Genomic DNA, 70,487 nt, shown 5'->3' on the forward strand with positions numbered 1-70,487 from the left:
AATAATGTAAAGTTAAATAGTTTTACCGCATCATCCGTCATGTGATCAAGTTGGTCCCGAAATGGAAGAATAATGTGATACGTATCCACATCCCAGTCAAAACCCGTTGTCTACCTCCTCACATAAGACATGTCAATCTCAAGACGATGCCTAGGTACGGGCTGAAAAGGCAGCATCCTCTCCCATGCCCATAACTGTAAGCGATATTAGAAATTACGATTTTTTAGTCGTTGTTTCAAGAGGTTTGTTTACATTAAAAGAACGCACATTTAAAATATTACCTAGAGAAAAGCAAAAAATCCACACACATCGCTGATAGCACCAATAGACGCTCGGCATAGACATCTGTAAAGGTACGCCAAAATAGCACCGCCCCAGCTGTAGTCTCCCAAGTAGTCCAGATGCTCAAAGAAAACCAAATATCGTAAACTGACAAAGGCACCCGATGAGTTCGGGAACAAGATGCCCCCGAATATAATAAGCAGGTACAAACGGGCATGACGATCAACAACGTCCTGCTGGGTGCCGTCCACAACAGGATCCAGACCCTCCAAAGAAGTGCATAGTGCACTAATCTGAACCCGACTCTTTCCCGAGATCTGGGCCGAGGCATCAGGCACGAAGTGGGTGAGCCTAGTTAACTCTATCGCCCATGTCCTACCAGGAGGAGGCTCGTACCGAGTGTATAATAGCTCTTTATCTACCCGCAATCCAAAGAGGACCTCCACATCCTGAAGTGTAATCTTGGCCTCACTGGTGCGAAGATGGAAGGTATGTGTCTCCGGCCTCCACCGCTCAACCATGGTCGTAAGGAGCGCCCAATCATAATGTACCTGACCAACAGACACGCAACGATAGATGCCGCCCCGAAACAATATCTCCAAGACGTTAAGGTGTGGAGGGCGCTCGCGTAAAAGAGTCCATGCTCTCTGCAGCTTACGGGGACAGAGCTTAGTCGATATCTCTATAGTACCAGCCCATAATAACTCTGACCTATGATTTCCTAGCAAAACAATACTGATCTATCATCGGGCCCCGGGTGAACAGCGGGCCCTGGGTGATCATCGGGCCCCGTAGGAACATTCGGATCCATGAAAGAGTCCAGTTTATACAAACTAAATTAGTCATTATTCTTGAAATGAAAGAGAAATTATATTAACTAATTAATAATTTGTAGGGAATATGTGAATTATGTTGTATTATATCTTGTGAATAATTAACATGGGATAAACAATTTCACAAATAAATAAAATAACAATGGCATAATTAACATAATAGGAGATTACTATATTTTGGGGGTATGTAGTCTCTATGTACGTGCATTGCACGAATATTTCTTGTCGATTTTTATAATATTATTTATATTGTATTGATAAGTAACTTGGAAAAAAAATATCTACTCAGTCATTACATAAAGTAGGACCTTTCGTTAACAAAATAGTAATTCATTAACAATCAACTTCTTTCAATTCATAATCAATATTTAACAACTAATTAATTCATAATCAATATTTAACAAATAATCAATTAATGAAATAATAATTCATTAACAATTAACAATTCATAAATAATTAACAATTCATAAACAATTAACAAATTAACAACTCATAAACATATAACAACTTAACAATTCATAAACATAACAAATTAACAATTCATACACATTTAACAATTAATGAATTAGCCAAAAAAAAAAAAGGGGGGGGGGGGGGGGGGGAACAGTGGCAAAAGCCACTGCCCAGCCCAATCAAACCAATTTTTTTTTTTTTTTAGAAATTAACGACGATTAAATGTTAAACATGCGTACAATATAATGTATATAACAAAGAGTCCGAAACCAAAATACCCTAAAAAAAAACATTTTGAACCAAAATTCCCCAACAAAAAAAAAGTTACCAAAGTACATTTAGCGCAGTAAAAATATTGCGCTATAGCACTTGACGGAGACGGAGCCGTTAAGTGCTATAACGCAGTAAAATACTGCGCTATCCAAAAGTTTCTCTCACCTATAACACATTATTTTACTGTGTTATAGGAGTCCCCCATTTCCATTAACATCACATTTTCACTCCTCTTTACGTAGTTTATCATTTTTACGTAGTTTAGCCGTATATTAATCATGCTTTGAGATTCCGGAACGTCAGTATTTTATATAGAACTCTAGTTATATTTGTACAATTAATAAAACAGGCTCAACACATCAAGAATACGTAATACTTTGGATTGTCATTTTAGTGGTTGAAAAGTGCTCGAAGTCCTTTTTTAAGTCATTTTTAGCTTTAAGTTATTTATCTTTTAGGGTTTCGTCTTAGTTTTAAATTAATGCTTAACTTTATTTCGAATGTGTCACGTTTTTTTTTATTATCAATTTAGGATGTGAAACTATAAACAATAATAAAGACTAAGATAATATTTATAAATATGCAAAAAATAGATAATATTTACGATAAATTGTACAACACTAATGTATATACACTATCGAGGATGGGTCCCACATGTAGTATGTCGGAGACTATCCCTAGGCCTAAGGCTCATACCATCCCCACCGCCCTCGCCATCGTCTCCATCGCCCTTTTTCCTCTTAATAACTGGGCGCTCCAAGTCATGATCATCTCCTCTTCCCCTAGCCCTTGCGGCCTTAACTATAATGTGCTTCTTCTTGGGATCTGTTCCCGCTGGCACGCTCAGAACCTCAGGCTGAGCTAGGTCTGGAAACTCGACCTCTTCCTCGTCGGGAGTCACCACCGCAAGCGCCGAAGGATGAACCTGAAAAGTATATAAATATTAGTACCATTTCTTATTTATATTGAATACATTAACGTTTTGTATTTAATCAAACTTGTGTGTCAACGGGCGCCTGAGTAGGCTCCTGAGATGGGTCTATAGGCTCCTGAGATGGGTGTGGTGGTGAATATGAGGTAGTCTCCTGGACGACATGCTATTCGAAGTCCAAGTAAAAGTTATAAAAATTAAATAAATATTTACCTTATATTGAATAAAATTAGTTTTAAGTAAAAAACTTACATGTACCTCGGTAGTCTCATGAGAAGACACCTCTGCCTCGGCAGGCTGATGAGAATGCTCCTGAATGGGCAGTTCCTGTGGACCCACTGGCGCCGAATCCTAAAATTTGAAAAAAATGAAATAATAAGTAACATACATATTTAAAATAAGTACTTTAAATGATCAAATATGTATATTAAATATTGACCTTATATTGAATAAAACTAATTTTAATTAAAAGCTTACATGTGGCTCGACAGTCACATGGGAAGACATCGCTGGCTCGGCAGGCCCATGAGCAAATGCCTGAGTGGGTGGCTCTGGTGGACCCGCGGGTGCCGAATCCTAAAATATAAAATAGTACTAAATAATGAGTAACATATATATATATATATATATATATATATATATATATATATATATATATATATAAAAAATAAATAATTTAAATGAACAAATAAGTATTTTAAATACTAACCGGGATCAAAAACTCATCGAAGTCAAGAATCCGGGCTCCCTCTAAATTCCTCACAGGCCGCTCATCAGCTAATGAAGCGCGTAACGCCGCCCAATCAACGTTATCACGCTCCTCCATGTATGCATTCTGACTCGGCTGTGATGAAGACCCGGGTATCTCAGCAAGTAAGAGCGCCAGCGTAAACGTAGGTGAGTCCCCAGGTGAGCTGCCACCGGCCTGGAAGGGTTGCGGATGGACTAGACCGTGAACGCCCTCTGGAATGGGATCGGTCTCATCCGCCTCATCTACTAGTCCTCCACCACCAGGTCATTTAGCAGCAGCGCCGCGTCCTCTAGGCGCACGGCGTCCTCCGGTAGCACGGCGTTCTCTGCCAGCACGACCTCCTCCTCTGGGAGCACCCGGTGCTGCCTGATACTCAGCCTCCGGAACAGGCTCCGCCATGCGCCTAATCTCGCCTGCCTGGCGGATACCATCCTCGGAAATCCTAACCATCTCCGCGGCAAGACCCGCAAGCCCAGGGTAAGGCATATGCTCTAACCCCAAGATGCGTAAACGCTGTACGGCCACCAACTGCATTTGTGTTTAACAGAAACAAAAAAAGTTTATTTATAAAACGTAACAATTAATGAAATTAGATAAATCTAAATACGATAAACTTACCAATGCCTCGTACTGCCCCGCGAGTGTTGAATATCCTACATCCCTAGGGGGACGCAAAGTTGGGTTGCCGATCAATCGGCGTGTGATCTGATGATACCAGCGCATGTAATGCTCAATGGGACTCAAATGGCCGACCACCGCTAAAGTGCCCAACCTGTTCTCCCAACGGTGGAGCTGGACATCCATGAAAGCCAAAAAATCATCATCAACGGTAGCCCGATCGTCCCGCTGGTAGTGTCGGAGCTCATGACAGACATCAGGGGGTATACTCTGTGTATGCCCAAACTGTCGTAAGACATGCTCGGGCATGTGATCCTCTACGATGTTCAGGTGTATCAATGGACACCGCGACCTCCAAACCCCCTGCCCTGCCCTACAGAAGGGGGGGGGGGGGGGACCATCTATTATAGCAGCGTACGGCGTCCATATAAATAGCTGCATAACATATAAATACAAATCAGTGATCACCAAGTAGAAAAGACGTTTAATTAAATTATTAATGTAAATTTAAATAGTTTACCGCATCGTCCGTCATGTGATCAAGCTGGTCCCGGAATGGAAGAATACTGTGGTGCGTATCGACATCCCGATCAAAACCCGCTGTCCACCTCCTCGCATAAGGCATGTCAATCTCGAGGTGATGCCTAGGTACGGGCTGAAAAGGCAGCATCCTCTCCCACGCCCATAACTGTAAGCGATATTGAAAAATATGATTTTTTTAGTCGTCCTTTCAAGAGGTTTGTTGACATTAAAGGAACGCACACTTAAGATATTACCTGGAGAAGAGCAAAAAATCCACACACATCTCTGACAGCACCAATAGACGCTCGGCACAGGCATCTGTAAAGATACGCCAAAACAGCACCGCCCAGCTGTAGTCTCCCTAGCGGTCCAGATGCTCCAAGAAAACCAAATAACGTAAACTGACAAAGGCACCTGATGAATTCGGGAACAAAATGCCCCCGAATATAATAAGCAGGTACAAACGGGCATGACGATCAACATCGTCCTGCGGGGTGCCATCGTCAACCGGATCCAGACCCTCCAAATAAGTGTAGAGTGCACTAAGCTGAACCCGACTCTGTCCCGAGATCTGGGTCGCGGCATCAGGCACGAAGTGGGTGAGCCTAGTCAACTCCGTCACCCATGTCCTACCAGGAGGAGGCTCGTACCGAGTGTACAATGGCTCTCCATCTACCCGCAATCCAAAGAGGACCTCCATATCCTGAAGTGTAATCGTGGCCTCACCAGTGCGAAGATGGAAGATATGTGTCTCTGGCCTCCACCGCTCAACCATGGCCGTGATGAACGCCTAATCATGTTGTACCCGACCAACGGACACGCAACGGTAGATACCGCCCCGAAACAATATCTCCAACACGCGAGGGTGGGGGGGGGGGGGCTCGCGTAAAAGAGCCCACGCTCTCTGCAGCCTACGGGGACGGAGCCTAGTAAATATCCCTATAGTACCGGCCCATAATAACTCTGACCTATGATTGTCTTGCAAAGACAATACTGATATATCAGCGGGCCCCGTGTGAACAGCGGGCCCCGTGTGATCATCGGGCCCCGGGTAAGCATCGGGCGCCGGGGGAACATCGGGCCCAGGGGGAACATTCGGATCCATGAAAGAGTCCGGTCTGTACAAACTAAATTAGTCATTATTCTTGAAATGAAAGATAAATTATATTAACTAATCGAAATTCAGCAGTAATATTTGTTTGGAACTTTATTTTGAATATGTGATATATTTTTAGTTGACCAAATAGCCAACACAACTACGATAAAATTAAACTAAAAGAGTATATTCGTCGACCACATATTTTCCTATAAACTTTACATTTTTTTCGTTAGCTTATGTATTTATGAAAAGAAGAACTTTAACTATTCTTTTTAAGATAATCTTTTTTTATTTAACATATATATTCACGCTTTTAAAATTATATAGATTAACATTTCATAATCGTTTACAACTTGTTTGGATGGTTGTTACCTATTGTATTATATTATGTTGTTAGTTTAAATAAAATGCTTGCTTTGATTGCTACTTTAATTTTATTGTTATGTAACGACGAAAGTTTCTATTTTATGTAACCACTGATTTGGTCCTATACAATACAACACAGTACGATAAATGTCAAAACAATACATAATAATCATCCAAACAAAGTGTTGACAACATAATAATTCATTACCAATCAACTTCTTTCAATTCATAAAGAATATTTAACAAATACTCAATTAACAAAATAATAATTCATTAACAATTCATAAATAATTAACCAAATTAACAACTCATAAACATGTAAAAAATTAACAATTCATAAACATATAAAAAATTATCAATTCATAAACATTTAACAAATTAACAATTCATAAACATTTAACAAATAATGGATTAAAAAAAAAAACGGAACAGTGGTTGAGGCCACTGCCCAGCCCGATCAAACCAAAAAAAAAAACGAAATTTATGCTTTTTTTTTTTTGGAAATTAATGACGATTAAATGTTAAACATGCATGCAATATAATGTATATAACAAAAGTTCATAGTAGAAAACCTTAATCGAAGATTTTTTGTAGAGTTATTTTAATCGAGTTGTACGCCGCTTTTTCTCAAAATTCGAACTTAGAATCTTGCTCCTTGACTTGAATATACCGAGAATCTAATTTTTTCGGATGAAATTTATTAGAAAACGAAGTTTTTAAGACGTGGGACCACCTTGGCTCGCCTCCAATGGCATTTTGAATTTTCTTTTGCCACTGGAGGGGACCAGTGGTGGAACCCGATCGGGTTATACTGCGCTATAGGAGAGAGACAAACTCCTATAACGCAGTAAAATAATGCGTTATAGGTGAGAGAAACTTTTGGATACCGCAGTATTTTATTGCGTTATAGCACTTAACGGCTCCGTCTCCATCAAGTGCTATAGCACAGTAAAATACTGCGCTAAAGGTACTTTGGTAACTTTTTTTTTTTGTTGTTGGGGTATTTTGGTTCAAAATGTTTTTTTGAGGGCATTTTGGTTCCGGACTCCATTAATCTGAACCTGGTCATATAGTGCATTATTATATTAGCCATTTGAAATTTTCTTTTAAAATAATACAAACCACTTGCAATTACCATATTGATCTTATATGTGTTGACTGAGAGCATAAAATTAAATTTAGGAAAGGGAAACAAAATTTGTTTTTTTTTAAATTAACGATGATTAAATGTTAAACATGCGTACAATATAATGTATATAACAAATTAATAACAAAAGTTCATAGTAGAAAATCTTAATCGAAAATTTTTGTAGAGTTATGTTAATCGAGTTGTACGCCGCTTTTTTCCACAATTCGAGCTTAGAATCTTGCTCCTTGACTTGAATATACCAAAAATATAAACTTTCCCTGACGAAAATTAATAGAAAACGACGTTTTTTTATGCGGGGACCACCTTAAAATTGCCTCCAATGGTGTTTTTTATTTTTTTTTCGCCACTGGAGGGACCAGTGGAGCCGAAGGGGTTTTATGGTGGAGTCCTATAGCGCAGTATTTTATTGCGCTATAGGGGAAAGAAAGTTTGGTTTAGCGCAGTAAAATATTGCGCTAAAGCACCTACCGGCTCCGTCATGATTAAATGCTTTAGCGCAATATTTTACTGTGAATTGATCATAAATATTTAAGCAAAATATTTATGAATTTGAGTGAGGTTTCATAATTAGAAATTCCGGTTTAATTATATGGACTGATCGGATTTAAAATATTTCTTAAATATATTGTTAATATTAAAAATACTGAATTATAAATACTAATGACAGTTGAAATAACTTATTGGTTAGGGGGAAAAGAAAACTTATGTTGCCTATTGGTAATAGAAAATTGGAAAAATTACCGCTAAATGACATTCGACCATCTAATTTATAAAATATGTACATAGTGTATAGATAGTGGATAACGCATACTAAATATACATATACTATATATATCAATATACTATTTATGGTGATGGTTGCTGTTATTGTTGTTGGTTGTGGTTTTCTCTCTCTCTGTTGTTGGCTGTTGTTGTTGTTATTGTGAAATTTCCGGCCGATCTAGCCGGAAATCGTCGGCAGATCTGGCCGGAGCTAGTGGTTGGTGTTGTTGTATACACGAATACGACAGTTGTATTCACTTTTTTGAGCTTTTTTTGTTAAATGTTTAGATTGTATTCATTTTTTTATAGTGTATTTATTAATTTTTTGTGTATCTATGTTTTTATGTATTCAGTTTTTACTCGTTGTATTCATCATTATAGCGAGCTCGTTTATGAATATAGATAGTTATTTCATCAATACAGTGAAAAAGTAGCTACAAATGAATACAGTTGAGTTGAATATATTTGATTTGAATACAACTTTATTACAAAAAAAAAAAAAAGATTTGAATACAACTTAGTTGAATATATCTGACTTGAATACATCGAAATTTGACTTGAATACAGCGAAATCTGAACTTGAATACAACGAAGTTTGACTCAGCCAAATTTTGAATACAATCCGAATTTTGCATACAATTTACTGTAGCGCGTATCTACTGTAGCTACGAAATGTAATTAGCTAAAGTGTAGCTATGCCAAATTTTTAACCCTCAAAATGTAGTCATTTTTGTAAGTTTCCCTTTTGAAAATGAGAAATTTCTTTCTTACTTCCTACCCCAACCCTTAGCCCACCCCCACTTCTCACCCCTGAAATTTATATGAAAAAATAGTTTAACTTGATAAAAGAAAAAAATTATAAACATACACTTGTATAATATGGGTTAACCCATAACCAACCCAGCCATTTATCACCAACCCATATTTACCCACATAAAATATGAGCAGTTTGAAACCCAATCCATTTTTGTCAAGACCATTTTCAACCAAACTAAATCCAATCAAACCCACACATTTGCCACCGCTAAGTTTATACAACTTCCGTGTTTAATTGTATGGGAAGTGTCATCAGTGACGATAGCTTCGGGTAAAAAGAAAAAAAAAATATCAGAACTGCTTAGTGAATTGATCATAAATATTTAAGCAAAATATTTATAAATTTGAGTGAGGTTTCATAATTAGAAATTCCGGTTTAATTATATGGATTGATCGGATTTAAAATATTTCTTAAATATATTGTTAATATTAAAATACTGAATTATAAATACTAATGGCAGTTGAAATAACTTATTGCTTAGGGGGAAAAAGAAAACTTATGTTGCTTATTGGTAATAGAAAATTGGAAAAATTACAGCTAAATAACATTCGACAATCTAATTTATAAAATATGTACATAGTGTATAGATAGTGGATAATGCATGCTAAATATACATATACTATGCATATCAATATACTATTTATATAGTTAAAATGTATAGACAGTGTATATTTCGATCATGTTGGATAAACTAAGCTCGCCAAAATGTAGATAGAAACTCCACTGTATGTTTATCTCTTGTGACACCATCTGCTACGATTCCCTTTCCTAAATTTAAATATATGCTCTCAGTCAACACATACAAGATCAATATGGTAATTGCAAGTGGTTTGTATTATTTTAAAAGAAAAATTCAAATGGCTAATATAATAATGCACTATATGACCGACCAGGTTCAGTTTAATGTCTCCCTAAATAAAGAACAAACGTCTATAATATCAAAAAAGACAAGGGACAATTGAGCCATGGCTGAGGGTAACAGCAGCAAGTCAACTAACCCAGCAATAGATCCGGATCAGGATAACCCGGATCAATCGGGTCTGGAGCTTGCCCAGTTTGCAGCGGGTTGTTTCTGGGGAGTGGAATTGGCTTTTCAAAGGGTTGAAGGAGTAGTGAAGACTGAGGTTGGGTACTCTCAGGGAAATGTACACAACCCGAATTACAGGCTGATTTGCACCGGAACCACCGAACATGCGGAGGTGATTCGGATCCAGTTTGACCCGAATGTGTGCCCGTATTCCAATCTTCTTTCTCTATTTTGGAGTCGCCATGACCCCACCACTCTAAATCGCCAGGTATATATCATATCAATTTATGTGAAACTATTTGACTGGATACGAAATTTAAGAAAGAAGAAAACACTTTTAAACTTGGGGCGTTAAATGAGTCATATATATTTTGTGTAGCTATAAATGATCGCATAAAGTTAAATTATTTTTAAATATAAAAAAGGTCATTCTGTTTTTGCAAGAACTAATAAGAAGATAGATTCACATAAATTGAAACAGAGGACTGCATCTTCATCTCAAGGTTTTATTTTAGTACTACTAATTGACTACTTTTTTATTTTAATTTTTTGTCCTTTGTCAATTTTCACTCTCTCTATCCCATTTTATGTGACATTGGTATTATTTGGGTAGTTAAAATAAGTAGTCTTTTTCAGTTTACTACAATTTTATCAAAAAAATTTAAATTATTTTGAATCATTAGCTATGTTGATTTCTACTACCTTTCGTGAAGTTTTAAAATATGTAAATATAAAATAAAAAAAAAATTGAAGAATCTATACTTGAATTTTAGCTAAAATTAAGTCTTTTGATCCTCTTACTCGGAACTCCTTCGCATAAATTGGGACAGAGGGAGTATTTAGTTCCAATAGTTTACTCATAATCCTGTAGTATTGGAGTTTTGATTGTCACTTAACTTTCCTCCCCTGAGAACATATTAGTTTTTGAAAGCTTCCCTGGCTTAAACCCCACAAGTTATTTAACTATGTTTGAGAACCATGAAGTCTCAGGTTCATAAATCACTTCCTATCTGTCCAAGTTTTGGTGAACAGAGTTATTCGATATCTATGTTGGTGGGAGGTAGCAGGTACCTCATAGGATTATCGAGGTGGCTTGGACACCACGGTTATTAAGAAAAACAAGCATAAACTATTTGTGTGTTCCCAATTTCCATTGATACAAATTGTCAAATTTTTTCCACTCGTCGATCATTAGGTTTACAATGCCTTTTTGTCTAGCGTGAGTACCTTGATAACAACAGCAGTGCTCCAACTAGAGCCTGCAATGATGATAGTGTTGGTATTACTTATAGATTATACAATTTGGTCAACTTTTCATGATCCTTCCTTAGTTGTGATTTATAATTGCAGCTCTGAATCTAATTTCACTATGTGCCTAGTCTTTAAGTTCGACATAACAGAAGATAAGAAGTCAATGCATCAATGTCATTCTGTTTGTAGATCAAAAGAAGCGAAAATCATTATATATAATTTAATTTTCATTTGGAATGGCCTATTAAGGAGGAAAGGGAGGTTTTTACTGGGAAATAAGCAGAAACAAGTGGTCATCACATGGAACTGAAAAATCTATAAGTTTCTTCTTTCTTCTTGCCCTATTTTTTATTTCCTTTTGGGATCAGCAATAGAAAGGAGTTCCTCATAGGGCAGACTTATTGAACTCTCATGATCATCTTAGAATCTATCACAGGGGTGTTATTGCAGGTTGTGTTGTTGTACCCTTCACCCTCCGTTTCTTTTTAATTGCCTACTCAATATATTTTTTGTATTCTTTGAGTGTGAGTTTTTGCCACTATATACCAAGAGCTTAACTTTCACAAAGAGCAATATATAGATCTCATGATGATGGTTATTGCTAGGGTAACGATGTGGGAAGGCAATACCGCTCAGGAATATACTACTATAATGATGCTCAGGCTCAACTGGCAAGGGAATCGTTGGAAGCTAAGCAGAAGGAATTTACGGATAAGAAGATTGTCACGGAAATTCTTCCTGCTAAGAGATTTTATAGAGCTGAAGAGTATCACCAGCAATATTTAGAGAAGGGTGGGGGCAGAGGTGCCTGTCAGTCGGCTGCAAAAGGCTGCAATGACCCAATAAGGTGCTATGGTTGACATAGCAAATCTTTGTATGTCACAGCAACTATAAAAGAACTTTGCTGGGCATTTGTCGTGCTTATTTTTTTCTTAAATAATATGTTAATGGATCTTGATATTTCTTATGAGTATTTGTTCTCTTGAATCGAATAACTAGTAGTCGTAAATTATTGACCTCTGCCTTTATATCTCCTTTTTATCCAGTACCTTCACTTTGTTGCTTTAGTCACAGAAAGATGGAAGTGACGTATATCTTAATTAGTTGAAATCTTAAGTGAGGTAATTTGTGCTTGGAAGCAATAGCAAGCATAGTAATACCAGTGAATTTTTATCCTTTGGTCCTCCTGTAGTATTAAACAAGTATATGCCCAATTGTCTACACGACAAACATCTTACTTAGAGGAACATGTTTAACAGGAAAGGTAACATTCGTCAAATCAAATTCCAATGCAGTCTAAAGAACATTACAGATTGAAAATAAGTGCATATTATGTAAATTGACATGTTTCTGAATAGATGCCTAATACTTGCATAGAGACGGTGTATGAGGCTGACTGTGTAACTTAGAGTTCATCCTTAGGTGTGGTTGCAGGAGATCCTGTGGGGTTGGTTGATGAAGTCTTGATGGGGTAGGATGGTTGCATTGCTATACCACACAACCCCTCTTTAGCATCAACCTCGCGCTGCATCCTAATGTATCCCTTTTCTCCCCATTCAGGTCCCCACGAATTCTTCACGATCCAGTATTTGGTTCCATCGAGGGTTGTACCATAGCCCACAATTGCGACTCCATGGTCCAGCTCAGTACCACATTCTCCAGTGAATACACCCTGCCGTATTTACAGCTTATAAATATTCATAACTAATAAAAACTTTTGAACTTGATAGACAATGGTGTATCATTTTTACCTCTGAGTAGAACTGGAAGTCAGAACCTGAAGCTTGTATAGCTACAGAAACAGGCTGGTTGGCTACTGCTTTAAGCAGTGCTTCCTCATCATTTTGAGGAACATCCTCGTGTCCGTCAATTGATACCACCGGAGAATTCCTCTAGTATTAGAAACAAGACTGGTAAGAATCCTACTGATTTAACCTTTGTTGCTTGGACTCTTCAAAATTGTTGATGGGTGCGTGTCAGATCTTCTAAAAGTAGGCACTTTTGAAGTATCCGACACAGGGGTGGCAACATTTTTGGATAGTTCAAGGAACATAGGATTTAACCATTTCTCAGTTAATAGTTTGATGCAACAGAGTCTTACCTTTTGAATGTCACACTTGCCATCTTCAGCCATGTAAGGATAGTTCTTCTCTGTATTGATGCCTCCCTTCTTCTTGATGAACTCAAATGCCATGTCCATCAACCCTCCATTGCATCCTTGGTTTTGTGTAGTGTCACAGTCAACAAGTTCTTGCTCTGATAAAGATACTAACTCCTTTGTTTTGATTTGGTTTATCCCCTCTACTGCCACCACAGTTGAAAATGCCCAGCAACTTCCTATAACACACAAAAAATCTTCCATCAGCTAGCTATCATATTTTATTTGTTTATACCTTTTATATGTTATTATGACAGATAATGTAAAGTAGCAAGAATGACATGTTATACACTTAGGATGTGGCCTAGAGATTAATAAAGTGAGTAAAATTAGTAGATACAAAAATTCCTTCCTATCTGTCTGAGCCTTGGTGGGCATGCAAAGTTACCCCTTTTTTTTGTTGGTAGAGATAGTGGATATTAAGTGGAATAGTCAAGATGCACTTAAACTTGTCTAAACACTATCATTATAAAAGAAAAAGATAAATTACGTATTATTTCTTACCACAGTGGCCTTGGTTTTTGACAGGAGTAACAGCACCTTTCTTTCTCCAGTCAACAGAGGGAGGGACATTATCCTCGTTAGCGTACATGAAAGTTCCATTTGCTCGCGAGGCTCCAAAAAGAGTACGATGATGCTTGATCTTGGAACCAGCATAATGGTGTCTGAATTCATGGTTAGTCATGTCTGCAAACTTGTTCAGTTTCAGCTTATAAGGCTTATCCTTCTTGTTGAAGTTATGAACATAGCGTACATTGGCCTTAAACACATTGAACCTCTTGTGCTTCTCGTCAAGACTCCTCGACACAGTGTGATGGCTTCTCCATCTCTCATACAACTCCCAGAATTTTTCCTCAGTCTCCAACTCCTTCTCGTGGAAATCGAAACTCTCCCCGAGCCTAAGTAACAAAGCTAAAGAGAAAAGGACTAGAAATAACTTCATTTTTAATGATTTGAATCAAGATGGGAATTTAGGGACTATGAAGAGGCCTTTTATAGATGAAGTTGGAAGAATGATACAACTTATAATAAATAAAACAAGTGAAGGATTACTTATGGGAATGAACAACACTCAACAATAATAGAAGAAGAAATGAAAACGGGGTAACAGAATTATGGAGATGAAGCAGTGAGTCTACACGCTTTGCCTACACAAGCAACGTCTTTATAAGTGTGGTATTGGATTTTACAGACTCAAACACTTTTTTAACTGATAAAGGAGGAGAGAAATGTGACTTTCCTAGTTATGAAATGGTTTATCAAGTATATATGCAATAAAAGGTGAAAAAGAGTTTGCAAGTTGAACACGTTAACGTGTTGGTATTAAAAGAGAATGGCAAGCGTTAGTTATATTGTTAGAATTTGTGATATTATAGCATGAGTTGTATGCAGCAAGTTTGGAGAATAACTGCTTTCTGTGATAACTGAAATTGCGATTTCTATTGGAAAAATGTTTTTTTTGTTGAGGAAATATAAAAAGGTCGGCCAAAAAAGATAAAAAGTTTCTTGCGGCAAGAGATGTCTTTAATTAGCCCATGTGCGAGGTCCATGCAGTTTCTCTAACGACGAAATGATTTCCTATATCTACTTAATTATATAGATCTCTTTTATGTCATTTTTTTGTCATATCATGTGAAAAGATCATATAACCAAATAAGACTAGACCTTCCATGGGCGTTTAGGGAATTACTGATTGACAACCTCAGGCATAGGTCGGTAAATATTTATCTACCCTCAATGTTTATACTAAATCAAGTAATTTAACTTTGGTAATTAAATATTAATTGATTAGTACATATTATTTCATTACGGTTAATGCATGCATAAAACACATATCTTAAATTATTTCATGTAAACATCAGGTTCGAGCAAGTTTTTTCGTGTATGTCTAGACATGTAGTTGAGGCTGGTCTGAGATTTGACTTGGCCCAACTGTATTTTAATTCGGCTGTCTCGTTCAATACGATTCGGTTTCGATCAAAATTGGCTAGACTTGGTTGTATTGAATTCAACTATCCTTAACTCACTTTGATCCAAATTAGTTATCTTTTAATGTTCTTGCATACGCCAAAGGAAGACATTTAATATATTAATCATAAGATTATTCATCTAAATTACCTTTTATCTTTCTTAAATGTCTTACTCTCCTCTAATATATTACTAATTGATAGAAAGAGTAGATCTGAAAAAGTAATAAATGATTTTTTGTTTTTCCTAAGTGTTACATATTAAAAAAATAAATTGATTTATCAAAATGATTAATATTTGAGATGGGGGACCAGAGCTTTTTTTGCGCGGATTGCCCTTCTTTTGGGGTGGTCTTTAATTTTTGCCCCTAAAATTGGTGGTCTTTAATATTTACCCTTCGCTTAACACCCAGAGATTCTGGGTTTGAACTCAGGCGCAGTAAAAAAAATAAAAAATCGCAAGGCATAAGTTAGAATTCACAGGGCAAAAGTTGGGATTCGCAAGGCAAACTTTTACCCAAAATTAGATCTTAAGGCCTAACTTTTGCCCAAAGTTAGGTCTTCAGGCAGAGGTTTGCAAAATTCCAGTAATTTTTTTTTCCCCTTAAGACAGAGTTTGAAACCCAACTTATGCCTTGGGAATTTTTGTTAAATTTTTTACTGAGTGGAGGTTCGAACTCAAACCAAGGGACTTTTAGTGAAAGACAAAAATTAAAGACCACCCCATCGAAGGACAATCCTGCAAATTGCCCGGATCGGAGTATATATTAACTAGAACAAGTGAATTTCTGTTAGTGTAGATGATGTAATATAGAGGATTTGAGCCTCTTTATTTTAGGCTTTAACTTTTTCACATATTGAAAAGGAGAAAAAAAGTGGAAAGTCAGCACAAAAAGTGGCCAATGAGGTCACATGATATAGTTCGTCCAAACAGAGGAAAACTTTGCTTGCATGCCTACTGTTGCGTGTAAACGCGGCTTCTGATGCTTAATTAGTTGCCTTAATATGCCTTAGCTATTAATTAGTTGCCTTAATATGCCTTAGCTTGAATATCTGTTTTAGGCAGATTTATGAAGCAACGGCACCCTGAAAACCTGTTATAGCTTTGTGGTGACGTACGTAATATTTAGGTAAGTAGCATTGATTTATAATACTCCCTCTATCCAATTTAGTTCCTTTCGAATTTTGAGAGTCAAATAGGGAATTTTTTTCATATGCTTTTTAAATATTAAATTATTAATTATTTTGATTTATACTCCTTCCGTTTTAATTTATATGAACCCATTTGACTGGACACAGAATTTAAGAAAGAAGAGATGACTTTTAAACTTGTGGTCCTAAATGAGTCACATATATTTTGTGTGGCTATAAATTATTGCATAAATGTAAAGTGTTTCCAAATATAGGAAGAGATCATTCTTTTTGGCACGAACTAATAATGAAATAGTGTAATTATACCCTTTTTTTTTTTTTTGGGGGGGGGGGGGGGGGTGTTTAAGAATTGAGTATAATTACACACTGTAATTCAAGGGTTACTTTTTTGTTTGTTTCTTTTTTGTTTATTTTAATTTATTTTTTATTTCTATTATTTTAATTTCTTTTGATTTTTTTAATTCTATCATTTTAATTTCTTTTTTATTTTTTAAAATGTATTTTTCTTTTTATATTATTTATTTTTCATTTCCTTTCTTCTCATTCTCATCCTTTACTTCTTGTGATTCTATGTAATTGCTCGTATTTTTTTATTTTATTCATTTAGCATAACCGTGTTATTATTCTAATATTTGAAACTACACCTCTTAATATTGGAAAGAATGAGTCATTAACAAACTTGACATATAACGAGTGACGTTATTAAGTAGAATTTTGTTGTGAATGAGTTTATAGACTTATATTTTCCCTTTCTTTTGAATTATTTACTTAAGTTACGTTGGAACTTACTTATGTAATGTTGGAATTTGACATAAGAGTATTTTGTTAAACTTTTTATTTTGAATTTTGAATTTAGCTTATATTTTCAATTTTAAGTTATTTGCTTTCACATTGCATGTTGTTTATTTTTCACTTACATTTGATGAATTTTTTGTGTCAAATTTGAATAATGTTATGGCATTATATTTATAAATATATTTTTTTTTGTCAAACATCCAATCCATGATGTTCTCACAAAAAATAGTCTTCTTTGAAGTTTTATAATTAATTAAAATTAAATATTATTAATTTGAAAAATATCTATCAATTATTTCTTGCAATATTAGTTACAAATATATGATTATTAATTAATATATTTTCAAGAAAAAATGTGTTATTAAATAACTAATTTAATATTATTTTTTAAAGGCAAATACTTTTTAAATATTAATTTTAAATTTTTTATAATTAAATTTTATTTTTAATTAAACTAACTGTGTAATTACACTTGTGCAACCAAACAACACGTTTGTAATTACACTGTAATTACGTTATGACAAACAAATATGTCGCTATAATTAAACTACTGTGTAATTACTACCTTAGTAATTACACCAATTCCAATTACCAGGTGGCTTTCCAAACAGGTCCTTAAAGATTTCATGTCAGAAATCACGACTAAATTAAAAATTTTGATTTTCGAAATCCAAAATGTGCCATATCAATTAGGTGGAAGGAGTAAAAATTTACTTACACTTCAACATGGTCCGAAACTGTATCGATTATAAGGCTTAATTCTGGTCTCACATCGGTATTTATTTTGTAGTATTATTTTAAAATGGTTTCCATCTATTGTAATATATCTCCATCATTTTCTTAAGAAACTACAAGTATTACTTAAATAGGCAACATTTTTGGAAGAAAATATATAATGTCATAACACTCATCTATTAGTGTTGCTTCTAAAAAAATAACACCTAGATTACTATAAGTGTCTGCTTATAGTTTATTTATTTTTGTCGTCAGCTAAGTTGCCTCTGTTCTAAGTTTTCAAGAGTAATCAGTCCGCGATGATTCTAAGCCTATGCAATCACAGCATGACAACACTAAGCATTGACGTAATTGATTAGCTATCATCTTTCTTCCTTATTAGTTTGAAGAAGCTTCTACTTTGATAGTACTAAAAGATTCTTTGTGGAATTTGATTCTTGTTCCTTGTTAGAGAGGATAACTCTACTTTTACGTTTTACCATATCATCTTGCATTTTTTATTTTGTAATGTTATGACATATTTCAAATTTAAGTTTTAAGTAATATTAGAACTTTTTAATGCCTACATCACAGTTTTTGAGGATAAATGTGGATAATGCTTTCTGCCCTTTAACCGAAAAAAAAAATCTGCTCGATTACTCCTCAATTAATGTTATCTTAGATTGGTGCCATTTGTGCACGTTTATCTTCAATTATTGATTTTTTTTTAAAAGTTTTATACCAATTAATGACAAAGTAATTAAAAGAATTAACTAAATATAACGGTCAGATTTTTGTATTTTTCTTTTAATGTATGGTTATTGATTGTTTGATTTAATCAAAGAAGGAGTATTTATTGATTAATTGTGGTACATCTTTAGATATTACATGAATATCAACTTTGTAGTCAGTCAGCCATTTAGACGAGGATATGGAAATTATAATGATACTGAAAGATATTGAAAGTTATTTTAGAGAAAATGAATATATTTAATTACTAATAAAATTGATAAAAGCATATTAGAACAAAACGACAATAACACGTTTTTTAACTTCTTTATCATTATGAGGCATAAGTAAAGAACAAATCTCAGCCATCGAAAATAGCCATGAGTTGCGATAGCATTAAGAGGGGGGCGGGGGTCGATCGGAATGGAGCAGTACAACTCAGATTGCGACAGTTCGACTGGCAAGCAACATTTGTAGCTCAACATTAAGAGCATTTATGCTGTTTTGAATTGCTTGTACTTATGTCGAGGATCTATCGGAAACAGCCTCTTCCGAGGAAGAGATAAAACCTACATACACTCTACCCTCTGCAGAACTCACTTTGTGGTATTCAACTGGGCATGTTGTCGTTGTACTCAAAATTTCTGAGCACGAGTATACACATGAAAATTCTCACCAAGAGACAAAGAGAAGACCAGTTTATATATAATCCCTTTCTCATTTCGCCTTCCCCTAACCCCCTATGTAATTAAAAAAAAAATTAAAGAAAAGGACCACTTTATTTTTCCACGAATAATGAACAGTGCATAACGCATATCCACAATCCAATCAATCTCAACTAAAGATCTCTATTTTTTCAGCTTAAAAGCTAATGTACGTAGTATTTACAATGTCAGCCCTTTTTGTCATGATCTTTGGATGCAGGACGCCCATTTATGGCTTGACAATCAATATGATGACTAATTTTGTGCTTTAAACAACTAAAATAAACAATGACACTCAAGATCCTGACTGCAAGCTGAATATCTGAGCAATCTATAACAAGTCGATCAATCATGTCACTACTCAATACACTGGAGCATATGGAACTTTGAAGTGATATCATGACCAAATACATATGACTCCACTCTTATCTGAGGTAGCCAGAGGTTTACCAAGACTGCTCCATGAACAACAAAGTACAGACGATGTGTGTTCTTTCAATGTGCTTACCATTTTAGCATTTGATACTGACCAAATATGAACAGATCCATCAGCAGAACCAGCTGTAACATAACTATCATCTGCACTGATACAGGACCTGCTCCAATTTGATGCAACTCGGTTTGCATTTGCTCTGAAAGTGCCACAAATTTCAAGGGTACGAATATCAAATAGATTGTGCAAGTTGTCTCTCCCACTGGTTAATATCATGTTTCCATTTCGAGAGAGCGAAACTGATGTAACAGCTTGTGAATGTGCAGCAACTTCACTCAGAAGCTTGCCTGTTTGAATATCCCATAATCTAAGATTACCATCGACATGACCGGAACAGATAGTCAGTCCATCCATGCTAAACGACAGGCTGTTACAGTTACTGTGAAAGATAATAGTGTTGGTGCAGTAACCCTTCTGCAAATCCCAAACTTTTATAGTGCGATCATATGCAGCACTCACCACATAGCGGCTTGAAAATTTGCTAACATCTACTGCACAAACTTTGTCTATGTGCCCAGTAAGAGTATGACGTATCCTGCCTGAATTTGCATCCCACACATACAAGTTATTTGAACTACTTGCTGCTATGATGAATTTGTTATCATGTGTAATGGAAAGATCAAGGACTGAGCCCAGACAACCATAAAGACTGTTGGTTAATGATCCACTTGTAGTATCCCACATTTTAATTGCCCGGTCCTGCCCACCGCTTATCAATTTACTTGAGTTATACTCAAAAAGAATCGAGGCACATCCACCATCATGGGCGGGGATCCTCTGCTTGCATGTACTAGGATTGGAAGACTCTACATAAAATTCTGCACCATCTTCACTTTGGCGGACCACACCGTCCACTTGTTGACGAGCAAGTTTCTCTATACTGGCAGCCTTGACCTTGTCAAGCATATCTTCATAGAGAGCATTAGCCTTGCACCAGAAAAAATAACAAATAAGAAAATGCAAGAGAACCTATCCACGGGTAAATCATTGTAAAGCATATAAAAGAATACTGACGAAAATACAGTTCTCCTAACCATACTATTCTATTAGGAGATATGGGAAGATGATCATTGGTAGTTCTAATGGATTAGCCCAGCTTGTCAAAGATTCGAATCCTGTTCAGATTACAGGATATATTCGCAGTAGAATAACTTGCTAACCACTAGCAGTTCATCCAGATTTCAGAAACTTTGCATTACTCCGACATGAAATAATTATTATGAAACGAAAATATTGGAGATGCCCCTTTCATGAAATCCTACATCAATCACCACCAGCCACTCCAGCATGATGAAAAGTAAAATGTTGAGCATCTGGAGTTACAGTGTGGACGCTTTCTTTCCCAATATTCAGAAAACCACAAGTTGTTACAATTTGAGCAACCATAAAATATGATACTCCTTTATCTTAGGGTGGCTTTATGTCATTCATCTGTCCACATCCCAAAGGCAGTAGATTAGACTAAAATATATAAGCTTCTAAAGTAAGCGGTAGTTCTTAATAATTTTTTTCTTTCATTTTTTTCCCATTTTTGGTAGTAATTCTTCATCTTTGAAGTGAGTGAAAACCACATGGAAGACCAAGGTTCAAATCCCAACAGTGACAAAAATACGCTAGGTTATTTCTCCCATCTGCCTAAGCTTTGATGGGCAGAGTTACTCGGTACCTGTGCTGTTGGGAGGTACCAGGTACCGTTGGAATAGTCGAGGTGTACACAAGCTGACCCAAACACCATCATTATAAAAGAAAGAATGTGCCACATGGATGGGAAACAAGGACAGTAGTTGAAGGCTATAAGAACAAGGTTGAGGGTTATATTAAGTGTAGAGAAATCTCCATGACGACAAGTTTACAGCAACAAAAGCATGCATCTTAGCTCTCTTAACAGTATTGAGGCGTGATGAACACTCAATTTGTACGAACAATCAGAGGTTCAAAATATATTTTTTTCGAAAATCAATCAGAGGTTCAAAATATTAAAGAACCACAAATAGGAAAGCAGACAAAGGATAAGCAGAGAGAATCACTCAATACCTCATTAAGGCGTTCAGATTCCTGCATCTTCTGCAGCATCCATCGGTCAACCAACGTTTTATTTTCTGCCTCAGCATTGTTTGCTCTCAGAGTCATTGCTTCAAGTTGTGCTTTAAGGTCCTGGTGCTCACCCATAAGCAATTCCAAAGCTTTAGTCTTTTCCTCAAGAAGTTCAGTTAAATGTGAGCATTCATCCCTGCAAGCACACTCATCAAAGAAAGTGATAGAGCAGTTAAATTACATCCTGGCATCCAAAGTAAACTAGTTGAGCTCTCCTTAGGACATCAAAAGTAAATTTTATCTACTAAATTGGGGAACTAAGATACTATGTTATAATCTTAAACATGAAAGTTCATTCAGAAGCTTGAAACAGAACCAATACTTCTTAAAAGGTCATAATATTACTAAAGTTTTTGTCCAGCTAATTCTAATCAATCCCTAGTCTGTTCCTTTATTTCTGTCATTTTATTAATTTTAGTGTTCTTTTTGTGGCAAAGGGAAGAGTTTAATTTAGGATGACAAATGTCTTAGGAGGATGAGAATAATACCTTGCTTGATTTAGCTCGTTTTGAAGGTCAGTAATGACAGTTTCCTTCTCTTGAACTAAAGATTTTGACACCCTGGATTCAGCTACTTCCACCACAAGCTGCTCCGACAGTCGTGATTGAGCTTTGTAACATTGCTGAAGTTCCGTCTCAAGATTTTCAGCTTTCTCTTTCCACTCTGAACCCTAAAATCATAGGAACTACATAAGCGCGGAAATAACTTTTTCAGCAACATATAGCTTGAAGATGTTAGAAAAATGAGATGAGATTTTTCTGGATAGTCTTTAATTTAATATTTCCTATTTTGATATTTTGCTTAGTTTGTAAAGGAATGGTGGTCCTTGTTTTATGGAATATGTCTTGTAAGAAAGTACAATAGTGGTTGGATAGGTAAGGTGTTATACTAACTTTTGAAATGTATTATGTAGATATATGTGTGTATGAATGAAGGAAAAGAAAAAACACTTCTGCTGAAACTTATTTTCTTTCTCTGAAGTTTCAATTACTAACAGTGGCATCAGAGCGCTTCTTCTTGAGGGATCTGTGAAGGAAAAAGGAAAAAGGTTTTTCTTCAGTTCTTCTAAGGTGAGGAGAGCTAAGCAGCAGTAACATGGCTTCCAACAACTTCTTGGCTGTAGGTCCTCCTATGTTTACAGGGGATAATTATCAGACATGGGTGATAAAGATGAAGGCTTATCTCAAAGCTCTTAGTTTATGGGAAACAATTGAAAGTGAAGCTGATCCTCCTCCACTTGGACCAAATCCAACTGTTGCACAGATGAAGATTTATGAAGATCTGAAGTCAAGGAGACCAAAGGCTCTGACATGTCTTCATTCAGCACTCTCAGAAGTGATTTTCACAAGAATAATGGCTTGTGAGACACCTAAAGAAGCATGGGAGAAGCTAAAAGAGGAGTTTGACGGAAGTGACAGAGTGAAGACTATCAAACTCCTAACTCTCAAAAGAGAATTTGAGATGTTAAGGATGAAGGAAGGAGATACTGAGAAAGACTACTCTGCCAAACTTTTGGAGATTGTAAACAAAATAAGATTGTCTGGTGAAGTCTTTCCACATTCAAAAGTGGTGGAGAAGATGATGATAAGCTTACCAGCAAGGTTCGAGTCCAAGATTTCAGCAATAAAGGAATCTTGTGATTTGAAGACTTTATCAGTAGCAGAACTGACCAACAAGTTGCAAGCCCAAGAACAAAGATCAAGTATAAGAGATGAAGAAGTAGCAGAAGTGGCATTTCAAGCAAAGCATAAAGGCAAGCAGCCTGCGAAGAACAATAAAAGGATGGAAGGAGATAAAGTAGCAAAGGGGAAAACATGGAAGGAATCTTCAAAGAAAGGGAAGTATCCACCTTGCAACCATTGTAAAAGAACCAGTCATCAAGAAAAGGACTGCTGGTTCAAAGGAAAGCCATCCATTCAATGCAGATTCTGTAGAAAAATGGGTCATATGAGAAGAATTGTAGGGTCAAGCAGAATCAACCACAACAAAACCATGTGCAGCAGGCAAAATTTTACTGAAGAGTCAGAAAAGGAAGAAGAAAGCTTGTTTATGGCTTCTCATGAAGAAAACACAACCAACAAATCCACATGGTTCATAGATAGTGGATGTATGAGTCATATGTCACACAATGAGCTTCTGTTTCACACACTTGACAAGTCAATTAGAACTAAAGTGAGGATGGGAAATGGTGAAACGGTAGAAGCACATGGGAAGGGTTCAGTTGCCTTTGAGACTAAACAAGGTACAAAATTTATACATGATGTGCTGTATGTTCCATTGTTCCTTGTTTAGCATGTAATCTGTTGTAAGTGTTGCTCAAATGATGTCGAAAGGTTATTCCTTATTTTTTAAGGGCAAGCATTGTTTGGCTTTTGACTCTGAAGATAGTTTGGTTGTTAAAGTAGAAATGGTGAATAAAATCTTTCCTTTAGACGAGAATCTTGATAGTGCCAATTTTGCAAGTTTGGACGAGTCATGGTTGTGGCACAAAAGATATGGGCATTTTAACTATGCTAGTTTAAAGTCTATGTATGAAAAGAGCTTGACTAAGGATTTACCTGAGATCTCATGTCGAAAGAAGTTTGTGGTTCATGTCAAATGGGTAAGGTACACAGGAAAGCATTTGCTAAAAGTGCTACCTGGAGGGCAACTGAAAAACTTGAGCTACTTCATACTGATGTGTGTGGACCTATGCAAACACCATCTTTGGGCCAAAATAAAATATTTTGTGCTCTTTATTGATGACTTAGCAAGGATGACTTGGGTGTATTCTCTGAGTAACAAGTCTCAAGTATATTCAGTTTTCAAGAAATTCAAAGCTTTTGCGGAAAGTCAAGAGTGGTTGTAAGCCAAAGGCTTTGAGGTCGGACAATGGTGGAGAATACACTTTTTTGGTAAAGACAATGGTGGAGAATACACTTCAAATGAGTTCAATAAGTATTGCGAAGATGTGGGGATTGATCACAAGCTGACAGTAAGCTATGCACCCGAACAGAATGGAATCTCAGAGAGGAAGAACAGGACTGTAGTTGAAATGGCTAGATGTTTGTTGCTGGAAAAGAAACTACCGCAAAGCTTTTGGGCAGAAGCTGTTCATACTTCGGTGTATTTGTTAAATAGGCTGCTGACGAAAGCTGTGTATGGAAAGACTCCTCTTGAGGCATGGAGTGGCATAAAGCCATCTGCCAAGCATTTAAAAACCTTTGGTTCAATATGCTATTCTCATGTCCTTCAGTCAAAAGAAGCAAACTTGAACCGAAAGGTGACTTGGGGATTTTTATTGGATATTCATCGCAAGCCAAGGGTTATAGAGTTTTCAACTATCAGACAAGAAATATTTCCATCAGAAGAGGTGTAGTCGTGGATGAGCATGCTTATTGGAACTGGGATAAGGAGCAAATTGAGCAAGAAAATGCAGTTTCTCAGAACTTGCTTCCGCTGCCTGCGACACAATCAGTTGGCTCTGAAAATCTGGAAGAAGATGAAGAATCAGATGGGGAATCCTCACTGGATTCACCAATTTTGAAGACAAGGTCCCTTTCTGATATATACGAAAGGTGCAATGTTGCAATCTCGGAACCAACTAGCTATCAAGAAGCATCAAGACATCAAGTTTGGATTGAAGCTATGAAGGAGGAGGTTGATATGATCGAGAAGAATCACACTTGGAAGCTGGTTGATAAACCCAGAGACAGAAATGTTATAGGGGTGAAATGGGCTTATAGAACCAAGCTTAATCCAGATAATTCAGTTTATAAGTACAAAGCAAGGCTTGTTGTGAAAGGGTATGCGCAAGTTGCTGGTCTGGATTATGGAGAAACATTTGCATCTGTTGCGAGACATGATACAATAAGGCTTCTATTTGCTTTGGCAGCTCAATCAAATTGGAAGTTGTATCATCTAGATGTGAAATCGGCGTTCTTAAATGGGCTGTTGCAGGAAGAGATTTATGTTGACCAGCCAGAAGGCTTTCAAGTTGCAGGAATGGAGGATAAAGTCTACAGACTACATAAGGCATTGTACGGATTAAAGCAGGCTTTCGAGCCTGGTACAGTAAGATTGATGCTCATCTCATTCATTGTGGCTTCAAGAGAAGTGAAAATGAAGCCACTTTATATGATGTGCTTGTGGTGTCGCTCTATGTTGATGATCTTCTGTTAACAGGAAGTAATGAAGCTATGGTGAATCAATTCAAGCAAGAAATGGAGACCAAGTTTGAAATGTCGGATTTGGGTGAAATGACTTACTTTCTAGGAATGGAGATTCATCAAGCTACTGATGGAATCTTCATTTCTCAGAGAAAATATGCATGGGATATTCTTAAAAGGTTCAAGATGGAAAGGTGCAAGCCTGTATCGACCCCACTGGTTCACAATGAAAAGATTTCGAAGTTTGAAGGAGGTGATAGGGCTAATCCAACAGTTTATAGAAGTCTAATTGGTAGTTTGCTGTATTTGACAGCAACAAGACCTGATCTTATGTTCATGGCAAGTCTTTTGTCGAGGTTCATGCATGCTCCAAGTTTAGTTCATCTTGGTGTCGCTAAACGAATGTTGAGGTATCTCAAGGGAACCGCTGATTATGGTATTTGGTTTAAAAAGGAAGAGCAGGGGCAATGATGGGTTATTCAGATAGTGATTGGGCAGGAAGTGTTGATGATATGAAGAGCACTTCTGGATATGCTTTTACACTTGGTTTAGGCATGTTCTCATGGAATTCAAAGAAGCAAGAGGTGGTAGCTCAATCTTCCGCAGAAGCAGAATACGTCGCCTCCGCTGATGCACCTAATCGGGCTCTATGATTAAGAAAGATTTTATGTGATCTGGAGCAAAATAACATTGAAGCAACTGTCATTAAGGTTGACAACAAGTCAGCAATATCTATGGCCAAAAATCCAGTGCAACATGGTCGTAGCAAGCATATAAATGTGAAGTTTCACGCTATCAGGCAAGTGGAGAAGGATGGCGAAGTTAAACTTGTTCATTTCAGCTCAGATCAGCAGATTGCAGACATCATGACCAAAGCTCTTCCTAAGGGGAAATTTGAAGTTCTAAGGGCTAAGCTGAGAGTATCCAAGAAAAATCTCAAGGAGGAGTGTTAGAAAAATGAGATATATTTCCTATTTTGATATTTTGCTTAGTTTGTAAAGGAATGGTGGTCCTTGTTTTATGAAATACTTCTTGTAAGAAAGTACAATAGTGGTTGGATAGGTAAAAGTGTTCTACTAACTTTTGAAATGTATTATGTAGATATATGTGTGTATGCCTTTTGGATATGATGGAAAAGAAAAAACACTTCTGCTGAAACTTATTTTCTTTCACTGAAGTTTCAAATACTAACAGAAGAGAAGTGACTGAGTGAAAAATATTCCACATTCACCGATTGTAGTTAAAATTTCTTTGTAGGAAGCTGCAGTTGGTAAGTTTAACTTGCATCTCATTCCTTAATAACCATATTAAGGGTGATAAGTAAATACTACACCATGCATGCCAAGCGACTCACCACCTGGCGAAAACTAAAAAATATGAACTTTTACAAGCCAAGAGAAATATTAAATATATTACACAACATTCTTAACATTTGTGTTTTTCTTGAAAGTCAAGAGAGTCGACAAGAATACTCTGTAAAACATTTTATGTTATCATGTCATAACAAATAGGAATACAAAGAATTAGAAAACTTTCCTTATTTGATTAGCTCAAAGCTCTTTTATGTTGTTAACACTCTATTTAACAAGAGATTTTCGCTTTTCTTTTCTTGTTTCATATGGTATCAAGTTCTGTATCCCGGAACTTAGTGCCCCTGAAGTCCTCCGCTCATGGTGTTGAGGTTGTCAAGTTAGCAGTCCATGTTAGTTGACATGTCAAATTAACGGCTCACATTTTCCCAATCAACATCATATTATCGTCTCTATCATTTTGTTAGCACTATGAATTGAACATTGATCTGGTCATGCTGATAGCATAGATAGTCTTTGTCATCAAGCTGGTAGCATGCGTCACCTCAGATTCAGTCATTTTTGATGGATGCATAATCGTGCCATGGCCAAGTCAGTCTCATGGTAGTGCAAAGTCAGTTTGTCTCATGACTGGATTAGATTCTTTGAAGGAACATATTAAAAGTCAAGTGAATCACTAACAACATTACATAGAGATTTTTTGTTAATCTCAACTAATTAAGAATCAGAAGAACTACGGAAGTTGCCTTATTTTATTAGCTCAAACTCATGCACAAAGAGCTCTCTTGTATGTTGATAATCACTCAATTCAACAAGATTTTTTCTCTCTTTGCATAAACATTAATGTCACTATACGTTCATTTTTTTATTCTTTTAACTTCTCATTTTTTTTCCTGTTTTATTGCCTACAAGGAGCTGGACGTAGGTGGTGGCCCGTAACTCATTAGGAAACAAGGTCTTAAGACACTAGCAAAATCAAGTTGTTTTGCAACACCAGTGTTAGCAGAATACTTGAATGTTTAAAGCTCAAACTTACAAAATATTGTACAAATGAATCATGTTCGTTTCAAACAGTAAACGATACAAGATTACATAAAAGACTAGACGAAAGATCCATCTAAGTTGAAAATTTTGGAAGTCTGCCATGATCCCTATCAGACATAAAACCAGGGAAATCAACTAATGTACAAACCTATTTACGAACGACAGTAAACAAAATTTTAATGAAATTCTCTCTACATGGTAATTTTCCTGTCAAACAAACAAAATACATATGAAAATGCCAAATTGGAATACGTCCATTAATTAGATTAACTTCTTGCAACTTATTCACTGCCTTTTTTGTTTTTTAAGTAATCATTCTCTGCTTACTAATGTTGAAAACATCCATACATTCTGTTTGTGCAAATAAAAACAAAAAGTCATAAACCATAGTTAAACAAATTACGGAATCGGAAAAAATAAAGAATAGAGGGGCACCTGCAAAACAAGAGGCCTATTGAGGGCAGCCAGGGCAGGGGCATGAGCCCCTTCTTCTACTAAATGCCGCTTTCTTAACGCCTTTATAGCATGCTTTATTGCTTCTATTCCAACTTCTTCATATGACCTAACACAAAAAGAAAACTTCAAAATTCAACTCAACTGGGTATTAGAAAAGCCTCAATATTAAAATGATTACAACTTACATATTTGATCAATTGTTGAATCACAGAGAGTATCTACAAATTGTGACTTTAATCTTTTTTGTTTCTGTGGGTTCGCTTTCAATTTTGACAAGAGAACAGCTGACGTTGATCTTTTTGCTTACAAATCATGCCACGTTGTCGCGTCAGTATCACGCTGAGTTGGGTCGGTTGCCCCGTTTTGTGGTCAATTTTCCATTTCGATCCAATCGCAAGGGATACATGAAAAACTGAAATGAAGTAAAAAATGGAAAAGAATTATCCTTTTCTTTTGCTTGAAAATTTTATTTGATACTCCCACTCAATTTGTTTAATGGAATAGTTGATTATGTTTAATTTTGTTATTTGCTGAGAAATAAGTGACATCATATTTGACTTTTATAAAGTTTATGTATAAAGTAGTAAAGGATTTATACTATTTAAAATGTACTAAAACTTTCTATAGGAAAATTGTTTGATATCCAAAAAATGAGGATAACCATGGGTGGAGGTGGGGCTAGTATCTTATCATAAGAAAATCTTATACGAGATTGGGTTATAGTCAATCACGTCGAAGAGTCGACATAAGGTAAATTAGCCATGACTAACAGATAAAAAATATACTCACATTTTTTTTTGTATATTTTCATTGACGTCAAACCAATGATTATAGTATATGCCATTCACATTTATTTGTATCACTTAATCATAGTTAATTACTTCATTTTTTTCACTCTATATCTTAATTTAACTGAGCTCGAAATTTAAGAATATTAGAAATACTTGAATAACAACCAAATTAGCTTTCAAGTGGAGCAAATAACAAAATAGGTTAAAATAGAAAGCATAATGCTTCGCATGAAAATACAAGAAAAGCTAGTCATTGCCTTGAAGATCTTCTAAAAAAGCTTGTAATAAATAGATAGTGGTCCTACTTGCATACTAATGTAGTAATAAGCCCATCCCGAGGTGTAATTTGTTCACAAAATCAGAAAGTCTTCTATGTAATCCCAGTTCCTTTTAGACTTGCTTAATTGTTATACATTTTAATATAAAGAAAACTGCACGTTTTAGCAGATTATGGTGCTGAATCTCAGCAGAAGAACATTGTATTGCAAACATTTTTGTGCAATTTTGGCAGCTGAGGCCCCTCAGTCTTCATAATTTCTAACATCTGAGCCGAAGCCAAACGAGCATAACGAATCGGAGCCACTGCAAAGACCAAATGATGGCAACTTAGTTGGCCAATTACTTCATATTATGGGGAAATATAATAAGAGAATAAGCAACCTATTTTAATCAGGCCACTGTATTGAGAACTAGTCCATACCTTCATATATAGCACTGGTGCATCTCTGAGACCTAAAATGTTAGCCAAAATAAAAACAATTAAAGGAGTTAAAAAAAAAAAAAAAAAAAAAAAGAGGGTAAAATCCAGGCATAACCACGGGGAACTTACACATAGCATAAACAATGGACTAGTTCCTGCACATTATCGGACGAGAAGCCAATCTCATCCAACAGAACAAAGTAGTGAATTGGCCTGCTAGTCCCCTGCATTATGTTTGCCACATTATATAGTGAATACGGGAAGAAGATAAACAAAAGATTTCCTGAGAGGTCTATGCATGTCAGTGCTAACACAAAGTTATGTTGAATTTTACTGAAAATTTTATATAACAGATAATTTTGTTGCTTCAGATTTTTTGTCAAAAATGGCTAATATAGTACTCACAACTCTTGCTGCATGTGCACACATGTAGAAGTTGTTATTATACAGAGGGTGACAAATTTTAGTATCGACGACTGTGCCTGCCAATAGAAAGTAGAGTTTAACAACGTATATATTTAATGCTATACTGGTGTTTTTACTAGTAGTTGTAGGCATTTGAAAGCTCACCAGGAGGAATATTGTCACTGGAATTAGCTTGGAATAACTTATTGTGGTGTCTTCTTTGTGCAACAATCAGAGCGAATTTAGGAGACCAAGTCTCATCCAGGAACTTGCAGGCCTATACTTGTCATAAAGAGGAATAAGAATCTCAAGCAACAGAATCTATATATGCCTTGATCAAAAGACTTAACAGAACAAACCTTAATAATTTCCTCCATTTCGCTGATAATTTGCTTGAATTGAGATTCACTTAAACCGTGTCTGAAAAGAAAATTTTACATTAGCAAATCCTTTTCCAAGTCTATGAGGTTCAGATATGTAGAGTAACATCAATTAAAGATTTTGCACCTGAATACAATGATCTGTTCAGGCCTCCTGTTCCCGGAGCTAGCATAAAAATCCATCAGCAGCTCCCTAATACAAACAAAAAAATATGTAGCCTGAGAAGCTTTGGACGACCTAAACCAAACTCCCGATATGAATCCCAACTATCATCCTCCATGTACTTTATGCTTTTTAGTCCAGGCAAACCAGACAGGACATTAAATGAAGGGTTCGAGAAGGTGCAGGAAAGAACTGACACCTGATTATGCCTGTGTCCTCGCTATCTGAAACTGGTCTAAAGAGTGAATGTATAGTCTCGGTCTTTGGTGGTTGGGTGCAAATAGATGCTCTATAGCAAGAAATCATCGGCCACTGTCTAGAACTGACCACCTAATGCACAAATATAGGGAGATTACTATCAAATTACAGTAAACTTGAGTGTGCAAATTATCTTGTAAAACTAGATTATTACAAGAAGAGGACTTACTGCAGCAACGGAGGGTAAATCTGACCGTGAAGACGGGGCATGTGTAACACCCATTGCTAAGATCATTGTAGGAACTTTAGAAACCAAGGGAATAGTCTGTGAAAGTTCAGCTGATAACATAGAATTCAGACCACCAACCTGCATGAAAAACAAAGATTAGAATTTTTACAAGCTATCAACATATGTAAATTAGCGGATTGCGTCCCTTACTTTTGCATTAATTTTTAAGATAACACTAGCAAGATAAGTTTCATCAGCTCTGTTCTTTGCAATGCACTGGTTACGAATTCCGAAGTTCATTAGGCACCTTTTCTTCCATGGACCTAAGATATCAAAATCATATTTGAGTCATAAAAATACCAATAAAGTGAGAATAGTATATCTGACTGGATATATTTCTACAACCATATAAGTTAGAGAACTTCTTAGGAAGAAAGCAGAAAAGGAATCGAGGAGGATCCTTGGGAAATTTCGACATTATTTGTTCAAACATCTTCTTCACTTGAACAGAACCCGGTTTCTTCTTATGCTTAGCATTCTCTTCGAACACAAATTCTGGGGGATGAATGTTCTGCAACATAGACAAATTTTTATGTTATTCAGTGAATAACTAAGAAAGTTTTGCATGTATCAAATGTCTGTGAGAAGTCATTCATATCACCATTCCCTTTGTTGCACCCAATTTCGTCATTCCAATGCAGAAAGCACGTACATCATAACCAGTAGAGAAGTTCACCACAGCCCAAAATTCAATGCCTTTTGGCTCTACAAATATCTGCACGAGAGGTTAATGATGTCCTCTTCAATCAGAACATCAACATTTAGATAAAATTCTGTGCATCACCTTGTCATTAAAGCTCCAGCGCGAAAATCTTGGAGCGAGATCTTGCTTGTTTCCCACTCTCAACTGAAAATTGAGTCAATTATGAACTATCTGATGTCAAGCTATAAATAAATAATAATTTTGAAAAAGGAGATTAGATGTCACAATAAGATACTACCTGTGGAGGAGATAGAATTCTTCCTCCTACTTCAGTAAAACATTTATTAATTGAGATTCCACAAGTGCGCAACATGGGGTCTGTGTCATAGTTGTTGGCTTTAAGTTCCTATCAGGTCAGGAAAAATGTTTCAGCGTTGTGTAACCTAATTCTGAAAATATGGTCAGTCAAAAAAAGTAGGTGAAGCTACCTCATTTAAATGTTTCATGAGTTCCATCGGCTTTTGGCTGGACTTGTTCACTAATAAGGATCTTTGGTGTACCGATAATTCTTTTTTGTATCGTTGTAACGAAACCAATGAACAGAGCTAATGAAATATTCAAGATATTACATGATTTTTCCCTCTCCAAAAATTGGAATAACAAGAAAAACGGAAGCAAATAAAAGCTACCACCTCAACAGGAATGAACTGGGGATGGAGCTGACTCCCCACATTGATGCATGGCAAGTTTGATGAATAATTGAGTTCTATTCCGAGTCTCCTAACAAAATAATCATAAACAGTCACCTCAACAGTCTGGACATTATGATTATCGGATCCCCTCAGTTGCAGAAGAAACCTGTTCAATAAACAGCATAATGGCAAGAGAAACAAATTATAGGATATTGAAGATAAACAAATAAAGCAACAAATTAGAAGCTGAGAGCTTACTTCTCCTCTTTACATCGCCTGTTGCTAAGTCCAGTGATTTTGTGTTCTCTATTGGAGTGTGATAGCTTAATTCTGAGATTTTTCAAGATATTTGCCTGCAGTGGTAGAAACTAGAAAATTACACAAACAGTTTCAGCAAATCCAAGAGAGATGTTGAAAGCTGAGGCGACCTTAGTCCAGTCGATTTTGAAGGGGTTATCCACATTTTGGTTGGCCATTAGAAAGTTAACTAGTGGACCTGGCTGTACAATTGCTGTAGTAGATACATCTGTCCAGGTAAGGCTAAAAGCATCACCAAAATCGCTACAAATGGTTAGAAATGAACTTCAAGGACCCAAAGAGAAGTGCATTAACTTACCAAGATTAAAAAATAATCCACCTTGAACAGATTGGAAACTTGAATGGAAACCTCGGCATCCAAGGATACCACCAGTCAAGTCCATGAAGTTTTTCATCTCATTTGGGAAGTACGATTGGCGGAGCAGAAGGCAATTCCTGTCAAGGACAAAAAGGGGAAAAGAAAGTCAAGATTGATTTGAGATGGCCAGAAATAGCATTTTGATGGATTAGTATGCACCTTTTTGTATTAGAGTGTTGCAAAATGGTGTCTAATGCAAACAGAACTTCATTATTTCCTGATTTTACTCCACGCGGCCCATCAAGCATGGACTGAAAGGGGATGTCGGAGACAAACTTTATCTGGACTTTGAACGTTTGGTATCGGGATATGATCTTCTGCCTCTTTTGATCACCTTCATTTGATTCTCCATTGCTAAGGTTACCATCTGTCTTGCACCTAAAATGCAAAAAGAAAATAAAGAGCCTTAGAGAAAGAAATGATTCTACATGAAATATTACACATTTTACGATCGAATGAGATGCTTAAAGCCTTTATATACCTTTTTGATGTTGCAGAATCAAGAACGACTGTGAAATCTTGCTTGTTCTGCGGTAGAGGACTAGTTGTGAATAAGCGTTGTTGCCCATCAGAAGCAAATGCTTGTCCTTCTAACTCAGGGCTGTGTATCTCCCAGAGTTTATGAATCACTTTTCTAATTAAGTTGCTCCTAGTGACGGGGTCCCCATTTTCATAGTAGACGTTAACCTTTCATGAATTAAAGAAGTCATATTTAGCTCTGCAAATTTCCATGTACTAATCAAACCAAGAGAAAATGAACTTACACTGTATGAATAGAGTTGGCTTATGCCGCCTTGAAAGCATACTCTAAAATAATTTGTCAGCAGAGGTATCTTCTTTCCCTTGACCCCTGGACGAGGTCCGTTCATCTGGTTAAAATTTGGCCTCAATCTCTCCCTAACTGATCCACATCCTTTCCGCGGTTCAACTTTCATGGGAACCACACCTGGGGGAATTTCTTGGGGAGGTGGTGGCAAGTTTGGCAATAACTCCATAGACGCCATTGACTGCTTCCTAAATTGTATAGAATACAGCTATATCATCTTATGAAAGCATAAAAGAAATGAACAAACTAAATGACGAACTAGACCGTGTCGATGCATAATCCAATTACAAGTTTCAGACTATCTAGATTGCCAAACTTCCTGTTTCATCAGATCAATTAAATGGAAATAATTGAAAGAAGAATACAAGAACCAAACAAGCCTGTTATATTCATTTGGTTCTCATATTAGCTATGAAAACCACAGTATGCTCCTTCTATCATAGTGAAAAAAGAACATTACCTTGAGAAGATCACAAGCTTTTATGTAACATGAGAACAATAAGGAAATGATGTTTCAAAAACTTAATGATTTTGGTGAATGTGTTCTTCATATATAGGAGAACATACACTTAATGAGATTAACACACATGGCAAAAAAGGAAGAGCTTCTAGTACAAAAGGGTAGAAGGTACAGAGATTCACCCTTATCAGAATTGTCCATGAGTATTGATGTTCTAGCCCCTTTGCCAGCAAAGACGTACTGTAGAAATTCTGGGCAGTTTCACATGTTTGATACACTTCCAAAAGGTAACATATCATTTGAACATTATTTCATGTGCAGAGTCCTAGTTTCATGTGCAGAGTCCGAGTCCTTATTTCTGCACATCAGTCGTGCAATATTCCAAAAAGCAGTAAGGCAAACTTTTTACCGTACTTGAAGCTTTCCCAGTCTTTCCAGCAAGGTGTTGGGATGCATGGTGTCTCCAAGGCTGCAATACCCTCCTCTCCAATACACCTCAATTCCCAACTTCTCTCTCCTTCTCTTTTCTTTTTTTGACAACGGTAGTGTCCATATAAGCTTGAGCATACCTAGACTAGTTCATCAAGGTACCTGATCCTTTCCAATAACACAAATACCGGATAACTCGTACTATAATTATGTTTTTCCTTTGGGTAAATGATCTTTGACCAACACAACGTAATTAGTTCCATAAGTTACTTCTCTAAGTTGCCCAACTAGCTAGTTGTAACTTGTAAGTTAAAACGCAATATTATGCAAAGGCTTACAATTGAGAATTTCTTGTTACTATGTAGGGACAAAAACTTAAACACCAGCAAACATGAAGATATACTGCTAATATATTCATCAAAATAAGAGAAGAATCTCTTTTTTTTTTTTTGGGGGGGGGGGGGGGGGGGGGGGGGTAGGGGGTGGAGGGGGTGAGTGAGCTCTTTGAAATATCCACACAAAAGAACCAAATGGATGCCGCTTAATCAACTCAGAACTATAATGAGATGTCAAACTATATATCTCATTTGTTCTTTTCACAATAGAAAGAAGCACAAAGGAAAAAACAGATGCTCTGCTGAACATTAACTAAAACACACTTGATAACCATAAATTAATTGTTAACTTGTTGAACTAATATACTCCCCCCACAATTGACTTGAAACGTGATCATGAAATTTACAATATCATTGACAAGATCAACCAGCTCTTATTCTATCTAGCCAGTCCACGCTTTTTCGCGCTTTTTCCATATTCTGGTCAATGCTTCTTCGAGGCTTCTCAAAAAATTCCACGCTCCTCCTAGACCTCTCTGATTGATCAAAAGACATCCTTAACTTCGAAATCTTATCATCATTGGCAAACTTGTACTCGTAGTTTTTCAGTTTTTCCGGCTTGTCAGTACTTTTTCTTGGTTTCTCTCTTCGGTCAGTGCTTTTCCTTGGACCTTCAAAACAGTCTGTGCTCTTTCGTGATTGTTCAGGCCTGTCTATACTTTTTCTTGATAAGTTTCTCTGAGAAAGTGGTTTCTCAACTGTAGATACAAATTTCTTCAGATGTCTAATGTATTCGGGGTATAACTCTAAGTCACAATGTGTTCCCCCTTTGAGCCATAATGGTTCATATTTTTCCTGGCATAGTTCCCATAGTTGTTTGCCATGGGAGCAGTCAACAACTTCATCAGAAGTGCCCTGCACAACATGAAGAGACTCATGTAAAGACTGTAAAAGTTAATTACTTTAGATGACCATAGAAATAAAGCTATTTAATAACACCATGCAAAGAAGGGAAAAAATAGGACAATCGAATGACATGAGCTTGAATAGAGTAAAATGGATGAAGAGGATTCATAAAGCTAATCCCAAATAGTTGGGGACTGTGGCCTAGTTAATTAATTGATTGCACTGCTCAACTTTAAACACATTTCACTTCTTAAGAAATATAGCCTGTTAACAATCTGTTCTTCCCTCCTGGTGGACGGTTTTGGTGGAGTTGAAGAATAGAAACCATTTCACGTAACTCCATTAATGTACTGACCTGACTGTCCATTTATTGTTTCCTGTTCAATCCTTCTTGTTTCCTTTTGAATGCGTTAATCATGGTCGCTCAGGCACAGTTGCTCTGAGAGCTAAACAAGATATTCCTATTAAACTACCATAATGTCCCACAGCACAGAGCCTGGCCATGCATGTTTTGCATTATCTATCAATAATTTGCCAGTTAATTAATTCAAGAAACTCATTTATTGCTACCACGGAAGGACACACAATTGACTAACTATACAAAACTGGTGAGTAAATGATGAGATTTATACTTACATGAATGATCAGGACAGGACACTTAACCAATGGGATCTTGTCAATATTCTGCACAGCAAGAAAAATAAAACCAAGTTCAATGATGGATTTTCAACACATACCACTTTTATAACAAATAACAAACACAAAAGAATTAACCAGGCACACGAAGGTGAATCTTATAGTTTTAATATGAAAAAGTTGACTAGATCAATTGACAGCTATTTTACCTTATAGATGTCAAACCAATACGTTCGTTTGACAGGATACATGACCCTTAAGCCTGACAGGATTGGACTATGCAAAATAACTGCTCTAAGTCGAGGCAAACGAGCAGCAAGGTCCGCGGTGGGACCACTTCCAACAGATTGGCCATAAAGGATAATTTCTTCCTGCTTTGCACCATAGCTCTCTTCAAGACACTTGTATGCAGCTTCAATATCTGCGTATGTGTTCTGCTCACTTGGCTGCATAAAGCATTCAGAAATCAAATTCGATTCATGCTCTTGAGCACTTAATGCAGAGACTACCTTTGGTATTCCAGAAAAATTCTATTGCCAATTACCTTGCCAGATGACTGTCCATAGCCAGAGTAGTCATACCTGCGTCATTGAAAACACAAAACAAAGATTTCATAAGATGATATATATCTAAGTTATCTTCCAATTAATCATTAGATCAAAGAAGAGAACGATTAGTCTTATTGACTTGTGCTAGATCCTAAGGAACTCAGACGGAATACATGCCAGATCCTTGAACTGACAAATGTACCAGTAAAAGAAGGAGCTATATTGAGTTCATAATCATGAACTAGTCAGATGGATCGAGCATCTCGGCTATCTCTAAGTTGTACTTACTAAAATTGGTAGAAACTAGAACTAACATTAGCTGACCACTATCAGTAAAGGCTATTTCTTTTTAAAGATGACACAAGATTAACTAAGTTAACTTTACAGAACCCAAAATAATGCGAAAATGTTAGGAAATTATACCCAATGGGGCATGCTTGTAGGGGGCACATACTGAGATTCCACCAAATATTTTGTGGTGGTCACGAGAGGGGCCTTTTTTCAAAAGAAATGTAGGTCAACATAACCCATTCTGTCAAATGAAATCTCCTGGGACAGAAATGAATTTTCAAGAGTTCTGTAAAGCTATAATGAGCAGAACAAAAAGAGGGAAGTTTGCTAGTTCCAATACAAGCTTGCTTTCATACATTATCAAACTTTCTTGATGACCTTTAGTAGGGATTACAAGGCCAAGCAATCAATCTATACTGTCCCCCTCATCTCCCAATTGAAGTACCCAAACCAAGCAATACAGAATCCATTTTACTGCAGCAATACCAATGCTGAAAAGGAAAGCTTATCGTCAAACTTAATCAGTCCTTGCTTCTCTCCCAGTCACATATCCCTATTTACGCACATGTTGAATCATAAACTCCTCTTCTAAGCTATGAAAATAAAATTAAAAAAATTGAAACGGACAAAAAAAAAATATATATATATATATATATATATATATATTTTCATAGCTTAGAAAATAAGATTGACTATAGCAAATCTCGAGAGCTTCTCAACTTCTACAGACTCAACTAGCAAACAAAAACCACCAAAGAATCCCATTATTTCTGAACTTATGTTTCTTCTTTTAAAATTAATCAACAACATGTCCAGCTGAGTTCCTAGTCAAACAAATCCTGCTGCTGTCAAAAAAAGAAATCAATTCGAGTAAGGACAACGTTAAAGTGGATAAGTCAAGACATTACTTTGAGGAAGAAAAGGACATTTATCTGCTCAACCTAGTACTATAGGAAAGTTCTTTTCCTTTTAAGTTCATGAAGATTCAGCATATATGTCTAAATATTAAAAATTAATTCACTACGCAGGATCCCTGGCAACTATACAACAACAACAACATACCCAGTGTAATCCCAAAAGTGGGGTCTGGGGAGGGTAGAGTGTATGCAGACCTTACCCCTACCTCGAGAGGTAGAGAGGCTGTTTCCATCAAATTAATATGATATCATTCTTTACCTTTAAGCATTATCTTTATCCCACGTCAAAGAAATCTTGGCTGTATTGTCACACACTTTAATTAAAGGCTTTACAAACTACAACTGCCACCCATATCCAACTCCTGAATTGTTCAGAAAACAGAATGGAACTCCAGATATATATATTTCAACCTTTAATGCAGTTGAAGGCCATGTAGCTTCTTAGTTCTAAAGATAATGATTTCACCACGTCTAGCTGCTTATTCACATACATTATACTGGTATATTGGAATGGCTTCATAAATGACCTTAAATCCGGCACATGAGATATCAGCCATCAGATTCAGCCGCCATTTTCTTAACGCCTTCTTTGCATGTAAGGAAGATGGTATTTCTCGCATTTTTCCTTTTCTTAGATCCTTTAAATGAAGGAATTTGATGTCAATTTCTAACATTAACTTTATTTCACTAGGTTATTCAATTAGCAGTTTAGCTCCAACACTTTGCTTTTTCAAAGTCGTTTAAGTATCCCCTTAGCAAAAACCAGCTTGGTTACCATCCTGGACTGGAAGTTCTTAGATCTGATACCATCACAAGCATAAAATCCAGAAGAGTCAAACAAATCACTTTTAAGATACTAGATTTTACATAGATGAGTGGGAAAACGGGAAAAGAAAAGGCATTTGCTACATGACAGTAAATAATAGGGACTATATATAGAAAAATCAAAGAAACATTTACCCCTGTTTGGACGGTGGTTTCCCGTGGTTCATTAATGTATGGTTTAGGGTCAAATTTATTTATTTATTTTTATAAGGATTTAGGGTCAATTTTAATATGTATCATATATTTAAAGCATGAGATCACACAGAAAAAGATGCCATTAAAAAAATCAAGTCTTCAAAGTTTGACCAATCCCCAACAGCCTATAATTCACATCACTCGAGCTTGATAAGACTAAAGTCCTCAAAACAGATGATAAGAAGGGGTATGGTAAACACTGGTTTGATTACAGAATTAAATCTGAAAACTGCCCTTACCATTACAACAGACAAAAGGTGCAATCTTGATGTTGCCCAGAGGGCCAATTATAAGACAAAAGACCAATTTTTAATGAGAATTGTTCATTTTACTGTAGCATTCTCTCTTCAGAGAATAAAAAGCCACGAAACTGTACAACTTCAGAGTTAACAACTATCAAAAAAACACAAAAAGAGGGGAAATTTAGCTTAATTTTCTTGCAACTTTAGGCAACTGAAACTAGCCAAAATCCAAATTTCAAGAAGAGAAAGAGAGACATAAGAGAATAATAGTACCCCATAAGATTGACTTTAAGGTGGATGCTAAGCTGGATAAAAAGCTCATACATCTGTCCAATATCAGCAGCATTTCCATGAGAATAAAGTAAAGTAGAAGTAGCCATAGGATACCGAATATAAAGAGCAACAATCTCAGTTCCCCTTCGAGTAGGCAGTTTCAAAACATCAACGTTTTCACGGTGAGGAAAAGTATCAAGCAGTAACAAACCAGTAATTTGGTCAGTAACAACCCTGTATGACGGTGGATTTGGTGGAAAAAAAGCTAACTTCGCCGCCATTGACGACGTTACCCCACCCATTATGTGGTTATATTTGCAAATGAAAATGGTGTAGAAGTGAGTATGTGTTAAATGGAGTTAAAGAGAAAAAGAAAAGAAAGCAGCTTTGCTGTAGAAGATGGCAATGTGTTTGGGGGATTGGGGGGGTCCTTTTTTGCAGAGAGATAAAATTATGAGAAAAGTGAAGGGGGGGGGGGGTGACCCAGCTGTGATGTTTACTATTCATTACACTATGACCACATGTGCATGCTTTACTTTTCAAGAGTAGTACTCACTAATTTTGAACTATACTAATGCTTAGTTTTCTGCTTATACTGTGTTTGATTATAATAATGGGTGATTATCACTGGAAAGAATGTGTGCCAACTTGGAGTTGAAAGTGTTTTCTTCTTAATGTTTGTATATTACTCCTCTTTTGGATTTTTGTTGGGGGTAAACAGAAAATGTAACGGCTAATCCTTCTTGTCGACTTAGAGCCCGTTTGGATTGGCTTATAAGTTGCTTATAAACTGTTTTCAGTCTTTTTGAATGTTTGGCTGGTCAGCTTAAAGTCATTTTGTGTATAAAATAAACCCAAAAAAATAATTGGGCCCGTTTAGTTTAGCTTATCTAAAGCAGCTTATAAGCTGAAAACAGCTTATAAGCCAAAAAAAAATAAGTTAGCCTATACCAACTTATTTTAAGCAGTTTATAAGCTAAAAAAAATAAGTTAGCCTACACCAACTTATTTTAAGCCCATCCAAACAGGCTCTTACTTACACCGAGAAATTAAATCTAAGGTTACTAGTATCTCATTTTTTTTTTCCATCCAATATACGGTACTCGCATTGGAGCCCGACTAATCCTGACTCATGTCAGGTATCCCACTTAGGGGCAAAACACTCCCTAACAATAGTGATTTCGTGCCCAAAGGGGCTCGAACTCGAGACCTTGGTTAAGGATGGAGTAGTATCAACCACTACACCACAACCATTGTTGGTGTTACTAGTATCTCATTAAATAAATTTTTCCTACTAATTTTTTTGGGGGTTTAGGCTATATAACGTTAAAATATTTTTTACAACACCAAGATATTTTTATCTGTTATAAAAGGTAATCTATCTTATTTTTAAAATTACAAATTTTATATTTTTAAAACATAAATTATAAATACGATGACTTACAACAATATACTCAGTGTAATTTCATAAATATGATGACTTTGATATTATAGTGTGAAAATTGTTTACATTACAATAGTATACTATACCTCAAAATTCTTCTTTTTTCTTTTGTATATCCATTCCATCTTGCCTACAAACAACTAAAGGAAACAGGAGAAAAAGAAATGCATATCCTTCTCTCAAGTTTTTTATCAAAAACATATTATGTATTTTTCTCCAAAATATATAGAATGGATAAAATGATAAATTAAGAGATTAAGGCTCAAAAATTTGCACTACTTTGAAGTTTCCAAAGTTGGTTATTATAAAGAACAACGATCACACTTACTCCAGTTTTTGAATTCTGGAAGAATAAATGGCGGTTTATATTTCTCAATTTTGGATCCTAAAGTTCCAATGGCGTTTTGTGTGACTTTTAAAAGAGTCGCTAAAAAGAAAAGATTAAAGCAAAAAGTTATGAGGAAACTGACTTTTCTTGCTGAATGAAGATTCTCCTTTTATTTATTTTTAATTAATAGGAGAACGGCATTACTCCTACTATGTTATTATGCAATTATATTTATTAAAAGAAAACATTTTCTCAGTGAATAGTTTAGTTGATTACCTGGAATAACCGACATGAATAATTAGTCGTCAATAAAACTTGATGTAGTACTCCTAAATGCTATAAATAAAAAAAGAATATTAATAGTAATATAGGTCAAAACAGAAAAGGAACAGACTATTTGACGGAAACTTTATGATAATTTCTTTCATTGGATTCTTACAGTGGATTAGTAATGATGCTTAAACACATGTCTTCACTTTCAACCTTCCTCTTTTTCTTGACTTGATTACTTATGGTGGCTAATCGTCAAAATTTGTGTTAAAGAAAAAAAAAAAAGTAAAATTGATGGGAATTACACTTTTGGTCCCGCACTTATCCAGTAAATATTTATTTTGCTATTAAATATTTGATTTAATATATATTTAACCTTCGATGAATTAAAATATGGATTTGAAACCCTTTATATAAAAATAAAAAATAATCTATTTGACTATTTTTAAACTATACAAACTAATAAAAAAATTTAACATATAATAACATCATTCACCTCAATGTATGTGATATTTTTCGCTTCTCGATATTCAAACGTGCAAACTTTTACTGATATTCTAAAATATTTTTTTAATCATATTGACATGAGATGGATCGCAACTTATAGTACTTTTGTTATGGTATGAATATCTACATTTTAATTTTAAATATTAAGTGGATATAATCTAATTTAATTTCGAAAACTAGTCACATTGACTCCTTAAAATACGAAAAGTGTCACATAAAATAAGACCGGTGACTACATAGGTAACAGTTGGTATATAGATTTATAATTTATTAAATTTGTGAGGAATTATGAGCATGATCAAAAGTGTAAAATTTTATAAATAAAAATTGAAATATGATTAACTAAATATTGTATCAATTATTCAAAATTAAAGTTTGTAAATATTAGAGGGATTATAAGTGCAAATCTTGCAAAAATTGATTGATGAAGACGGAACAGCGGCCGTGGGGGGTTTTGCTGGACACGGCTACACGCGTCCGCATATTGTCCAGTCGCTCCTCTTTCGGCTGTTTATGCATTACTCTTGCGACAATTTGCACATCTGCGTTTTTTCTTTTCTTTTTTGCTTTTTGTCCTTTTCATTCTTGTTGGAGCAAGAAATTCGTTACTACGACTGCTATGGGTGAGCATGGTACGGTATGGTACGATATTTAAAATTGGTACGGTAATTTTAATTTTTAATTTTTAAAAATATTATATCATTATTGTATCAAATTAATTCGGTATGGTTCGGTATTTTAAAGTTTGGTTTCGGTATTTTAAAGTTCGGTTTCGGTATTTTACAGTACGGTAAATCGGTACCATAGTTTGTCCGACTTCAACTTACATATACTCATATCGTGGAGAATTATGACTTCTGCTACTTAAGAAACGTCTCAATTATTATGTACTAAACACCTTACACATGTAAAAATATTCAAAAGCAAGTACTAGCAATCCCCTTCGTAAATCAATTACACAAAAAGACATTTCTATCAAGATAGACTAGTCAAAGTTTCAACGTTTAAACAATTAGTTTTCTGATAATACTAGTTTATATATTTGTTAGTATTATAATACTAAGATATATGAATTGTATATGTAATTATATACTTTGGTATGGGATTCGGTGTTTCGATATTTTCTTTATGAATATCGAATACCGTATCGAATACCAAACTTTTTAAAAATGCATACCAAATATCATAATACTGAAACCACGATATAAAAAATTTCGATATGGTAATCGGTATCTACCATACCATACCATACTCACCCCCGCACTTTAACATATTTGATACAATTTTATCTTTATATTTCTGCCTTTGTATAACTCTAAAAGGCCTACTAGGTGATAGAAATAGTTCAAGTCTGGGAGGATTCACAGAAATAGTTCAAGTCAGGGAGGATTCACTCATTCACCTGCTTGAACCTAAGGACAGGCTTGATCGATCGAGTGTTAAACCGAATGAATGCTCAACTGTGTCATCACGACAGAGATGGGTATCTAACCTTTTAAACACTACAAGAAAGTATAGAAATTGTAATAGCTCTTTTGACAACAAAAATAATATAATTGGCAAAAGTCAATATTTGGCAATAACTTAATTTTATTATTGGCATATATGATGAATCTTTTAAAAATGAACTTTTTTTTTGTTGCCATGTAATATTGACTATTGTTGCAAAAAGTAGTTTTAGCAACTAAAAAAAAAAATTATTGCACGTCGTTGCAATAACAGCCGTTGAAAAAAGTTTATGCAACAAGAAAAAAAATGTTATTGTCAAAAGTACTTTTTACAATAATAACCTATCTATAGCAACAAAAAAAAAATTGTTGCCAGATGACTTCTTTCTTGTAGTGAAATCTCTTCTTTCTCAATAAAGCGGGTAAGAATTGTAACAAATTAAATTTATTAAACGATTTATAGTACTTTTAAGTCTTTAGCTATAATGATGTTGGATCTCCTTTCAACTGCAATTTGAATTTCTACTATATTATCACTAATTTATGTGATGTTTTTTTTAATTAATCTGTTTCAAGAAAAATGATATAATTTTGATGTTGAAAACAATTTCAATTTGAGTTTCACATTTATAGACACTTATAGTGATGGAAGCTTAATTCAATTCTTCCATGCATCTCTCTTTCCAAAGGAAAAAATAAAATAAGTATAAATCATTAGGTTGTTTCACGAGCAGAATGGGTTCTCGAATGTTAATCATATCCTTTCCTTCAGTCCTCAGTTCCACTTCGTTTCAAACTTATCCACAAATATTATTTTTGTCTTCTTCGATTCTCCTCTTTTTAAAGAAGAATTTTTCTTATTTGATCGTTGACGATTATATTAATTCAAATCCCATTTTACAATATGACAACGGTTTCCTTTAATTCTGCAATGTTTTGAGATGGATGTATTCTCCACCCAATATATTTAGGTCAATTCAAATATTTGTACGTACATGCATTTTGAAACTCGTCCTATGATGCAATAATATTCTCTCTTTTATCATAATAGTCAATAATATTCATAATAATTGAACTTATATAGATAGCTTTCATTTTGCTTATATAACAAAAAAAGTAGTTGTAAGAGTTTTCTATCTAATGTGGGTTTGAAAATGTCAACCCCAGAGATCTCCGCTAGAAGAATATTGGTGAAAACCTGCTAGGCATTTTGTCGGGAGAATCACTATCGATAGTTATGGTGGGATGATAAGTATTTTTTTTAATTCTTAATCAATTAATGCTCGTGTTCAAGTTCTGAGAATAGAATCATTTTTATATGAAGCATTTCACTCCTAAAATAGGCCTTTTTCGATGTGAATTCAGATTAATCGGATCCTAAAATGAATATCAAATAGGGTGAAATTTTTTTTTTAAGAAAAACAATGTTGGGACTTGGGAACACCTTATTTTTAAAGCAAGCGGAACTTTTCATAACCAATTTGAATTAGTCAAGCTCCAAAGCGAACATTGTATACTAGATAAAAATATTCAGTTGGGAGAATCAACAGTTAGGTGGTTTTTCCAGGTATCCAGCTAAGAAGTGGGGATCGGATCGGCATAAAAAGTTGGGGCCTTGGGGGGCAGAGAGTCACTTCATTCTATGCATTTGTTCATTGTGACTTTACCAAGTTTACATGTTAGAGATCCTAAATTCTTGATGAGCCTCTCTCTCTCCTATTGTCCAAATCAAATCTCATCTATTCTTTGTTTGGTCCCCACACTCCCCTCAAAGGCCTAAAACTAAATTAGGACACAAATCTCAACCCTACCCACATGAGACCACATATACCATGTTATAAGAATGTAGGAGAGGAGTATGTTGGCCAAATTTTGGACACTTTTGTCGATGTTGATGAACTATTACTACTTCCCAGTCCTCACATGCCAACCCATATTGTGAATAGTCTCTTTCAATTTTTGCGTGGTCTACTCATGAACTTTTTTGGTCATTTAATTGTCAGATATGGAGTCCGATGAAGGACATAAGAAACTACTCGTATAACTTTTTTATTTTTTGAATAGAATACACACTATGGCTCAAATCGACACTTAATAAATTTAACTAATTAGCTTACATTATGAATCCATCAAGTGTCCAACTCATAGTTGCCGAATTCGTTGGTTCATTCTTACTGAATACACGCCAATGAAAGCTATTCAATTCCATTGGACAAACAAAGCCAAGAGTGTTTTTAATTATTAACGGAGTTATAGTTCTAAGAAAACATCCTCTCTTCATCCTTTTAATTAGTCCTTATTTGAGGCTCGAATCTTGATATTGCAGCAAGATAAAGGAAGTGGCATGGTCAAGATGAGAGGTCCAAAAAAGAGATGTTTGTTTTTGTTCATGCTCAAAGGGAGTCCTTAACAATATCATAAGAACTGGTTTAACTCGCCAACATGATAACAAGTAAAATTGTGTATAGAGCTGTAATATTGTTCATACATTTGCCTATATATTAAATTAACTATGGAATTAGCCTCTTGTGATAACGCTCTGTGTTTAAGTGTATGATTAATGAATTAACATGTAATAATTGATTAAAGCACATTTTATATCAAAATAAATTAAGGAGTAGGTATATTAATTAATAATTTAATAAGACTAAGAGACAAAAGGTTACCTGTGAAGTTCAAAATAAAACAATATGAAATAATATAAATAAATTAGGCGTAAAGAGGAATTAGGTGTGACTTGTGAGGTATGATGTGGGAAGATGGACCGAACCAACTCTGTGTCACATGAGATAAGTACCGTTCTCTGCCCCTAATCCACAAACCAAATTACAATTTTCTAAAATATGAGATTCGTAATCTTAAAAATAAGACAAGTGACTTATTACAACAGATAAAAATAATTTGATGATATGAAAATTCATTACTCTAACAATGTATATAAATTAAATTCAAGTATAAATAACCTGATCGTCCTTCTCAATACGCACATCCCAATTACCTAGTACCCAATGACCTGCAACTACTTTTTAACTTTTAGAATTCTAATATTCAATTTGAGTCTCTAATTATAAAAGGTAGAGGCATATTAGCGGACAATGGAATTAATCTTAATTACTGTCCTACACCTCATATACTCCAATACATTCGTACAATTTATCCATTTCCTCAGTCCTGTCTATGAACAAAATGACACGAAAAATGATTACGTTCCCAACTTGTGGGCTAAGACATTCATGTGTCACATTCCATTGGACCACCTTCTAACTCCTGATGGATAAAGCCTAACGGAATTTGGGGTCACTAGCCATTTTTTGGTGCGGATTGTCCTTCAAAAGCACTGGTCTTTAATTTTTGTCCCTCAAATTGGTGATATTTAATTTTTGCTTTTCGCCTAATACCTCAAGATTCTGGGTTTGAATTCCAGCTCAGTAAAATAAAAAAATAATTTCGCAGGGCGGAGTTTTGCATGCAAAATTCTATCTCAGGCAGAATTTTGAATGCAAAACTCTACCTGTAGGCGGAGTTTTGAATGCAAAACTCCACGTGGTAGAGTTTTGCATTCAAAATTCTGGCCGAGGCCTACCTTTGGCCCAAATAGCCTAACTTTGCTACAAAATTCTGCTTTGTGATTTTTTTTTTACTGAACCTTAAACCTCATGGTATTAGGCGAAGGTAAAAAATTAAAGACCACCCCAAAATAAGGGCATTCCTGCTAATTGCCCACCATTAGCACGAATGCCCTTATTTTGGGCTGGTCTTTAATTTTTGGCCCTCGTATCTCATTGTTTTTGTTGTTACCCTTCACACTTTAAGTTAGCAATAAGTGGACGAAATTACCTCTCCCATCCCACATAGCTTAGATTTCTTCTCCAACTCATTTTCTTTCCCAACTTCATCCTTCTCTCCTCTTTCAGATTTCAAACCCAGAAGCTTCAAGTATCAACAATGGTAGATTTCAAATTTTGCCATCAACTTCTCTATAATGGTTTGAAGCTTCCAATGACATTATCCAAATAATTTTTTCTTTAGTAACTACCCAACCAATTAGGTAATCTCACTTACAAATCTGAAAATACATTAAGAAAATGGAGAAATCAAAAAAATGATATCATTAAAGCTATAGAAGTAATAGATCCAATTCGAACATTTGCACAAATGACCCAATTTGGTGATGAAACAGTAGGTGTAAACCTATGACAGACAAGTATAATGTTGAAGCTTCAGAAATTCTTGCAAACGAGGTCATAGGTAGGGGTGTACATAGACCGGGTTAGTTCGGATTTTTCAAATACCAAATCAAACTATTTTTAAATCTATAAATCAAACCAAACCAATAAAAATCGAGTTTTTCAATATTGGGTTTTCTCCTGTTTTTCGGGTTTTTCATTGTATTTAATGAAAAGCACCATACAACAACATCTGCTTGATAATTTGCAAACTTCCCTTTCAAAACTACTTTCTTTAGATGCAGAATATTTATATCAAAACATTTTTTAAATCATTCAGGTCATTTGGATTAATATAATATCATGCTATATAATAAACTTAAAGCAAAAAACTTGGCCAGTGGCCTTGTGAAGATTCAAAATGTAACTACGTTCATATGAGCTCTCTGCAACTATCCCCAAGAATTCAACATTTGGACATAACACCTTCTTAAAGTGCAGAATAATCTTGTTCTCAATATGTACACCTAGTCCATTGATGGCAGCCTCCTTCCACTCAGGTAATCTGGGTTCAAATTTGATCTGATTCAATTTTAAAACACCAAGAGGAATAGCAATAACTGGAGCGTTGTAGGGTTGCTGATTTGAGAGGAAAGAGAAGAGGGAAAAAAAATGTAAAATGAGAAAGGGAAGATGGATTCTGATTTTAGGAGAAAATGTATTATAGCCGTAGGGTTTCTTTTGTTACATTACATATGTTTTCATTTCCTTTTCATTTAGTTTCTTATTGGGATTTTTGTGTATTCTTTATACGGGCTTCAAATATGGACCATTTCACAAAATTAAGGCCAAATTTTAATGTGAAAATACAGAAATTATGAAAAATTTAAGAAAATATTAATAAATTGCATTCTATTAAATATTTTTAGGTATAAAATAATTTAAAAGTAGTATACGTATAATCAGATCGGTTTGGGTTCGGTTTGATTTTTTTTAGTTAAAACCAAACCAACCCTATAATGGTCGGGGGTATTTTTTTTCCCAACACTAAACCAAATCAAACCAAACCACTAGTTGGGTTTTTTTTTTTTTTTGTTTGGTTCGGTTTATCGGTTTGATGCGGTTTATTGGTTTGGTTTGTACAGCCCTAGTCATAGGTTTACACCTACTGTTTCATCCTCTAAGAATCCAACCTTTGATAAAATTGAAAAGTAACCCTTCTTGTATTATACAAGAATCTGCAAATAAGAAAAAATTACATATATAAACAACACCGCTCATTATGGCATTACAATCCTTGGTAAAATTGATAATTACCCTGCTTGTGTAAGTCAAGAATCTGCAAATAAAACAAGTGTGTTTTAAGTGAATGAAATGGAAATTTTCACTTGACTTGACTAACTTTACAATACAAAGTTAGGCCTTAAGGCCCAACTTGACTAACTTTGGAATCTAAAGTTATGCCTTAAAGCTTAACTTGATTAATTTTGAAATCTAAAATTATGCTTTAAGGCCTAAATTGACTAACTTTGGAATATAAACTTTGAAATTTAAAGTTATGCCTTAAAGCCTAACTTGGTTAACTTTGGAATCTAAAATTATGCCTTAAAAGCCTAACTTGACTCACTTTGGAATATAAAGTTAGGCCTTAAAGCCTGACTTGACTAACTTTAGAATATAAAGTTAGGCCTTAAGGCCTGACTTGACTAACTTTGAAATAAAAAGTTGGGCTTAAGGCTTAACTTGACTAAATTTGGAATCTAAAGTTATGCCTTAAGACCTGACTTGACTAACTTTGGAATCTAAAATTAGACATTAAGGCCTGACTTGACTAACTTTGAAATCTAAAATTAGGTATTAAGCCTCATTTGAGTAACTTTAGAATATAAAGTTAGGCCTTAAGGCCTGACTTGACTAACTTTGGAATCTAAAGTTATGTCTTAAGGCTCACTTGACTAACTTTGGAATATAAAGTTAGGCCTTAAAGCCTGACTTGACTAAATTTGGAATCTAAAATTATGTCTTAAGGCCTGACTTGACTAACTTTGGAATATAAAGTTAGGCCTTTAAGGCCTAATTTGACTAAATTTGGAATCTAAAATTATGCCTTAAGGCCTAACTTGACTAACTTTGGAATATAAAGTTAAGTCTTTAGGCAAAACTTCCTATTATATACACTTACAAGTTTTGCCTAATAAGACAAACTTAGTTTGATGATTGTTCAATTTATTTTTTATATAAAATTCAATTAGGTTTGCCTCGAGGCAAAACTTCCAATTATATACACTTACAAGTTTTACCTAATGAGGCAAACTTAGCTTGATGATTATTTAATTTTGTTTTTGTATATAAATTCAACTAGTTTTGTCTCGAGGTAAAACCTCCTATTATATACACTTACAAGTTTTGTCTGATATGGCAAATTTAGTTTGATGATTATTCAATTTATATTTTTATATAAAAATTCAACTAGTTTTGAAAATGAAGATTATTTAATTTATTTTTTATATAAAAATTTAATAAGTTTTGCATATACACTAAGTAGTTTTGCCCAAGAAGACAAATTTAGCTTGAAGATTATTTAATTTACTTTTTAGATAAAAATTCAACTAATTGTTGAGACTTCCCATTATATACACTTACAAGTTTTGCCTAATAAGGCAAACAACTGACGTGACTAGGAGTAACTAATAATAACCTATGTTCATTTTTGTATTCAGAAAATCATGATGTTCAGAAAAGTCAAGTCACAACCCCTACCATCAGACCTTTTCTTGGCAGCCATTACTGGTCCACGAGACCTCCTCTTCACGAAGGGACAAGAATCATCATTGGAGTAGGTAGAGTAGGAGGTCATGCTCATAAGAGAGAAAACTCTAGCAGAAGAGCTACTCCTTAAATTTAACAAACTAACTGAAGTTGTTTCCCTGAGGGATGAGCAACTCTTTAATGACCAAAGCTGAGCAAATAAAAGATTCTACATCAGCCACAGGAAGTGCAGATGAAGATGACACAACATTCAATGACATCAACTACTATCAAAGTCAGAGCAAGCAAAGAATATATAGCTGCTCAACTTAGAAGTATAAAAGAGTAGCAATTCATTAGTTTCAAAGAGTAGCATTTCATCAAGCATGCCAACAATAATCATAGGAAAAATGAGTGAAGCAACAACACTGTGCACTTTCACTTTGCATCTTGCTCTTCACTTGCACCTAAGCTAAAAATTACAACAAATATTATTTAGAAACAGAATCAGAGGCTTCAATATTCCTACAATTCTCTCGAGATTAAAGATAAATCAACGTCTTGCAATATATTGGACAAAGACCACAGGCCTGTAGATTTTCCTTTGACCAAATACGCAAGGACCCAAGAAAAGGGTTCCATTATTCGCTTGAATTAGTCTCGATTCAGTTACACCAGATTTTCTTATTCTCCGGTTGATTCTTTCAATAACCAACAAGGGTGAAGAAAAAATGGAGTCGTGCTTCTAGGTTGGAGGGCATTTTGGTCCGAAAAAATTCATTAAATGAAAGGAAGACCAAAAATTAAAGACCACCCATTTTGTAGGACAAAATTGAAGACCATCCATTTTGAAGCACAAACCGTGCAATTTTTTGAATTAACGAGATCAGTTTAGCCCAAAACACATTGTGGAAGGCTCAATTACACCAAAGAATGTCGTGCATCTCTCTGCATATCAATGCACAATCGACGTTTTATTTTTGGATAAATACATTGACTCTTCAAACTTGATATTCCGTCCATTTCAATTTATGTAGTTTACATTTTCTACGTCTATTATAAAAGAAAGTTTACTTTTTATATTTAATAGTTTCTTTATTTTAATATCCATATGGAATTTGAGATTATAAAATTTATAGAGCATTTTGGTACATTATACCCATCTTAATTAATTTAAAACACAAGCTATAAATGTCTCATTTACTTTCGCAAACTCACACCAAACTAAATAAAGACTCATAAAATGTACTCTCCCTCCCATTCACTTTTACTTGTCCACTATACTAAAAAAACATTTTCACTTTTACTTGTTATTTTTATCATATCAAAGAAAACATATTTTTATTCATGTTTTACTCATATCATTAATTACTATTCCTCAAATTATTTCTCAGGACCTAAGACTAAACATCGATTAATATGAGTATTGTGATAAAATAGTCATATTAATAATTGTTTTTTAAAGAATTTGCAAAGTCTAAATTGGACAAGTAAAATTGAAATGAGGGAATATAAGGGAAGGAGTATCAATGTTTAGTTAGACAATGTGTAGGTGTGACCTAATGCATATTAGCCTTTTGATTCTCCCTTGTTATTCACTTATTTGATCTCTTTTCATATGTTTGAGATGTAAATTTGCAACCAAGACGAGATTAAACAAAATCTTTATGGTTTCTCTCCAAAAAAGAGAAAAAAGATTCACTCTATAAGACTTTTCACTAAAAAAGGTTTACATTATAAGAATTTTCTAATATTTCTCTCACGTACGTACTACTCAATAAACCCTTTGTTTAAGTCAAAGTGGTACCGGTTTCAACTCTTAACAAATGATTATGTTTGTAGAACCGAAAGTTCTTAATGGTCTTTTTTTGTTAGTCAAATGATATTACGACTCATGTCCTTCTTCTATTAGGCTTCAAAGTTCAAAATCTGGTTGACAATGGATATGGAACAGTAGCGGAGTCAGAAATTTAACGAAGAATATGAAAATTTTCTTCTCACTGATGTTAAAGGTGTGGAAAATTAAATATATACATTTAACCTATGTACACCGCGTAATTTTTTGGCGAAAGGTACGCGCCTGACCATCCTTCACCTAAGGTGCTCCGGCCATGACATGGAGTCACCTTACGGGCAAGAAGGTACCAAAGCAACCTTAATTAATTTGCCAATCCATAAACTAGTAAACTTTATGGGCACAATAAAAGAAAAATTAATCTTTGATTTGACTTTAGCATAGACTGTGACTTTAGCATAGCTACAGTCTTAGTGTTTACAGAAAAATACCTGCCGATTCACATGCTACAGACGAAGGACGTGCATCTTTTTGAACAAATCTCGTCAAATTCTTACTTCTTAATACTATGTTTTAGAATCAGAAATAAGGTTAATGACACTAATTGGTGAGCATTATCAGACTAATTCCATTATTTCCACAAAACACAGCACGTGCGCCACAAAAAGCTGTTCCTTAATTAAGTCTTTAGTTATTTATTTCTCTAGTAGATCACTGCCGGATGCCTCTTTAAGACGATCTTTGTTCCTTTTTCATACATTAATAGCTTATATTAACAGGCATTTCATGCTTTATTTTTTTAAGTGTCTATGAAGTTTCCCGACCTTGACTCTCACTCAAGGATCCCTTCCTAGCTCTTTCACTCTTTTTATATTTTGATTTTTCCCATTACTTTTCGTTACACTGGGTATGTTCATTGTTGAGAAGAAAAAAAAAAAGATGGTCTATAATTTCTTCCTTCCCTCCTCCCTCCTCCCTCCCCCCCTCCCCCCTTTCTTATTTTTATTTTAATCCATCATCCCCTTGTCATGATGGTGGGTTTGGCCGGATTGGTAATGTAAAAAGTAAAAATCAGTTTTATATACATTGGTAATGTAAATAAATTTTGTCCAAGCAATATATTTTAACATGTTAGAACAAATTATTTATCTTATAACCGTAATAATTATCTTAGTTGCATGTCAATTTTATTATATTTTGTAATATTGGAGTTAAAAAATTATATTTCTGAAAGGTACATATCATGATTGAGATTAATTTATTTAAAGAATTATTCTTCAGTGAAAACGTATCATGAGCGAGAATAAATTAATTATAATAAGGTATACAAATCACTCACCGTTATCTTCTAAAGTGACCGCATTTGTTCTGATAAAAGGTCTGTAAATTTTCATAATGAGTGTAATCTTAAATCTATTTATTTCATATCAGTCACTTTTTTAAGTTCAACGAATAAATTGGACCCCGGAAGAGCATTGTTTGGTGTTCCCATAGACAAAGACGATCACTTTTTTAAGACAGTAATCGTATCACGACTCAAGTCTTCTTTTATTCTTTACTCTATTTTTTTATATTTCTCTTCGCTTTTCCTTCTTTCTATATCAAAATTTTCTAACAACCTCAAAATGATATATATAAAAAAAACCTACTGCTCTACGTACTATATACTATTAGTACACGGACTAACAGAAGTTAATAATCCGAAAATAATCGAATTGACTATTAAGCTGCATTAAATAGCGTCTAGTTGGTTGAGAGATTACATAATTAGTAGAACTTTTAGACCGGCGACCAAATATCAGTAAATGAAAAGAACCGCATTAGCTACAAATCAGTAGGATTGCTAGGTTTTTCTTAGTGAGAATTATATGAAAATTCCCATCGGACAACACTTGGACCAACCAACTGACTTTAACATGACTAATATAGCTCCACCATAAAGTCACGATTTGATTTCTGACATAACATTATTTTTATAGACCAAATTAAAGGCCAGGCGTCAAATTCCCTTCGCCCTTTTGCATGCATTTTTTATTCGATCCTATTGTTGGCCTCAGCCTTCAAATACCCCCCTCAAACCAAACACTTCTCCATTATTCATTTGTTGCCTTCAACAAATTAACGACAAAGAAAAAATGGAGGTGCCAAAATGGTTTTGCAATAATGGTCAATATTCATCATCAGCTTATTTTGAAGATTCAAATTCGGATGAAAAACAAAGCACTACTTCAACAACATACGAAGAAAATAGCTCTTGCAGTATTGACACCTTTGTGATTTCTCCTAATTCTCATAATTCTTGCATAGCCTCTTTCAAAACCATAACCCCTCAAATTTCCCATCTAGCCATTCACAACAACATTTTATATGCTGCATCTCTCAATGAAATCACTGCCTTCGATTTAAATACCTATGAACTTATCGACACATTAACTTCATCTTTTGGCTTAGTAAAATCAATTGTTTTTACCAAATCAAAAATCTTCACAGCCCATCAAGATTGCAAAATTAGGATTTGGAAACTCAAAGCCAAAACAGAGAAACACCATCTCCTCTCGACTCTGCCAACTTTAAAAGATCGAGTCCGACGTGGCATTCTTCCAAAAAATTACGTCCAAATTAGACGTCACAAGCAAAAATTATGGATCGAACATGCAGATACTGTTTCAGGATTAGTTGTTAATGATGGATTAATGTATTCAGTTTCATGGGATAGAACCCTCAAAATTTGGAAAATGTCAGATTTTTCTTGTTTAGAATCCGTTTTAGGCCACGTTGATGCTATTAACGCTATTGTCGTATCTCACGATGGAGTCGTTTACACGGCTTCGGCTGACGGGGAAATAAAAGTTTGGCAAAGAGAAAAAAATAAGCATAGCTTGGTTATAACATTGAAAAAACATAAGTCATCAGTGAATGCATTAGCTTTAAACAAGGACGGGACAATTTTATTTTCAGGAGGATGTGACGAAAACATTTTAGTATGGGAAAGAGAGGAATGTGTTGATTATATGTTGGTGACGTGGTCGTTGAAAGGACATAAGGGTGCAATTTTGTGCTTGATTTATTTTGATGGTGTTTTAATAAGTGGATCGACTGACAGAAGTGTGAGGATTTGGGAAAAGAGTAGTAGTAGTAATAGTACTAGTAGTAAAGAATGTGGATATTTTTGTTCGGCAGTTCTTGAAGGGCATTGTAAACCAGTGAAGTCTGTTGCAGCAGCTTGGGATGATGAAGAAGAAAATGGAAATAATAATAATGGGGTTCTTTCTGTTTTTAGTGGAAGCTTGGATGGAGAAATTAGAGTTTGGCAGGTTATTGTTTCAACTTCACGTCAGAGTTAACCAATATTATTATTCATCAGTTAATTAATTAGAATATTAAATTAAACTACTTTTTCATGTTCATTGAATCGTGGATATGATTTATATATTCTCACCACATTGTTGTTTATGATCAATTAGTTATATGATGTCATTGTTACTATTATCCTACTATGTTTTATTTTACCGCCTTGTATATAACTGTTATGCGAAGGGCAGTTCCATCAAACAATGAGGAGAAGGGCCACTTTCTATAATGGCTAGTTACTGGAGTATAAAATATGTCTTCTTCAGCAAAAAAAAAATAAAAAATGTTACCATTGTGGAAATGCTTGAGAAATTCTCGAATAATGAGAAGATATACGTTTCCTCGTTCTAATTCACGGGGCCCTATTTCTTTTTTAGCATGTTTGAAAAAGAAAGTTTCTTTTTAAATTTGAAAATAATTTAACTTAAATTCTGTTATCCTTAATAACAAGCTCCACACAAATGTTATGGCATGTTAATTTAAACTAAATTTCAAAAGTTTGATAGCCATGCAAATATTATGACATGTTTAAAATCATAAGTTTCAAAGATATTTTTATTTCTTTCTTAAACTTCATGTCATTGAAACAACGGAAGTACTTGTATTACTTAACGACATGTTAATTTAAACTAAATTTCAAAAGTTTGATAGCCACACAAATATTATAACATGTTTAAAATCATAAGTTTTAAAGATATTTTTATTTCTTTCTTAAATTTTATGTCATTGAAACAACGGAAGTACTTGTATTACTTTTTAAACTAAGCTGGCTAGCCTTTTGATTCCTAAAGTCCTATGATTTATATCATGAAAGCTTACGTATGTTTTATTCTGAAAATCCAGAGCACATCTTTTCTGATCTGTTGCTATACATTCAATTTGGAGATGCTCCTTTTAATTTCTTAAGTATTCTTTTGGAACTGTACTTTGATTTGTTGGCAAGAAAAGCAAACGAAACAAAAGGAAAAGAAACTGTTACAATATGTTCAAAAGGCGATCACCATTGCCCAACCAAAAAGTATTCATATTATAATATGAATTCATCTGAATTTGAAAATATATGCGTGCTTGCACCTACTACTAGTGCTGTGCTTTCCACTGCTATGCTTTTATACGATCATTCTTCTTGATGGACGTTAAGAAAAGGAAAAATAGTTATAAGTTATAACTAATGATTTTTCAAGTAAGCATATTTTATTGTTAATGGAATAATAGTGACAAATAATAGTAATGTAAAATGCAATAAAAGAAAAGGGAAGAGTTGTTTAATATATGGATGCAGCGTGAAACATGCAAAATTGGACATTTTCTGCAATAATGATAGTTCTAGGGAAAAGTTCATTAGTAGGGAAGGGAGACATGAAAGCTACCACTTGACGAACGGCTAATACAAGGTTTACACTTTGAAATGAAAATTAATAATTAATTCTCTCTCCTATGTACTAGTAGTACTAAGCAAGCGTATATAAGCTATACGCTTTGCCACGTTTGGCGCAGAAAGTGCATAACAAATAGGCTTTGCTTCCAACATAATTTAAAATAGTGTGTTTGAACAAATATAGCTACCTGCACGAAAACCTGTAAAGCATAAGGTCCGGAATATCAATTTCTGTGTAAATAAAAAAATTTATTTGACTATTCTGCCATTAATATATGTTGGGTCGAACCCACGCAATGAATATCTGTTCTTTCCATTTCTTTTCTTTTCCTATAATTCATATTAGATGGAGATATTTGGCTCTTTTAATGACAAAATTACACTAGTGTAAGGTAGCTATTTGCCTAGTTTTATATACATATTATAATATATATACCTAGGATAGTAGGATTTGCTAATTTAAATAAATTAGCTAGTGCAATTAATGTCACAACTAGTTGTTTTGCATCATTAAGGAAAACTGATCACTGATGGTCATTGAAAAAAGAAAGGAGAAGGATTGAAGGAGAAAAAGTCGATGTTGATATTTAGCAAGGCTAATTAATTAGTAGTACTAAAGTCTCTCTAGTTAACCATGATGATAATGATGTTAGAGGAGCTAATTAACCGACAAACAGTAAAGCTATCCGTGAAGGTGAAGGTGCTGTTGGAGTTTCCTACGTAGAACTTATTTGTGCTTTTAAAAGAAAAATAAAAAGCAGAAATGCTGTTGAGAAAGCTAAGCACATGTCAGCCACCCAGTCGGCTTTTTGTCAACACAAATTCCTATTAAGTGGGAGCCCCTTAGTAGCTAATGATATTAATATGGAGTAACATGGAATAATACCAAACCTTAAGCTTAATTAATTCCATAAAAATAGTGGTTTTGTTAGTGTTAATCATCAGCTTTATTTGTGTCTATATTTGGAATAATAATCATACTTATTAATTTGCGTAAGGGCTTACGTATGGTCTCTCCGGGGAGCGAAGATTACACGATTTATTACGATTAAGTGGCCCTCACAGCAATATATTAAGCTTTATATAAACTATATCCATTTTTTGATAGAGTGTTACTAATTACTTTTAGCATAAAATAACCCATGGTTAGCATCTCTAAGCTGAATGTCAGAAATAAGGACTGAGATTGATTATATATGTTTGTACAGATTACTTGTTTGGTATATGTATATCATTTTTAATTTCTTGATTGTGTAAAAGAATTTGCTTACTTCTTATAATGCTTCATGAAGATAATAACAGCATCGATTCAACAAAATAATTTCCTACGGAGTTACAATTTGAATAGAAAAAAAAAAACTATCTGTAATGAATTACAAAGCCAATTCCCATTAGTTCTAACATTTTGTTGCCTGCCTTTTTGAATAACTGTTTAGTATATTGTCGAGGGATATACAGCTCCATTATACTCGTTTTTCGTATCCGGATTATAAAATACAAAAGGATATTTAATTAAGAAGGGGAAAGAAAGCTGGTCTCCCAGAATTATTGTATTAGTATATAAAATTTCTTTTAAAGAAAGTGGACACCATTTTGGAAATAATAAAAAAGAAAAGGAAGAATAATTTTGGGACAAAGAGAATTATCCTTTATATTCCATGATTTAGTTCTAATTGCTTAAGATTGGCATGGATCTTTCATGGATCTCTCTACAAACCCAAGAGTAATGCAATCCATATAGGTGTCAATGGATAATTTAAGAAAAATTGATTGAACCGGTAGAATTGAGCGGTACCCAGTCAATTATTAGTTGTTATTGTTCAAACTATACCCAATATTTAGGGTAAGTTTAATTGGATTCTTTTGGGGTGGTCTTTAAATTTTGCCCCTCATATTTGTAATCTTTAAATTTTGCTCTTCGGCTAAAACCCATGGGTTCCAGGTTCGAACCCCCACTCAGTCAAAAATTTTAAAAAAATTCGCAAGGCAGAGTTTGAATTTCGCTATGCCCCCACCGACATAATTTTAGTTATGTTTAACCAAAAATCTGCCGATGAGGGCAGACTTTGCCTTGAGGCATATATAATTTTTTTTTTTTTTAACTTTTCAAGGTAAACTTTTAGTTATGCCTTAACTAAAAGTGTGTCCCATAAGACATAACTAAAAGTATGCCCCGTAAGGCGGAACTTTTCCTTAAGGAATAATTAAAGTTATGCCGGACCCGATATAACTATAGGTTCCGCCTTATAAGGAAAGTTTATGCCTTAAGGAAAAGTTCCACCTTAGGGGCATACTTTTAGTTATGCCTTAACTAAAGTCTGCCCCATAAGGCATAACTAAAAGTATGTCCCATAAGGCGGAACTTTTTCTTAAGGCATAACTTGGGGCATACTTTTAGTTATGCCTTAACTAAAAGTCTGCCCCATAAGACATAACTAGGAAAAGACTTTTAGTTAAGCTTAACTAAAAATCTACCCATAAGTATACCGGACCCGGCATACACTTGTTAAGGAATAGCTAAAGTTATGCCGGACCCGGCATACTTATGCCAAGTCTGCCCATAAGTAGGGCTGTTCACAGTTTTGGTTAAAACCAAAACCAAACCGAAAATTTAACCAAACCGAATAAAATAACCGACATTTGGTTTAGTTTGGTTTGGTTTGGTTTTAAATTTGAAAAACCGATAATATTTGGTTTGGTTATGGTTATAGTAAAAAATAACCGAATAAATAACCGAACCAAACCGATAATTATATACATAAAATTTATAATTATTTATATGTATAATATTAGCTTTTCATAAATAATTAAAGATATTTTATACTTTTTAATTATTAATTTAATTTTGGTCTACTTATTTTTAAGGCCCATGTCTTAAAAGAATATGTCCAACAATCCAAGCCCAACTCTAATAAGTCGTAAGCATAAGGGTTGTTTGTATTTTGAAACCTCTGTTTGACTTGTTCTTTTGAATCTAAACTGCGTTGCAAGTTTGGTCCACCTGATTTGCCAACAGCGTGTCTTTCCCTCAATATGCAGCAAAGTTCACCCTTGTGGGCCATGAGGAAAAAAAAAGCTTCATAAGAAATTTGAAGAATGCAGAGAGAGAATATTTGAATTGTCACGGCTAGTCATAAACCGAAAAACCGAACCAAACCGACAATAACCAAACCGGTGGTTATTATTTTACTTGGTTTGGTTATGGTTTTAGACATTTAAAAACCGACTAAATTGGTTTGGTTATGGTTTTAACCAATAACCGACCCAAACCGAACCATGAACACCCCTACCCATAAGGCATGAGTATGCCGGGTCCGGCATAACTTTGGATATTCCTTAACAAGTGTATGCCGGGTCCGGCATACACGCGACCCAAACCTTGCCTTGCGATTTTTTTTTTTTTTAATTTATGCTTGAGTGGTGGTTCGAACCCATAACCTCATGATTTCTGCACGAAGCTCAAGATTGCAACGCGAAGGGCAAAATTAAAGACTAGCAATATGGGGGGCAAAATTTAAAGGCCACAAATATGAGGGGCAAAATTTAAAGACCACCCCAAAAGAAGGGCAATCCCCGCAAAAAAATGAGTTTAATTTGATAACATTAAATCAAACAGTCCCCAATAAATTTATGGGTAGAATATTTTTTATAGGGTGAAAATCATTTACCCTTCCTTCCCAACTTTGCTTTAAAATCAAACTCCCCACTCAACTTTGAATAATAGACATTCTTTCCCCTTTATCCTAAATAATTTTTTAAAATGCCTATTCTACCCTTATTATCAACCTTTGTTTTTTTATTCTACTTTTTTAAAATCATAATATTTTTATCTTTTAATCTATGTAACAAATTTTTTATGACAAAAAATAAATACTTTTCAGATGAAAAATAAAAGTGAGAAATACTAATCAAGTATATGAGAATGACGTTCTATAATGAAATAAATGAGTAGAATATATATATATTTTTTTAATAATAATCAAAACTCTAATATCTATTTACACTAGTGTAAATAACAGGTAATAATAACTTTATAAATATATTTTCAACAGGTAACAAAATAATCAATAAAAATAAGGGTATATTTTATAACAAATTCCCAAACATTATGTATTTTTATTAATGTGAATGGATTTAAATTATAATTTAGAAAATATTTCATTATTTACAACTGAAACTCATTTATCTATATATACAATAGCGGCCAATAAAGAATTGAAACATGTATCTATATACATATAACATACGTATAACATACTTAACGCATGTAATATTAAAATAACATTCATAAAAAAAATAATCTTATTAGATGTTGTGACAAATTCATAACCGGATTACTCTACTTATGGGGAGAATGTCTATTGTTCATAGTTGAGGGGGAAATTTGATTTTTAAAGCAAAGTTGCGAGGACAAAAGATTTTCACCCGTTTTTTATATATTAAGTTAAAAAGGCATTAAATTTTTCGCTTTGAACCTGGGATAATGCAAACAACGATTAGACCAACATGTAATTAACTTCGATAGTCCCCAACTCCCAAAAATATTCTGCTACTCCTGTTAAAACTAGATTAATTTTGAGATTTTGAGTAGCATGCCACAATGTATTTAATTGATCTTGAGTAGCAAGTCATAAGATATTGGATATATATCCTTTCATTTTGTTTGTATTAGATTTTCTTCACTGGATATTTAGTCTTAGTAAACTTAATTCTTGAGTCCCACTCTAATTTATTTCACACTAATGTATAGTGAGACGAATCTCTATTTAGCCGTTTCTCATGTTCATTAACACATCACCTTTTGCCAAAATTCTATGCAAGTATGCCCCGTATTGTATTAGAACTTATACTAGCGTCTCCCATGACATCTTAGGAAAAGTATCAAAAATTAATTGAAGTGTACCAATCAAGAAGTTTGGTTATGGATAGAACTGAACCGTGAACCGTCAACACTCCCAGCAATCTAAAAAGGTAAATATGCAGACAAGTGTAAGATGCCCTCACGCAGGATCGAACTACGGACCTTCAGTTTACAAGACTGACGCTCTACCACTGAGCTATAAGGGCTTCTTATTGCTTTTCTTCTGTTTTAATGGTATTTATTCTAAATATTATTGTTTGCCCCTTTCTTTTCCTTTTCAGTGTTATTGCGGAAATCACTATTCATTTGACGGAGGGAGCATCCGATGGAGAAGGAGAACACCTACGATCCTGTAATCATTCCTTCTTCTTTCTTCTCAATTTTTCCACTTTCAATACGAACATTAATTTGTTCCCTCACGAAATTATTTAATCTGAGAAAAATAAAACTGTTTTGTTTGTATTGAAACAGGATTTGGTCCACGAAATTTTCAAGCTAGTTTGGAAAAGGAAAGCTGCAGGTTCTATTTCACGTTTTCTTCTGCAATTGAACTTTATTGCTTTTATTTTCTCGTTACGTATTTGATAATTGTTGCAGAGCGTGGGAAAAATGAATTATCTGAGACTATGGACAACGAGGTATATATAATTCGTCAATCCTTTCATTTTTCACATTATTTCCTTGTTTTTTTTTTTTCCGAATTTTTTGAATTTTAATTTTTATCCGGTGAAATTAGAGTAAAACATTTTGCTTTAAGTTTGATCAGTCTGCGAATTTTGTTTGGGATTATTGCGTATGGTTCAAGTGTGTGCTGTTAAACTTGAAAAGCAATTTGTAAATGTGTTTGTAGGTTGGAGCTGGATCATCAAAGAGAAGTCGCCCTACCTTTGGTAATAACTTGCCCAATAAATATCTAATTCACGCTATTACATTTGTTAAATAAATTGATTCAATTGGTTAAATATACGCTGGAAATTTTAGACTTTAAAGTGAAATTACTTTTAAGTTTATTTTATGGAGATATGTGTATATGCATGTTAATTAATGAACTCGCTACTCGTACGTACTTTGAGATGGTTTTTTGTTTTTTGGAATTTTTGAATGTGGATTAAGGCATGATCTATCTAAATATTTCGGAGATAAACCAATCAGTTAGTTTAATTAGGAAGGAATTATAGATGCCAATTACATATCTGCTAGAAAGGGGTAAGACATGAGAAATAGGCTAGTTGCTTAATGGGAGAAAGAGAGCATGGAATGAACTTATAACAAACATAATCCGATTCTACAATCCAGGTCGTTGTTCAAGATGGTTTTGCAGACCAGATGTGCTCTCTCAGTTCTTTTGCCCTAACAAAAGGGAAAAGAAAAAGACAGAAAGATTGCGTTATTTTTTCCGTGATGTTTGTTTGCTTTATTTTATGTATCACAGAAACGTTCTGAGTCTAAAATTCAATTTCTCTTACTTGTATGTGGTGCAGATGAATGTAAACATAAGTGAATTAATTACATTGTTCTAGCATCTAGTTAGGATATTCCCCAAATTTGTACTAGAGGAAGGTTTGCAAGGTTTATATGTCACGCATGTCAAGTTACAAGGATTTTCGAGCAAGATATTACCTTGTGCTTTGAAAAGTAAAATAATATACTTCTCTCGGTTTTTTCTATATTATTTAACAAAGGTTAGTCTCTTCATGGCATGCAAGGTAGCATAAGTCAAAGGAAAGAAGAAGTTTAATATTCTTACATTTCTCATTTCCTGTGACGGCTTTAGATGTACTAGAAATGTGGTTTGTCGTGACTGGTGAGCAAGCTTTTCTGCGTATTGCCTTCTTGATAATAATGGCATATCTAACCTTTAACAAGAACTGCATTTTATTCCAACTTCAGTAACTGTTTCTTATGCTGGTATTTACATTTTCTTACATGTTTTGGACTCCGCTTTGTTATATATTTGCTTAAATGGAATACATTCCTTGGACAATGAGTTTTCCTTCTCATGTGTGTGTTTCTGTGTTGATGTTAAAAGCTAATGCAAATGCACTGAAGCTGAGCTCTGAATTCCTCCGAGTCTTTGTAGCAGGTTTGAGCATCAATGAAGAAAAATTATGTTATTTACTTGGCTAAACTTACCCGTGCATTCTTTTTATCTTGAGATTTGTTTCCTTGATGTAGAAGCTATACAACGTGCTGCTACTATTGCTGAAGCGGAGGGCAGTATCAAAATAGAAGCAACACATTTAGAGAGGATACTTCCTCAGTTACTTCTAGATTTTTAAGGTACTTGAAGGAGATATGGAATCATAAAGTTTTGTCTGTACTAGAGTCCAGAAATGGGGTTTATCTTCTTAAAAGTTGGAATGCCTCTTTTCTCCTCTAAACGTTCTAGATGTTGGATGATTTCTTTTGTAGCTGTTGGACTAACTAGCAAACTTTGATAAGAGATGTGCTTTTAGAATGTACGATACTCCACATGTTCTCGAAAAATTAAATTTTTGTTTTCTATGCAGCTGTTTATTTCCTTATCATTTTTTTCTCAAGATAATCACAATTTTTTATATTAGTTTTCAAATCAATCTTATGGATTGAAGAAGTTTTATGCTAGAAACCATTGTCATGTACTGTGATTGAATTTCGCTCGACTTTCCTTCAGAAAGTGCAATTAGATCAGGACGACCGCGAAATCGCCCAACTTTTTCAGATTACAGGCCATTAGGTATATCTTATACCATGTATTGTATCAATGTCTTAAAGACGAAACTAAGTGGCATATTATCCTGTCTAGAAAGGTTTCATATTTGCCGTTGCATGTATAATCTGCTCTAAGATTAACGAATGCAGATTTTTATTGCACACTGAGGAATAGGGAGATACACTTATGTAATTTAGTGCTGACATAAAACCGAAAGGTATAAAACAAAATGAGGTCTTAGTCCATATGATGTTATTGATGAGTTAGGACACAACAGTGTAGGATACAGAACCTTCAAATAAAAACGGAAACACACACTAGTTTTTGCAAATTCCGGTTCTAATATGCCTTTCTTGTTTCCATAATTTGCTAAGACCATTAGATGAAGTAAAACATATAGGAGGGAAACACCATCCTCATGCCCTTTAGACTGAATTTGAATTCATGATTTGTACTTTCTGCCTTTTAGCTTTGAGCTCACAGCATGGAGGATTCTGGTTCTACACCTTTTGTTGTTAAAAAGCGATTACCCGGACAAACAATCACGTTATTGGTGCCTGCTGCGTTCAAGATGCTCAGGTTTTCGGCAGACATTCTAAATAAGTTCATCGGGTGTTACTGTGTTAGTGGTTAGAATACTATTTCCTCTTCGAAGGGTTCTAAATGCCGGCTGTATTATACTAATGAGCCAAATAATGATATGCTTTCTGTTTCATGTTTAAAATCTTACATGATCTAGGGTGCTTGGAGTGTTATAGATCAATTCACCAGCTGCTCTCTTGCCTGTGGATACTAGTGTTTCTATATTGATCATATTAGTTCTATTGGAGAATTAGTAGTTTCTGCACTGAGTCGAAAAAATTCCATTCACATCTCCAACTTCAGACAATAGTGTCTGGAGAATTAGTAGTTTCTGCCTCAAGTGAAAGGACTCCATTCAATTTCATACCATGCTTTGAGGAATCATAATATAGCAGAAGACACTTATGCAAAGAACTCTCATACAATTAAATATAAACTTCTTATATTGGATTTGTAACAAAATACACAAGGACAGTCACTCATATTGGAGATGTAACAGAATACAGAAGGACAGTCTCTCATAGTGGAGATGTAACAGAATACACAAGGACAGTCTCTCATAGTGGAGATGTAACAGAATACACAAGGACAGTCTTATACAAGGATACTCTCTTAGTTTAATGGCCAACTTTGCTTAATCTGCATCAACATGCACCTAACATCCTTACTGTTAGGCCTTTCCTTTGGATTCTCCTGGGTACAAAAGCAGGCAATTTTGAGAACCAAAAGCATTTGCTCCTCGTTTCGGTTACCCACCAGCTTTGGATCGATTGCTCTATTTGGATCCTCAGAAGTCATGACATTTCTCATCCATTTCACTAAACTCATCTCAGGAGTGGTCTGGAAGAACTCATCTGATGGAAGCTTTCCCATAACTAGCACGCCAAGCAACACCCCGAAGCTGTATATATCACACTTATCTGTGAACTTTAGTGTCTGATGATATTCTGGCGCAATGTATCCTATAGTTCCTGCCACATTTGAAGTTGTAATATGTGTATGAGCATCTGGGACAGCCTTAGCAAGGCCAAAATCCGCAATTCGAGCTTCCATGTCATCATCAAGGAGGACGTTTCCTGGCTTTAGATCTCTGTGAATTATACGCTGAGTGTGATTTATATGGAGATACTCGAGTCCAGCAGCTATTCCGACTGCAATTCGGTGACGTGCCGACCAATCTAGTTCCCGTGTCCCCTCTCTGACTTGCTGGAGGGTATCCTGTAAGCTCCCATTTTTCATGTACTCATAGACCAAGTAATGACAGTCTGGTCTTGGCATATGTGCCAGTAGGGGAAGCAAATTCCGGTGTCTGATTTGACCTACAATTTTGATTTCTGATTTTATCTGGCGCATTTTCTTATTCATAGCTTTGCTATCTTCTTCAGTGAGTTCTGCAGCATCCCTTGGGGGTTGTATGATCTTCTTTACAGCAATAATCTTTCCATTACTTCCAGGTAACTCAGCTTTATAAACTTCTCCACAACCACCTTTCCCAATGAGTTCTAGTGATGCCATTCCGTCTTCATTCTCCAAAAAAGCCAAGTCCTCGGCTTTCTTAATCAATGGACTGAAAATTGTTAAACTTGAATCATTTGTGCTCCCTCGGATGATAAACATAAGCACCTTGAAGAGCATGCAAAAGACCAGCGCAGATAAGCCCCCAGCGAAAGCTCCAGCGAAGAATCCAAGAATCCAGGCGTTTACCTTTCTTCTGGTCTTGTTATGTTTGTGCTCTGGTACCGCTCCACTAGGTGCTGGAGCTTGGGCATTTCCTGGACTGGGCTGTGGTGCCATTGCAGGTCTTGACCTTCTTGAGTTCTCAGCAAGTATGTAACGCTTAGGAACATAATCTTTTCGGTTTAAGTTTGCTGATAGGTGTTCAACTTGACTCACGACAGGCACCGGCCCTTCAAGGAAACTATTCCCTGAAATATTGAGGAGCCGGAGATTTCTGAAAGATTTCAAGGATTGAGGTATTTTGCCAGTGAACATGTTATCAGCAAGGGAGAGTTTTTCAAGGTTGGGAAAGTATTTCAAGAAGTTCAGGTTCCCAGATAACTCATTAGAGCCAAGGTCAAGGATTCTAAGGCGGACTAGAGATGATAATTCAGACGGGACTTTGCCAGAAAATTGGTTGTCTTGAAGGTTCAAGATTTCCAATTTCCGGCAGCTGACAATTTGAGTTGGTATTATGTCAAAGAGTTCATTGTTTTGGAGGGACAGTTCTTTGAGCTCAGAAAGCCTGCCAATGGAAGGAGACAGAGTGCCCTTTAGCCCATAGGATTTGAGGACGACCCTTGTGACTCTTAGCACGTATGAATTGTTTGTGAGTCGTCGTTCGCATGATATTGTAACAGAGTTGCATGGGTTCTCAAGAGCATTGCGTTGAGCAGGTATGCCTAAGCCTTTTTGGATAAGCAAAAGAGCATTGTGATCAGGTGAGTAAAGGTTGAGTCTTGCATGAACAAGAAGGATCAGAGTGAAAAAAGACAAAAAAGAAAGGTGGGTTTGGGAGGCAGTGAAGGCCATTGGGATGACCATTTGTGGCAGTTCTGGGTGGAACTGGGAGGTGGTTGAGGCACCACACTAGTGGTGCTTGAGGAGTAGGATGTATATCTTTTAGTTGTTTGGTGGTTCTATAAAAGGAAGGCTGGTATATAAGGTAATCCGAAGTGGAGCATGACTACATAAGTCAAGCAGGGACCGTGTGGAAAACTTGAGCCGTCCAGTGTCCCAATGTGTTTAATTTCTTCTCCTCATGAGTTGACCTGTGAAATTCCTAATTTGCCATTTTCATAACCCAATAATTTGGGGACAAGTGTGTTTTACGTGCTTGGATGGCTGTTTTGCATGTATTGTATTTGTATGGTATCTATTGTTACTTTAAATACAATGTTTGTTTTAATTGTTGCTTAATATTTATTTTATCGTATTGTTAAATCAATCATCATGTAACGACAAAAAGTCCAATTTTATGTAACGACCGAGTTGGTGTGATCGCATCGTTATTTTATTTTTTTCTCACTTTGTCTTTGCTTAATTATTTAATAATTATATTTTATCCTACACAATCTTTCTATAATAATTCTTCCCCATATCCTTCTTTTCTTTATAATAGTATAAGGTTATTTTTCAGATTGTTGATGTGCGACATTATGTAGCTATGAGAAATGATATAGTCTATCCAAATGTTATATTCATCAAAACAATACAATACATCAATGCTATACAATTCGATACGTTATGAAACGATATCAGTGTTTTTGCTTCAGTTGGTTCAACTTTGGCTGAATAGTGTGGAATTTGACGTCCATCGCTGTCATACAGATGAATATTAAGCTGATTGAAGAGTTCATTGGATTCAAAAGAGAATGTAGAATGCCAGCAGCCAGACAACGAGAAGGTGAAGTAAATTATGGGCTTGACTTCTTGGGGTCATTTATGTTGCCCAAGTAGTGGTCCAGTATCATTTGGGAAAATTATTTATGCTACATTATAGTTGTAGTATTTCACTTGGTACCTGTAGTATTTCCTAGTGCAGGCCTTTGTGTATGTCATAACTCATAAGTAACCAAAAATTGTTAACATAATTGTTCAAACAGATCTGTTAGAAGAGTCGCGGATAGGAAAGAAGTGAATTCTTCTCTGGTTTCTTTTTCTTGAGATCTTTACACAAATATAGCTGGCCGGATGGCCGGATTCACCGTTACTTATCCTAACCTGTATACCTAGATTATACAATATTATACACGGTTATACACATTATACATGGATATACATATATTTTATATTCACGAGCTATTTTTTAGTTTAAGCAGTTGAGCGTACATCCAGGGGCGGAGCCAAGTGTAGTTGAGGGGGTTCATCCGAACCCCCTCGGCAGAAAATTACAGTGTATATTGAAGGTTAAAATTATTTTTTTATGTATATATGGTAGGTGTTGAACCCCCTTAGCTTCTTGTATATTTACCTCTTTATATTTTTGAACCCCCTTACTGAAAATCCTGGCTCCGCCACTGCGTACATCTACTTAGATTTTTCTCCCGATTGAGTCAACATCATTTATTTTTGGAAGGAAATTGTTGCAATTTTCCTGATTTTTGTGGAATCTTTTTTTTTGTGGGGGGACCATTTTGGTTACTTTGAGATACTTGAGTGTTGTTAGGGTTATCTATGTAGGGATGTAGTGAAACTGATA

General features: G+C 35.0%; 8 protein-coding genes and 1 non-coding gene across 11 annotated transcripts; 3 read left to right on the forward strand and 6 right to left on the reverse strand.

Moving 5' to 3' along the window:
* The first annotated feature begins 9,640 nt into the window (after positions 1–9,640).
* LOC132632554 (peptide methionine sulfoxide reductase) lies at positions 9,641–12,151 on the forward strand. Its single transcript, XM_060348535.1, has 2 exons — positions 9,641–10,152; positions 11,741–12,151. Exons 1-2 carry the CDS (start codon positions 9,823–9,825, stop codon positions 11,993–11,995), a joined length of 585 nt encoding a protein of 194 aa, XP_060204518.1. The 5' UTR covers positions 9,641–9,822; the 3' UTR covers positions 11,996–12,151.
* A 235-nt stretch (positions 12,152–12,386) lies between these two features.
* LOC132632552 (vignain-like) lies at positions 12,387–14,392 on the reverse strand. Its single transcript, XM_060348534.1, has 4 exons — positions 13,798–14,392; positions 13,237–13,472; positions 12,887–13,027; positions 12,387–12,807 (listed from the first exon to the last, which is right to left on the reverse strand). Exons 1-4 carry the CDS (start codon positions 14,234–14,236, stop codon positions 12,541–12,543), a joined length of 1,083 nt encoding a protein of 360 aa, XP_060204517.1. The 5' UTR covers positions 14,237–14,392; the 3' UTR covers positions 12,387–12,540.
* A 5,018-nt stretch (positions 14,393–19,410) lies between these two features.
* LOC132632551 (autophagy-related protein 16) lies at positions 19,411–29,441 on the reverse strand. Of its 2 annotated transcripts, none has more exons than XM_060348533.1 (5): positions 29,085–29,441; positions 28,879–29,005; positions 22,430–22,611; positions 21,882–22,077; positions 19,411–20,774 (listed from the first exon to the last, which is right to left on the reverse strand). In XM_060348533.1, coding segments are annotated over exons 1-5 (1,530 nt in total). In that variant the 5' UTR covers positions 29,087–29,441; the 3' UTR covers positions 19,411–19,751. The 2 variants fall into 2 exon arrangements, with proteins under 2 accessions (XP_060204516.1, XP_060204515.1); XM_060348532.1 differs by lacking the exon at positions 29,085–29,441 and adding an exon at positions 23,536–23,869.
* A 304-nt stretch (positions 29,442–29,745) lies between these two features.
* Positions 29,746–34,840, reverse strand: LOC132632550 (protein argonaute 4B-like). The gene is made up of 22 exons (XM_060348531.1): positions 34,601–34,840; positions 34,318–34,523; positions 33,996–34,214; positions 33,777–33,913; positions 33,589–33,686; positions 33,419–33,513; positions 33,161–33,326; positions 32,957–33,073; positions 32,767–32,874; positions 32,610–32,672; positions 32,427–32,540; positions 32,171–32,336; positions 31,976–32,088; positions 31,766–31,903; positions 31,538–31,668; positions 31,303–31,368; positions 31,155–31,215; positions 30,961–31,072; positions 30,796–30,872; positions 30,520–30,614; positions 30,391–30,422; positions 29,746–30,272 (listed from the first exon to the last, which is right to left on the reverse strand). The coding sequence occupies exons 1-22, from the start codon at positions 34,838–34,840 to the stop codon at positions 30,154–30,156; spliced, it is 2,673 nt and encodes an 890-aa protein (XP_060204514.1). The 3' UTR covers positions 29,746–30,153.
* A 1,223-nt stretch (positions 34,841–36,063) lies between these two features.
* On the reverse strand, positions 36,064–41,155 carry LOC132632555 (uncharacterized). The gene is made up of 5 exons (XM_060348536.1): positions 40,720–41,155; positions 37,973–38,009; positions 37,638–37,874; positions 37,429–37,476; positions 36,064–36,801 (listed from the first exon to the last, which is right to left on the reverse strand). The coding sequence occupies exons 1-5, from the start codon at positions 41,019–41,021 to the stop codon at positions 36,310–36,312; spliced, it is 1,116 nt and encodes a 371-aa protein (XP_060204519.1). The 5' UTR covers positions 41,022–41,155; the 3' UTR covers positions 36,064–36,309.
* A 14,387-nt stretch (positions 41,156–55,542) lies between these two features.
* Positions 55,543–56,929, forward strand: LOC132634181 (protein JINGUBANG-like). The gene has a single exon (XM_060350474.1). The coding sequence runs from the start codon at positions 55,561–55,563 to the stop codon at positions 56,767–56,769; it is 1,209 nt and encodes a 402-aa protein (XP_060206457.1). The 5' UTR covers positions 55,543–55,560; the 3' UTR covers positions 56,770–56,929.
* Positions 56,930–62,985: 6,056 nt separating this feature from the next.
* Positions 62,986–65,520, forward strand: LOC132632557 (protein MHF2 homolog). Of its 2 annotated transcripts, XM_060348539.1 has the most exons (7): positions 62,986–63,125; positions 63,297–63,367; positions 63,487–63,535; positions 63,613–63,653; positions 63,866–63,905; positions 65,045–65,098; positions 65,191–65,520. In XM_060348539.1, the coding sequence occupies exons 2-7, from the start codon at positions 63,341–63,343 to the stop codon at positions 65,292–65,294; spliced, it is 315 nt and encodes a 104-aa protein (XP_060204522.1). In that variant the 5' UTR covers positions 62,986–63,125; positions 63,297–63,340; the 3' UTR covers positions 65,295–65,520. The 2 variants fall into 2 exon arrangements, with proteins under 2 accessions (XP_060204522.1, XP_060204523.1); XM_060348540.1 differs by lacking the exon at positions 62,986–63,125 and having other exon boundaries at positions 63,267–63,367.
* Positions 63,150–63,221, reverse strand: TRNAT-UGU (transfer RNA threonine (anticodon UGU)). Its single transcript has one exon. It is a non-coding gene; the product is annotated as a tRNA-Thr (tRNA).
* Positions 65,521–66,709: 1,189 nt separating the features above from the next.
* Positions 66,710–68,932, reverse strand: LOC132632556 (leucine-rich repeat receptor-like serine/threonine/tyrosine-protein kinase SOBIR1). Its single transcript, XM_060348537.1, has one exon. It carries the CDS (start codon positions 68,828–68,830, stop codon positions 66,902–66,904), a length of 1,929 nt encoding a protein of 642 aa, XP_060204520.1. The 5' UTR covers positions 68,831–68,932; the 3' UTR covers positions 66,710–66,901.
* Positions 68,933–70,487: the final 1,555 nt, after the last annotated feature.

This window comes from Lycium barbarum, chromosome 3 (assembly GCF_019175385.1).
Source record: "Lycium barbarum isolate Lr01 chromosome 3, ASM1917538v2, whole genome shotgun sequence".
Taxonomy (NCBI): Eukaryota; Viridiplantae; Streptophyta; class Magnoliopsida; order Solanales; family Solanaceae; genus Lycium; species Lycium barbarum.

Coding starts and splice junctions, on each gene's coding strand:
- LOC132632554 (XM_060348535.1), top strand. CDS start 9,823: ATGGCTGAGGGTAACAGCAGCAAGTCAACTAACCCAGCAATAGATCCG. Junction 10,153..11,740: donor CCACCACTCTAAATCGCCAG/GTATATATCATA, acceptor GGTTATTGCTAG/GGTAACGATGTGGGAAGGCA.
- LOC132632552 (XM_060348534.1), bottom strand. CDS start 14,236: ATGAAGTTATTTCTAGTCCTTTTCTCTTTAGCTTTGTTACTTAGGCTC. Junction 13,028..13,236: donor GCAAGTGTGACATTCAAAAG/GTAAGACTCTGT, acceptor TTCTAATACTAG/AGGAATTCTCCGGTGGTATC. Junction 12,808..12,886: donor ACTTCCAGTTCTACTCAGAG/GTAAAAATGATA, acceptor TAAATACGGCAG/GGTGTATTCACTGGAGAATG.
- LOC132632551 (XM_060348532.1), bottom strand. CDS start 23,757: ATGTTTTCCCCTTTGCTACTTTATCTCCTTCCATCCTTTTATTGTTCT. Junction 22,612..23,535: donor CTTGGACTCGAACCTTGCTG/GTAAGCTTATCA, acceptor CTATGATTTTAG/GGTTCAGAGTGGAAAGAGAA. Junction 22,078..22,429: donor AACGAGCTAAATCAAGCAAG/GTATTATTCTCA, acceptor GTGTGCTTGCAG/GGATGAATGCTCACATTTAA.
- LOC132632550 (XM_060348531.1), bottom strand. CDS start 34,840: ATGGCGTCTATGGAGTTATTGCCAAACTTGCCACCACCTCCCCAAGAA. Junction 34,215..34,317: donor GATTCTGCAACATCAAAAAG/GTATATAAAGGC, acceptor TTTGCATTTTAG/GTGCAAGACAGATGGTAACC. Junction 31,073..31,154: donor AAATGGAGGAAATTATTAAG/GTTTGTTCTGTT, acceptor TGACAAGTATAG/GCCTGCAAGTTCCTGGATGA.
- LOC132632555 (XM_060348536.1), bottom strand. CDS start 41,021: ATGGGTGGGGTAACGTCGTCAATGGCGGCGAAGTTAGCTTTTTTTCCA. Junction 37,875..37,972: donor ATGGACAGTCATCTGGCAAG/GTAATTGGCAAT, acceptor TGCTTTATGCAG/CCAAGTGAGCAGAACACATA. Junction 37,477..37,637: donor ATTGGTTTGACATCTATAAG/GTAAAATAGCTG, acceptor CTTGCTGTGCAG/AATATTGACAAGATCCCATT.
- LOC132634181 (XM_060350474.1), top strand. CDS start 55,561: ATGGAGGTGCCAAAATGGTTTTGCAATAATGGTCAATATTCATCATCA.
- LOC132632557 (XM_060348539.1), top strand. CDS start 63,341: ATGGAGAAGGAGAACACCTACGATCCT. Junction 63,368..63,486: donor AGGAGAACACCTACGATCCT/GTAATCATTCCT, acceptor GTATTGAAACAG/GATTTGGTCCACGAAATTTT. Junction 63,536..63,612: donor TTGGAAAAGGAAAGCTGCAG/GTTCTATTTCAC, acceptor TAATTGTTGCAG/AGCGTGGGAAAAATGAATTA.
- LOC132632556 (XM_060348537.1), bottom strand. CDS start 68,830: ATGGTCATCCCAATGGCCTTCACTGCCTCCCAAACCCACCTTTCTTTT.